The 61,124-nt window shown below is 37.9% G+C and overlaps 1 pseudogene; it reads right to left on the reverse strand.

The window, feature by feature from the left end:
- Window positions 1-15,459: 15,459 nt before the first annotated feature.
- LOC134376005 (ADP-ribosylation factor-like protein 2-binding protein) lies at window positions 15,460-37,854 on the reverse strand (annotated as a pseudogene).
- Window positions 37,855-61,124: the final 23,270 nt, after the last annotated feature.

Here is a 61,124-nt window from a genome sequence, read left to right on the forward strand (position 1 = left end):
CAACTGTGGTGGCTGGCAAGTCTGAACTATGCAGGGTAGGCCAACAGGCTGAAAATTCAAGCAGAAGTTGATACTGCAGTCTTGAGGCAGAATTTCTTCTTTTCCAGGAGACCTCAGTTTTTTCTCTTAGAGCCTTCAACTGATTAGATGAGGCCCACTCACATTACTGTGGATAATTGTAAACTGTAGGTGTTAACACTATCTACAAGATATTTTCAAAGCAATGCCTACATTAATTAGTGTTTGATTAAATAACTGGGTACAATAGCCAAGCCAAGTTGACACATAAAACTAATCATCAGACCATCTGTAGCATCAAATAGCTTATAGGGGAAGCAGCAAAGTCACAGAGAGATGTTTTTAATAGTTTTAATAGCAGTACTGCCTGTGAGGTAACAGAAATGACCACTCTTGGTGAGATAGCAAAATCCGGGAAAGACGCCCTGAGGCAGCCACTTCAGGTCAGGCATTGTAGGGGGTTTGTGTAGTTTCAACAGGAAGAATTCATGTGCACATTAATTCCTTATTCTTCATGAGTTTTCCATTTCGTCCTCTAAATATAAAAGGGAAGAATGAAAGAGAAGCAGTTAGAAGTGTTGCCACTTCGGAGACGTTGCCAAGTACAACACAAATGGCCATCACGAAGTTAAAAGGAAGTGTTAGCCTGTCTCTATTGTGCTTCTCTTACACTGACGATATCTATTTCTTTTTCTACCTATCTGTTAATCTCTCTTTCTTTCTTTCAATATGTATATGATTTGCTTTTTCTCCCTTGACCTTTCTTTTATATTTCATTTATTCCTTTCCTCAGCTGTCCTAAAAGAAATTTTAAAAGTCACTTTTGTTTCAGTTTGTATAAATGAGACCAATGACTATTCATTTTTAACTTCCTGGAAAACAGGCAGTTTTATTTCTATTAACTGTATTCTATAACTATCACTGTATGCACTCATACATATAAATTCAGTTCCAAATCCTGCAGAGATTCTGGTGGGCCCCCTGCCTTTGACAGCCACATACTAATGGAATTGAAAACGCACTGTCCTCTGCAGCAGCAATGAGAATGGTACACACCCTTGTGTCATGAAATATGCAACCAGAGTGGCATTGTGTTTTAAAAAACTTTCTAGATGAGAGAGGAAACGGCTGCAGCCTGCTGAGCTCAAGCAGCTGCTGCTTGATGTCTTCCACTGTGAGAGCAACTTTCTGACAGGATCTCAGGCTCAACTCTGAGGTCGGAACAGGATTAGGACAGGAACCCACCTTGCACTGACAGCTGCTCTGTTAGTCAGTGCGCTGACTTCAGCTCAAAGGCTTCTAAAGTATGTTTAATTAGGGCTGATCCCGTGGCTAGTGCGGCGCTGGGAGTGCCAAGGCCTTGGGTTCGGATCCTATATAGGGATGGCCGGTGAACTCACTGGCTGAGCGCGGTGCGGATGACAGCAAGCCGAGGGTTACAATCCCCTTACCGGTCACAAAAAAAAAAAAAAAAAAAAGAAAGAAAAGAAAAAAAGAATGTTTAATTAATTTGCTCACCACCAAAAGTTATCCCTAAAAAAGCTATAATCATGTACTTGAACTGGTTTTGTTTTTTGCCAAAGAATATGATTTTTCCCAATGTCAAATGAAATTTTTGTCTTTGACCTGTTCTTGGATGCTTTACCTACCACAAATGTATTACATTGTAAATGTTACTATCCATTCTTCTCTTTATTATTATCCAGGAATAGGTGGTTTGCTTTGCAGAAATGTGCAACTCTCAAGAAAGGCCCAGTCGGCATGTATTTTTTTTTTCTTGTTTTCTTTTTTTGTGACCGGTATGGGGATCACAACCCTAGGCTTGGTGTTGCTCACATCGTGCTCAGCCAGTGAGCGCACCGGCCATCCCTATATAGGATCCGAACCCGCGGCGGGAGCGCTGCTCTCTCCCGAGTGAGCCACGGGGTCGGCCCCCAGTCTGCATATTTAACAGCTGGTTCCCTGTAGCAGAGTAGCTACCCATGGGAAATAAGGAACTCTGGTGAGGGTGCAGGACTCTTCCCTATGATGAGCAGGTAGGAAGGGCTTGATGCAAGGAGGTAGGAAAGGCTTGACTAGTGAGAACAGGGAGACCTCTGCTGGTGTGCTTTCTATGATGGTTCTTTTGCCCCGTGGAGATGAGGTTCCAACCCATTTGGGAGACATAGATCTTGACACTGAATGCTCTTACAGGAAGAACTTTTCTACCTCTATGCAGGAACTATTTAATGTCATTGTCTTGCCAAATAGAGTGAAGTGACATTTTTAGTCCCAGTATAAATATGTTCATTCTTACTCTCCATTTATTTGGTATGCAGCTCAGTGATGATGAACTTGATTTTGGATGGCTAGGGTCGGAGGAGAGAGAAACCACTAGAAACTTAGTTTTGTTTCTGATATCCCATGTTAAATCCATCATGATAATACATCTCAATATATGTGAATAAAATTGTTTCCATCTATCCATGATCAATGAAAACAATGAAAATATTCTGGCAAATTTTGGAATGAATCTCGCCCTGATGTGTCCTAAGGTACATTGTATATAATGAATTAACTTCTTGTCCTTGGGAGAATTGATATGTCATTCAAATCATTTTCTGTGGGGCTTAATTCTCTGATTGAACCCCAATTGAGAAAGCCCATTACAGGGTGCATTGAAGACTGAAGGTTGTGTTACTGTTTATGCCAAAGTACGTAAAAATAAAGATCACCACCACCACCACAAAAAAAAAAAAAAAAATTAGCTAAGCAAATGTAATACTGATAATACAAGAGAAAATTCTTGACCTGAGGGGAGTATTTTATTTTACTAGTTCAATAATTTAGAAAATTCCCTGCAAACAAAATCCAGAGGTTTGGGAGTAAGGAAGGGTTTTTGGTTTGTTTGGGGGCTTCTTGTCTTTATTTTTGTATTTTCATATGTTTTTCTGAATATGACCTGAAACATAGTTTAATGATTTTTCTAACTAACAGATAAAGCTACACAGAAATTATTCATGATGTACTTGTGCTAGGTAAGGAAATAGTCTTTGTTTATAATAATGAAAACCTTTTTAGTTATTCTCTTGGAGTGGAGGAAAAGGATACAAAAGATTAAATGCAGAAACACTATTCCAATTTGGTGATCACATCCAATGTTTTATTTTTAGCTGGTGATCCCTTTAAGCATGCTTCCGCTGATCCTGTCGTAGAAACTCGGTGTTTATTGACAAATCATTTTCCGTCAACAAACTGACATCTAAAAAAAGTTGTTTTTCTGTCATGTGAATAAGGCAATTATTGTGAACCCATGTAGGTATATTATACCAAGAAATATAATGTGTTTATTAATTATACAATATAATATATCATTATAGGGGATATCTGGTAAGGTAGAATGCAAACTCTTGTGGTGTGATTGAACCCTGAAAGCAAAAATAGGGCCTTAAATTTTTGCTTAATGAGAATAATCCTGTCACCACCATTATATTTTATTAAATACTAGGTTCCACTCAGAAGCTGATTAGCTTTAAAAGCAGAAGAACTGTGAAGGAGACTGAGCTGTATGTACCACTTTACACTGAATCATTAATGTAAATTTTTTTCCTCCATTAATAATTGTCAAACACGAGTAAACACATCTCATCCCACTTGATTTCCCACTCTCTACCACCTCATAATGATAGCAGAAGTAAATGTCAGGAATCAACACCAAAGGTGTCACAAAAAAGAGAGCTACAGGCCGATATACTTTGTGAACATGGATGCAAAAGTCCTTAGCAAAATGATAGCAATCCCCAATATATATTTTTTAATGGGTAATACATCATGACCAAAGTGGAGTATATTCTGGAAATGTAAGTTTGGTTTAACATATGAAAAACATTAATATAATTCATTGTATTATTAGAATAAAGGAGAAAATGCATATGATCAGAAAAGCAGAAAAACCATTTGACAAAATTCAAAACCCATTCATGATAAACATTTCAACAAACTAGGAATAGAATCAATTGCTTCAGACTGATTAAGGTCCTTTATACAAAACTTACAACTAACATCAAACTCAATGGTGAAAAGCTTGATACTCTCTAAGATCAGAAAAAAGATCTGGATGTCCGTTTTCACTTTTTATTCAATATCATATTGAAGGTCCTAGCTACAGATGTAAGACAAGAAAAAGGAAAGTTATACAGGGCCGGACCGTGGCTCACTCAGGAGCGCAGCGGTGCTGGGAGCGACGAGGCCGCGCAGGTTCGTTTCCTAGGTAGGGATGGCCGGTGCGCTCACTGGCTGAGCGCGGTGCGGGCGACACCACCCCTTACCAGTCACGAAAAAGAAAAAAGAAAAAAAAAAAAAGGTATACAGATTGGAAAGGAAGAAGTGAAACAGTCTTTGTTTGCAGAGGACATGATCAGGTATGCAGAAAACCCAAAGGAATATGCAAGATTTATTAGAGTTAGAAGTGAATTTAGCAGAGTTTTAGGATGCAAGATCTTATAAAAAACGAATGTATATCTATATTCTAATAATAAACAATTGGAAAATGAAATTTTAAAAACTTTATAAATAGCAGAAAATACTTAATAGTATATTTTAAATCCTTAGGAATATATTTAATGAAAGATGCATGAGACATCTACACTGAAAACTACAAAAACTTACAATAGGAAATTAAGAAAAGCTAAAATATGGAGAGATACTGTGTTCATGGATTGGAAGGAGTCAATACTGTTAAGATGTTAGTTCTCCTATTGATCCATAGATTCAAATGCAATCTTAATCAAAATCCTAGTAGATTTTTTTTTTGAAGAAATTGGCAAGTTGATTCTAAAAGTTAAATGAAAAGGCAAAAGACCTGAAATAGCCCGAAGAGTATTTTTTCTTACCTGATTTCAAAACTTATTGTAAAGTTATAGTAATCAACAGTTTGTATTGACATAGGGAAATACATATAAATCAGATCTTACACTTAGGAGTATTTTATGTTTATTCCAAGCTATATCTTACTGTTATTGTTAGTAGTGTCTTTTCTTCTACTGTGCCTGTCTAATTTTTTTTTGCACATATGAAGACTGCTGGATTTTTGTATGTTAATTTTCTATTCAGTGACCTGACTAAATTTATGGCTTGTAATACTTATTACTTTGATTATTCGGGATTTTCCAAGGAAACAATTATCCTCTATAAACAGTGAAAAACATATCCACCTTTCAATTTTTGTTCTTCTTATTTCTTATGTTTTCTAAATCTATTGGCTACATGGTACTTCTTGTTATTGAAGTACAAAAGTATCAAGATACTGATCTTCTGTTTTGTCTGCTTACTTAAGCCAAGTTTTTAATACTCGAGGAACATTCTGAAATTTTAAATTGAAAGGGTGCCTTTACAAAAAGAGCTTGTTATTTTAGTTTATAAAGTCATTATTTTGTAGATCTATAAGTAGTGATTTGATGTGTTTTTTCTTACTGTAAAAGGTAACTGTAGGAAATTCAGAAATTACACAAGAGTAAAAAAAAGAAAATTTCTCCTACCACTCAGAGATGACCATTGGAAATATAATGAATGGTGTGTTGCATTCTAGAGATTTGTTTCTCAAGTAGGAAATCTTGAATAGAGATGTGTTTTAATATATAGTGGGTGATGTTATTAATAGCTAGCTCTAATTTTGGCAAATTGGTTCTCTTTCTGTAAGATTTGGGACCTCAGAGTGAACATTAAAGTGATTTCAGTTAAATAAATCAGACCCTTAGCTAGGAGGATTGTTTGCACTTTCTTTAGTACAAACAATTAGTACATACAAGGATAGAGCATATGTTTCAAGATCTATTTCTTCTTTACCTCAAGCATACACATATTAAAATAGTGATTCAAGGATGGTGCAGTGTAGTATATCAAAATCTCACTACCATTATGGAATTTTCTGAGTGTTATTGGGGTTTTTTACCTACTACCTAGTATTCCTATATTGCTTGAGTGTTCAGCTGCGGTGAGATATATGGCAAACTAATTAATTCATACTTGAAAGCATTCTTCAGTTGGAGATCTATATATCAGAGATTTGTAGGTTTGTATTTTAAAACAATTTGCCCTTTAGAGCTTACTGTTTAAAAGAGTCACTTTCACTAAATTAAAAAAATACATATAACAGTATGTTTTTCATTACCTCAACTTTTATTAGAGTGAAATTTATTTTTGATATTTTAATTTCAGAAAATTTATTTAGGGAGCAGTGTATTATAATGAAATATGTGTGTTTTGGAGCCAGACAAACCAGGGTTCAAACCTGGCTTTGCCACTTCCCAAATTGTTTTGGTAAAATGATTTAACTTCTTTGAGATTGTTTAGTTCCTCTGTCAAATGGGCTTGGTAGATCTTGCTCTTCCAAGGCACTACTAACATTTCTTGAGTTTCTACAGTATGCCAGGCAATTTTCTACATGTTTTAAGTAGATTTAACTGAGAAGTAAGGGAATATAATAATATGGTTAGATCCCAGTAGGTAAGCATTTATGTAGATTATTCAAGTAGAAGATACAGTTGATGATTTTCAGATGGATGCTTTTCAAGGGGTGAAATGAGCCTGGAAGAGAGGTGACATTACTGCCATAGCAAAGGTATGACATTTTGATGATTTAACTTTGGGCAGTGGCATTGTGGATATAAAGGAAGGAAGGGGTTCGTGAAATATTTAGAAAATAGCAATCAATGGAGTTGTTTTAAATGGATAACTAGGGTCAAGTAGAATTTTTTGATTTCCATCTTAACTTTGGAGAAGCAAAATTTGGTCTTGAGAGTGTGTTAGACCTTTTTGGATTGGTCCGTGACAGAAATTAGATTTAGTAGTTTTAAGATTTCTTATCAGTGTCTTTCACTTTCATTGTAAAATGGGGCTTTACAGTATGTACCTTATAGGGTTGTTGTGAGGACTAAATGAGTTAATATTTAGAATATGTAGTAAATGCCCAGTAAATGTTAGCTATTTTTCTTCAGATTTGCACAGGATTACAAGTAGGGATTTGCTAACCCTTTTACTCTCACACCTTTTTAGACCATACATATCTTCCTACATAGTTTTGAAAATTTCAAAGTTATTCATTATTTTAACAATTAATGAGGTTTTATATCTATCCAGATAATCATGAAAGTAAAGGAGAAAAGCTTTGGGGATATAAATGTGCACTGAGTTGAAGCCTTGAGTGAAAGAAATTTTTATGATCTAGAGATAACTGGGGTAGCCACAGCCCACAGTTTATTACTTTTAGGAGCATTCCACAAAGAAAGTATAAACTGCAGTAAGAATAAAGCATTCCATAAAATGTTAGAGGATGGTCAACATTGTTCAATCTTTCTTAATAAAATCTCTTTTCAATTGTAAAAGCTACGGAAAATAGTCTAACAGCTACCTGAGTATCCACCACCTAGAATTAACAAATGCTGACTTTTTAAAAATTTTCAGACAATTTTTTTTAAATCAAAGAAATGGAAATCAATAGGTTTAAAAAAGAATTGAAGCCCCCTTTGGTAGAGTTGGGTAAAGCTAACGAAAATCAATCTCAGGATTCAAATGGCTTCACACTATTTCTCGCTCATATAACACTGCCATGCAACTGTTCTTGTTTGGTGGCTGACACTCCATGTGGCGATACAAAGACCCAGACTCCTTTCATTTTATGGCTCCACCATCTTCACGTGGTTTCCAGGGCCAAAGTGTTCACATATATGAAGATACTGGAAATGGGAAGGGAGACTGTAGAAGACATTCCCAGTGCTCAAGTTCCTTGGAGTCTTCATGTGACATGCCTCATTGCTGCTCATATTCCATTGGTGGGAGAAGTCACTTGACCCCACCTACATGTAAGCATTCTGGGAAGTATAATCCTTGGCCACCTCCCAACAGCTGTGAAGAGGACACACAGATCTTTGGGGAACCACCAGTTTTCTCTGGTGTATCTACTTTGCTTAACTCCCCAGTACCGTTTACTTTTTTCTCAGAGGCAACTACCATTTTGAATGTAGAGTATATACTTCAGTTCAAGTTTTTATGTTTTTACGATATGTGTATATAGCTATAAAGAATATATATTGCTTTGTATGTGTGTATTTTATTTAGAACATTTATTTTTAAATGTTCTACTTTATATCATTTTGTAACATTTTTACTCAACATTGTGTTTTTGAAATCTGTCCAAGTATCTACATGGAGATCTAGTTAACTCATTTTAACTGTTATATAGGATTCTACTTTAAGTACACCAATTTTTGTTTTTACTTTTCCCTATTGATGAACCTTTTGGTAGTTTCTAGTTTTTAATTATTATGAACATTATGAACACTAGCATTCTATACATGGCTCCAGGGACAAATGCATTTGTTTTCCTATATAATCTGGGAGCTTCCTTGTTGGGTTGAAGAGTACGTGTACATTTTCTATTTTATTAGATACTACCAACTTGCTCTCTGAATTATTCCATTTTATGCTCAAGGTTTATAACAATTCCCATTTTCGCACATATTTTCTCACAAACCAAACTTGGGGATTTTTTTTAGACTATATTTTATTTTGATGGTCTAATAAATAAGATACTTTAATTTGCTTTTTCTTAATCACTGTAAAGTGATATTGAATATCTTTTCATATGTCTATTGGCCACTTCGTGTCCCTCTCACATGAATTGATTGTTCATATTTTTTGTCCATTTTTCTATTTGATTGTTTATCTTTTTCTTATTAATTTATAATTATATATTCTGGATATTAATTCTTTGATATATGTGTCCCATATTACCTCTTTTCAGACTATCTCATGTTTTACATTTTTCATGGTGACATTGTCATGCAAGGATTTAAAATATGATGCAGTCAAGTGTGCCCATCTTTTCCTTTATGAATTGCTATGGTAATCTAAAACATGGCCCCCAAGTTCTTTGACATTTTCCCCATTAAGGGGTTTGTATCTCTTCTTGAATCTGGACTGTTTGAGTTCTTGAACAGTAGAATATAGCAGAGGTGGTATTGTGCCAGTTTGGGGGGCCCCGGCTTTAAGAAACTAGCAGCTTCCACTTCCTGTCTCTTGACATGCTTTTGGAATATAATCACCATCCTTGTGAGGAATCCCAACCTGCCTTGTACTGCAAACAGGTCCATGAGGACAGCAACTAACAGCCAGTATGAACTTGCCATGTGTGTGGGTGAGCCATCTTGGAAATCAATCTTCCAGCCCCCATCAAGCCACTCCAGCCGACATGGTGTGGAGAAGAGACCAGCTGTCCCTTCTTAGCCTTGCCCAAATTTCAGATTTTTGAGCAAAATAAATGATTGTTGTTGTTTAAAGCACTAAATTTTAGGATGATTTGTTATGCAGCTGGAATAGTTGTACTCTGAGGTCAAAAAGATATTTCCCCTACTTTTGCACAGTATATTCAAAGCTTGATTTTTCTTACCAAGTTTCTGTAATATATCTGCCACATTTTGTTTTTATTGTGCTAAAATACATACAACATAAAATTTACCATTTTCACCATTTTAAAGTATATAATTCAGTGGCATTTAGTACATTCACAGTGTTTTGCAACCATCACTGCTGTTCAGTTTCAGAACATTTTCATCATCTGAAAAGGAAACCTGGTACCCATTATACAGCTTATTTTTACCCACAGGTTGATATGGGGATCTAATCTCTTTTTTCCAGATGTAAAGCCAGTTTTCCCAGTATGATTTATTGAATAGCCTATCTTTTTTCCCACAAATTTAAAATGTTATCACTATCATGTACCAAGTTCACTATATATTCTTCGGTTTTTTGCAGGGCTGTTTTTTCTTCTCAGTTCTCTTGCTCAGGGATTTTAGAAGGCAAATTTTTATCTACAAATATATTGCCTTGTGGTTAGTCTTCTTGCCAGCATCCCTTTAGTGTGTAGTTATATATGTATATTTTTCCCTGATAAACTATAACAGATCTCTGAATGGGCTTGCATGTGACTAGGTTGTTAGGACTTTACAAAATTACATAACTGCTTTATTGAAACTTACTATGTTTTATATGATTTGTTGTAAATTCATATGTTCCTATGCAGGTCATTCTAACTTGATACTACTTTCAAATGCCTCTTGATAGTAACAGTCATATGTTGAGTTTGAAATTTTCTGTTTGGCAAGACTGTAGCTTTAAGTAGGATTATTCTTATGTGTTCAATACATATCTTACTGCTATTCCACACTGAGATAAGCCAGTGTGGTCATGCCCTACTCTTAGGCTCTTTTTGGTGGATAAATAGTAGCCTGCAAAGAAATTTGAAGTAGGTAAGGACTAGCCACTTCTGACAACCTCATTGTTAGGTTCTAATGAAAGCAAATCTCTGACCAAATTCTGTTGCACATATAGACACACACATATAGAAATTTATTAATTAAATATTAACAGTCAGGCATAGACAGTTCTTGGAACCTGAGGAAACCCCGTTGCTTACTCCACAGAGAGGCTCTGACCAACACCTTGCAGAAAAAGGGGTCACTTAAGGGAGAATTCTCCTTCCTTTATATCCAGCAACAGGCAAACCGAATCCTCCACATTTCACAAATGGTAGTGGAATATTCAATTTAAAGGAAAGCATAATCCATAAGGGAAAAGCATCTATGCTCTAGTTGATTCTTAGGCTCTATTTATGAAAGGATGGGCCAAGTCTTTAAAATACTGTTTTAGCCAGCCCTTATTTCTTAAATGCTTTTTATTTCACAAATGGACCCCATACTTCATATTTATCATGCTTTTTGCACCAGTGAAAATTTTTCTGACGTTCAGTATGCTGATGGCAAAGGGTCAATTGTTCATTGAAATACAGCTAGTAGAGGTACTTATAGTGGCCACCTATGGAATATGAATTTTTATTATGACTAGAGTCGACTATCCCCTGAATTGCATATTTGTCACTTTAGGCCATATCACACTATTCCACTGTATATTATATTTTTTAGTATTTCAGAGCAAACTGAAGACATCATGATCAAGTATAGTCAATATTCTTTGATTAAAGTAAAAACAGTTCCTAGAGGAAAAATATAAATATCAGTTCTGCTTGTAAATTCTATTTAGACTCTTAATCCATATTGAATATATGCAGAGAGGGACGTTTTATTGAAACAGAAACACTCTTTCTTGCAAATGTTAGTTCTCATCAAATTATCATCTTTCAAATTCAGGTGTATTCTGATGTGATTCTCAGATTATTTTGAAGCATCGTGAGCATTCTAACGTTAGAAAATCAATTGCCATTTGTGACTCTCAAATTTTTGGACATAAATCTTCAGGATTCTGTATTATGTAATTTATTAAAATTAAAGTACAAATTAGGATTGTCTATATAATGGTGAGGTTTTGCTTCTGTGCAGGGAAAGCTGAGGAATTTCAAATTAAAAGTATCAAAAACAGTGTAATAGCCCGTGATGAAAGCAACTTGGTCATATGTGTTATTAATAGAAATTAATCATATTTATTGTTTCCTTCATCTCTTGTAGCTATTGTCACTTAGCAGACTCTGTAGCAGTATGACAGGCAAGCAGCTGCCTTCACAGCCATTTCCACCACTAAAGATTTTTCTAGGCTTTTAGCACTCTTCTTTCATCTGCAAGGACAGGCAAGGCAGCTGTCTTTATGTATTGGTGTAGGGTTCGCATGGTTTGCTAAGGCAGCTGCTACACTGACTTCATAGCTGGAGGAATAGTGCTTGGTATTAACAACAAAATTTAACGAAAGTATGAAAAGGACGGGGGGGGTCTTTTAATCTTAGAGATGGCCACTTGGAGTGAAATAAGATTATTGATTTCTCCTGAAAATGTAGTTAATTAATGGGAGGATATTGAAATAGTTTTGATTGTATTTGCTGCTAGCCTTTTTTTTTTAAAGATGAGTAGTAAGGGGATCTTAACCTTTGACTTGGTGTTGTCAGCACCATGCCTACCCAGTGAGCTAACCGGCCATCCCTATATGGGATCCGAACCCCTGGCCTTGATGTTATCAACACCACACTCTCCCAAGTGAGCCACGGGCCAGCCCCACTGCTAGCCTTTTTTGTTTTTCCCCTTTAAAGAATCTTTTAGAATCTCTCCTTCCTGCATGATTTAGGACAGGGACATACAACTGTGAGTTGTTTGTTTCTTACTTTTATTCAAAAGTGGGCCCTGTATTCAAAATTTCTTTTATCTGTAGACAGCTTATGATTTTTTTTTCTTATACAGTACTAGCTGTAGTTGTAATAGCCTATTATATAATTTAAACATATTTAACCTTTTTTAGTATTTTAAAATCAATCTCAAGACCAGTTTAATTAACTTTAAATGATAAAAGTGCACAAGTACTGGTCTAGCATTGCCCAGAGATCAGTTTTGATCAAGTAAATGAAAACACTGATATTCTTGAGAACTGTTGGGTAAATTCACATTGACTCCATAACAACTCTGACTCCAGACTTCTAGAACAAGTATTCTCAGCTTTATTTATAGAAATTTCATGAAAGAAACTTGTGTTATGGAAGCAGATGGATTCAAACATTGCCTGCAGTTGGGTCATTTAGCCAGGTGTTTGGGGATAATTCTGAGATTTTGAGACTTGTCTTCAAAATCCCAGAGGTGTCATGCCATCACTTTGAGCAGAGTCAGTTCTTGAAACTGAACCCTCTTGAGGTAGCCATAAAGCATTCATGAATTGTTCATGAAACTGTGCCTTGATTTTCACAATTTGTGCTTCTTCCACAGGTATCATTCCCTTAAATGCAGCCTGGATTGGCAGTGGAGAGTTACTGCGATCTCTGTTGCCATCTATTAATCCCCTTTTTCTTGGACTAAAATAGTGTTCCTGAACCTACTTGAGCAAATCAGAAATGTTCTCATTTTTACCCTGATGTTTTCAGTTCATTGTGCTTAGATGCGTTATTCCTCAGTAAGAAAGTCTGCATGCCACTAGGGGTTTTAAATTGAGTCTCAGATCCCTAGGTGCTTTATCTGACTTAGTTTTTTTAACAACTTTAACAAATTTTCTTGCCATCTGACCACAATAAAATAAGTTAAATATACTTAGTGTGCTTTACCTTCTTTCACAGCAACTGGTCACAGTAGTTAGCATGAGCATAAACATGAAAAACATTTTTCATCTTAATCCCTTTCTCCCTAATTTACAATATTCAAGTCACAGATTTTTATAATGGATAATGCAATGGAAGATATACATATCTACCATCTCCTTAGATCTGAATAAATTGTTGAAACATTTTCTCTCTCTCTTTTTTTTTTTTTTTTTGTCTTTTTCGTGACCGGTACTCAGCCAGTGAGTGCACCGGCCATTCCTATGTAGGATCCGAACCCGCGGTGGGAATGTCGCCGCACTCCCAGCGCCGCACTCTCCCGAGTGCGCCACGGCTCGGCCCAGAAATATTTTCTCTTTCATTGCAGCTGACTTATCTTTGCCAGTGAGCTTAACTTTTCAGCATTTAAAACCCAACTTCTCAAATTCATTTCCAGCTCATTAGTTCACGCTAGTTAATTTAACTAAACATAATAATAATAATGACTGAGTCTAAAATTTTGGGAGAAGTGTATTTCATTATAAGCACAATGTTGATTTAGTAGAACTAAGGGAAGGAGATTTGACTAGGTGACTTCTCAGAGACCCCAAGAATTCAGTTTTTATACTATATTTACTGTTTTGTTCTGCAGATGTCTTTCTTATCAATAATTACTTAAGTGGGAGAAGTGAGCTAAAGATGTCTCTGGCTTTAAGATTATACAGACACAAAATGTTACATATAGAGAATAATAGAGGATACAGAGAATAATAATAGATCTTGACGCTGTTTGCCCCATTTTTCTTCAATTAGTGATCTGGAAGAATAGAGGGAAATTGAGCAATGAATGGATGAAGATGTTATACCACCACATTTGAATCAAGGAAGGGCTGGAGGATTTGAGGATTTGCATATATTTTTCAAAATGATTAAATTTTTAAAGTAACTACCAAAGATTCTATGTCTCACGTTTTCTTTCTTTCTTGATGGTTCTTGCAAAACACCTCAAATTTTACTCATGGTACAAAAGTATTTAGTAAGCAACACATCCCTGAGAAAAACACGTAGCTTATAGCTCATCTTTAAAACCAGAATACCCAAGTGAAAAGTCAGTACAGATTCTTATTTTTACTTAAAAAAAAAAAAAAATCAAAGGCGCACAGTGGGAATTGAACTACTATGTTTTCTTCTTTCTAGACATGTGACATACATGTTTTCTGGTAATCTACCAAATGTACTAAACCAAAGCAGATGACAGTAAAGTTGTTTGCTACCTCCTACTATGCTGAGCTAGGCCAGAGGCACACCATCTTGGCAGAAGAGATTTTGACAGGAAGAGGAAATTGCAGAGTCCCTACCTACCCCATCAGAAAACCTAACAAACTGGTTTATACAGAAAGAATTTTAAGCAAACATGCACAAACGCACCTAACATGCTATAAGAACAGGATACCTTTAGTCTGTATCTAGCACACAGCATACATTTACTGGTGCCCGGAAAAATGGGAACACCAACACAGAAAGCATTTTTGCCTCCACAGCACTAACAAAAAAGCACACAGCATATAATACTTTGATCTTTAAGTGGGTAATCACGGAAGTTCCAAGATCATATCTACTAGCTTAGCCTGAGTATTCATCTATAAAAAATATTTTTTTCAAGAATAATGCTTAAAAGAGACTTACAGAAACAGTGGGACAAAATCAGGACCAGCAAAAGACAGTGATACAAGGACTGCAAATGAAAGACTAGGAGTTGATTTGCAATGTAGCTTTTTTAGGTAAAGGACATCTATCTCAGTTGATTCCTACAGCTCAGACAATCTGTGATCATAGGAGATTCAGAAATCTCAAGATGGGCAGCTAGCCTTAGTAACACTCTACATAAATATTCCCAAACAGTCGAAAATCCCACTGAGGCTGAACGACTGAAACTCTGACCCATGTAAAAAAGAAACAAACTGTGAATAGATTAAAAAGATTCATGCAAAGCCTGCTGGGGCAAAGAGGGTTGTGATGGTGGGTTATGCCACACTGTTGACACACCAACACGGATGCTGGGGTAAGGGGACCAGGTGGAATGCATGACATGGACTTGCTCCAGAGGAGGCTGACTCAGAAGCACCTGAGAGAGGTGTCTACTTGGGGAGGGGAGGAGTACTAGGATTACTGAGCACTTGGGAACGACTTCTAGGGTTTCTAAATATAAGAAGGTGTTTCAGGAGAAACAGTCCAAGAGGGTCAGGCCATTTTGTTTTGACCCATCAATACTTAACATGAATGAGGAGTTGGAGATCAGAGTCAGTCTTTTCAATATGTATTCTGTCATCTTTAGCTGAGGGCTCTCCCAGCCTACTGGGCCAGTGACATCCACAATGAGCCCATTCCTTGCCTGTGGGTAGGATCTAGTGCCACAGACTGTTCTGGGAAGGTGGCATAGAAAATGATTTGCACAGTGAGGTCACCACTAAACCGCTGCTTAAGTCCAATCCCCGGACTTTTTCTTTTTCTGCTCTGTAGTCCAGAAACATTTCTTTAAAAGCCAGAAAATCTGTAAATATGAGCAAGATGTCATATATATCACTAGCTGCTTCATCTTTATGGTGCTGTAATGTTGTTGTGAAAGCTGCCATGTTAAATCCGGGAATCCTCTCCCCGAGCTGTTCTTCGATATACTTTTCTACGAAAGAAATATATTCATTAAAAATGGGTGTGTAGGTGAGTTTATTCTTTTCTGTGTCTTCAAACTCTCAGTAGTACATGTCCATGAAATTTCACTGTAATACTGGAACTTGTCATCCATGATGATGTCCTCCAATATCCAAGCACAGCATCAAATTCTACATCAGAGGCAGAGGATGTGGCTGGCAAATTAGTGTTGGCTCTTCACTGGGAGCTCAGCTGTGGATACTGGCAAGAGGACTAGGGGGTCTCAGTTCCTTTCCATGTAGGTCTTCCCAGGGATACTTGGGTTTTCTCACACCATGGCGGCTGGATCCAAGAGCAAAGATCTCACCTTTTCTTAAAGACAAATTATTTTTAGGGTTGGGACTAGAGTCCCACTAATCTGACTTAAAATTTCAATTTTATTTTTAAGCATAGGCTAATATCTGATTCTTCTGTTGGTGGGAAAAGGGGATTAAATGTATTAAAAAGTGATGGCTTCCTTTCAGATATTTCAATACCTAGGTCCAAGAAATAATGAAATAAAAATGAGTGTTGTGCTTCATTGCTTTTTCATGTGTGAGAAAACTCTTTAAACAATTATTTCTACCCCAAGGGTACTATAGATTGCTTGTACTGTCAATACCTTTCTCTATTTCTTTTGTCCAATAGAATACATCTCCTTGTCCCTTCCTTTGAGAGCTGTGGTAGAATTTCACTGCCATTTAAAATGTAGATGATTTATTGTTTGGAAAAGTTGGCTTTGAAAAAAAGTAGTTTAAATCTAAGTGAATTATCACCTACGTTGTGTGTGTACCTAGACCAGCAACCGGATATTGTGGGAAAGTTACAAGCCACATTTGCAGATGATGAAAAAAGAAAGACTCTGCTGTAGAATTTCTTTTGCTGTGCTGTAAAGGCAGAACTTCTTAATCACTTGTCTATTGTTCTTTCCATATTTGGAGCCTGTACACCTTTCTGTTAGGCTGATGTCAAAAGCAAAATTGATAAGAGAAACTTTTAAAAACCATTTCTTCTCATTAGCTATCACCATACTCTTATTTTCTAGAGGGGTATAGGAGTTCATTTTACTAGCAAATGCATTATGAAAAATGTTCAATTAATTTTAAACCAAAGGACCAGATTATATATACAGCAATACCTCATTTATTTAGAATAAGACTCCTGTAGTGACAGTTCTCCAAAACAGAGCAGAGAACCTGAGAATAATGTGGAGTTCTAAAAACAATGATCTTAAAACCTCTAGTATCGTTTTACCAGAGATTTTTGCTCAATATGCAAATCATTAATCTCACCCCAAATGTAAAGAATCAGAATATCTAGGGATGAGGCCCAGAAATCAGCCTTCAGCACATCCCCCAACTACTTCAAATGCTTACTAAATGAGGAAGCATTGCTTCTGGCCCTCATGAAGAGCTTCATCAACACTTATTGATACAGATTTCTTACTAAGATTAATTGATTTCCCAGCTAAGAGAGTAGAAGTGGTGTACTTCTACAAAACATACAGGAAATTGAGGCAAGTACCAGGATAGCAGGAGGAGCAATGATAACATTGTGGAAAGAGATGAGAAATCTAACAGGTGCTTTTACTTTCCTTAAAGGAAATTTCCATATCGTACTATTTAATGCATTTTGTGACTGGTAAGGGGATCGTAACCCTTGGTTTGGTGTCGCCCGCACCGTGCTCAGGCCATCCCTATATAGGATCCGAACCCGTGGCCTTGGCGCTCCCGGTGCCGCTGCGCTCCCAGCGTCGCACTCACCCGAGTGAGCCGCGGCGTCGGCCCATAACAGATTTTCTTAATGATAATTGAGACTAGGCCAATTTGTTTGGGTTTGCATTTTTTTTTCTATTAAAACATGGCTTCTGCAATAAATTGTAAAATGCTGTTATGTTCATAATAAGATAAAAAAGGAAAGGAAGTACGTGTATTTCCATCAACTCTAACTAGGTATACTTTCTGCTTTAAAGCCGCCATGCAGGGCCAGCCCGTGGCTCACCTGGGAGACTGTGGTGCTAATAACACCAAGGCCACAGGTTCAGATCCCTATATAGGGATGGCTGGTTAGCTCACTTGGGAGAGTGTGGTGCTGACAACACCAAGCCAAGGGTTGAGATCCCCTTACCAGTTATCTTAAAAACAAAACAAAACAAAAATAAAACATGCAAGCAAAGGATTAAAAAAATAATAAAGGGGTGATTGATGACTTAGAAAATGTTTGTGTAATTGCATCATTATGAGCCTCAAGGAATCAACATACCCCTCAGCAAGCAATGACTTTGTCAAAGGAATGTTGTCCTGCTTTTAGATGTGTTAGAATGTTATGCGACCACTAGAGATATTTTCTTCAATGTGAGCAAAATCATTTTGAAGGGAAGGATGAAAATCATTAGTAAAAGCTGGGTGAGGTAACTGAACCCAGTCTTACAGAATTTGGAGAGAACCTCTGCCCCGATCTTTAAATAAGTATCTCTGAAACCATGATTGCTAAGTGGACATCGATAGAAACTAGAAGTCATAGCAATAGTCACCACCGATACCCTGCCACATTCCTTCCCCTTCCACAGCCAGCTCAGCACATTCAAAGAATCCTCTACTTATAGGAGATTTCATGTTAAAGGTGTGCTTTTGCTTATGTATGTGAAGGTTGTTTCTTTTCTGTTTATTTGCTTGATCAAATCAGAGTCCCTGAACAGAAAACCCATTTTTTTTTCCTTATTTTTTTGTGACTGGTAAGGGGATCGTAACCCTTGGCTTGGTGTCGACCGCACCGCGCTCAGCCAGTGAGCACACCGGCCATCCCTATATAGGATCCGAACCCGCGGCGATACTCTCACGAGTGAGCCACGGGGTCGGCCCAGAAAACCCATTTATATCACTGAACTTATCATCCAACTTCTCTAGAAATCAGTTAGCTCATAACTTGACAGTCTGGTGTTCCTTTTCAGAGATTGGCAATAAATTTGTTCATTTATCTACAGATTCTCATACACCAAACTCTTGGTTTGAGTTGAGTCTAACTTCTCTAAACAAATGCACTTTGCTAGTGTCTTTGAAGGGAGGGAAACAACTGGCAACAGTAAGGTATTATTTTTAATCTGGTGGCATTCACTACTAAAATTTCAACCATAAATTATCCCTTAGTTTTAGCATTTAATTAATATACTTTTCTTGACTCAGTAACATAGTAAAAAGAGCATAGACTAGAATCAGAGAGAATAGGGGTTGAATCCAAACTGTACTAATTACTAGCAGTGTAACTTTGGGAAATCTTTTTCACTTGGAAATGGTGATAGTAATGTCTACCTCTAAAGTTGTTTGTGTGAGAATAAATGGAATAACATGTAAAGTGCAAAACACAATGTGTGGCAAATAATAGGAGTTACCAGTGGGAGCATGCGCCCCACCTGTGTCTTGCTAACATGGCCTCAGATTTCACTTGATAGGTCACACTGCAGGGGAGAGATTGCACTCCCCTACAAGGTGTTTATGCAGCAATTATATCAGAAGGACTTCACACACTGAGTTTGCTCCTCTGCCTTTAACTTTATTTATGAACGTCATGAACACACACACATAAGAACCAGATGAATTAATTAGCTTCCAGAAAAATTCTTCTTTAAAAATATAACAAGAAGTCTGCTTGTGTACAGTGAGGAGAAATCCAGATCACAAATCAGGGCACTTTTTATCGCTTTTCCAGTGATCCATCTTAAATACCATGTAGTAAACCTGCGTCACTTACAGAATGCAGCTCTGTCTCTCATCTGTTTATTTACTTATTTTTTCGGACAGGTAAGGGGATCGCAACCCTCGGCACGGTGTTGTCAGCACCACGCTCAGCCAGTGAGCGCACCGGCCATCCCCATACAGGATCCGAACCCGCGGCCTTGGCGCTCCTAGCGCCGTACTCTCCCGAGTGAGCCACGGAGCCGGCCCTGTCTCTCATTGATTTAACAGCTGCTTTGCAAACATATTAAATGTCAAGTATCAGAGAATACCTTTTCATCCTTTAAAAATAAAACCAGAAAGTGATTTCCTTACTAATCCAGTTTGGAAGCGTAAGGTAATATTACACCATGAAAGGTAAAAAGAAACAGTCCATCTTGTCTTTGATTTAAAGAATAAAAATCTCCTTATTTTCCATTCATTCCATTTCTCCCAATGACTACACACAAAAAAATGCACACAATTACACATATTATGGTTATTGTTCATATTGTTTCAATCTATTAAAAATTAGAGGTACTTTTCACGTGGCCTGGTTTTTCAGGCTGTGAAAGTCAGTATCAATCTGCTATAACTGTATCTTCATTAAAGTTTTTGAGGTATAATTTTATGATTGCCCACTACTACTTAAAGTGATAAATCTAAGAGATTTTTCTCTCCCTTGTTCCCTAAATTATTGTTCTGACTCTGTCTTCCAATCCTTCTCTTATTATAGCTTTCATATGAAATTTTACATGATTTTCAAGGGCACAATTTTTGAAAACCCAGGAAAATGTTAATGTATCTTTGAGAAGAAATGAGTTACCCTGTATTTCTTTAATGATAATAAATTAAATTTTACTGTCTATTCTAAGAGGCAGTAATGCAGGGAGGGTTTTTTCCTCATTATGAAGCTAAGAACATGTTTTTTATAAAATAGAGAAATAATATTATCACAGCACATGAGATAATCCTATTAAGTTTTTTCAAGCAACCACAGAATTTTTAAAAGGTGGGTTGCCATCATATATCATATTTTGTAATCTGCTATGAAATATATAGTGAACTTTTTTTATTACATTTACTCTTAAACCTTATTTATTTTTGGTTGTATAGGATTCCTTGTAGAGGTGTAAAATAATTTATTTAACCAACCCCTTACAGTTGGATATCTAGGCTGTTTCTGAATTGTTTTTATTTTGAGTAAAGCACAGTAAACATCCTTACGCCAATCTCTTCTCACTTGTGTTGGATAAAATTCTTGAAATGAAATTGCTGGACCAATTGCTGTAAAAATTCATATTGCCAATTGTTCTCTTTTAGAAAGGTAGTACTCATTTAAAATTCCAACTAGCCCATTTCTTTGCAAACAAGGATTACTTTAAAAAAATATATTAACCATACTGATAGCGTTTGTATCTAGATTTAATTTGTATTTATTTGATAAATAGGGAACTTAGGATTTTTTTCCTTTTGTCTATCTAGGGGGCAGATTGAGGTTTCAAGGTTATAATATATAGTTTTTTTCTGATGAATCCATAGTGAAATTTTTGTCCTTTTATTTTTTTGTGCCTCAATATATTTTACTTCTTTAAGCCAAATTATTAATTTGAGGTGAAAGTAAACAGAACAGAAAAGAACATAAAATACCAAAATATGATATTCTTATGGAACTGCTTGCTTACATTATAAATATTTTACAGGGTACATATAGTTTACAAGTTTTTTATTCTTGAGAGTATATTAACATTTTTTAGTGTTTAATTTGCACTTATCACTTTACAAATATAAATGAAGTTCTAGAATATTCCCAGAATTGGACAGCTTCTTTTTATTAACATACTTTTAGGGATCTTCATCTTTAAAGTCAACCCTCTTCAGTTAATCACAAATCTAAGCTCATATGAAATCAGAAAATAAACTTTACAGTGTTTTCAGGATTGGAACCTAAAGTAATAGTGGATGGCAGATGTAGTTGTTTGACTATCAGTTAAACAAACAAACAAATAAAAGGGAAGAGGAAGGGAATGAAAGACCATTTTCTTACCAAGCAATCACACACTTTATTGTCTAGGAAATAAAAAAGAAGAAGAAAGAAAGGAAAGGAAAGAAAGAAAAAAAGAAAAGAGCTAGTTTTGTGTACTGTCGAGCACACAGACGTTCCTCTTGGCAGCCAGGCAGTACTAGTCAGGATTGGGGCTTTTGCAGACATAGAATGTGAGGCTTCTTTGTTGGAGACAAAGTGCTGCCTGTGGTGGGAACTGCTGCAGTGATGGGAAAGTACCATAATGTATTGTTGGATTACTGTGATTTTCAATAGAGACAGTACATTAAAGTAGCTTTGTGGGCAGTGGATTGTTTCAGCCAAGCCTGGCTAATAACACACTCATCTTGGCAAACTGTGTTTAAAAGGTAAAGCGAGCTGGCATAGTCTTGTGGTTATGGAGCCTGTCCTATACTTGGGCATCAGAGTTACTTTTGCCTGCACTAGTTTTTTAACAATCAATTTATGTAAAGTAATTCAACAAAAGTGCTTGTGACTGTCAAGTTAGAACTGTAACCGCTTTTCAAATGGAACTATTTGTTTTTTAGACACTTGTTCATTGAAGATAAGGTTTTGTTAGAAAATAGAAAACTCATAATTTACATGTTTAATGTTTTATCAGTCTCTATATATCTGGAGTGTTTTTTGCTTAAATGTAAATTTTGTATTGTGAAATGTTTAAACCACATGTGAAAATGTAATCACTACAAAGCACAGGTGAGTTTTTTTAATTAGTTTGCCAGCATTCTCTGTCCTGGTCTTTCATATAGTTTACCTGAAGTGGAACAGTTAGCAGTGCTGTGCTGAATGTTAACATCAATGTTAACTGTGTAAACTTTAGGGAATGACAATTGAATGTTTTTTAGTTGTCCTTCCCTTCTACCGTCTATGTTAACTATACTATCAAATAAATTTTTACGGCCTTTTAATTGGTTACATAATATTCAAACTGGAAGGGAAAAGAGAATATAAAAAGTAGTAAAGACTAGAAACTTTAAATTTACCTCTAATTAGATGGAGTTGTTGAATTGGAGATTGAACTAATATGACCTGTAAAAACATAGATATTTAGTCACCCCTCTTTTTTGACAGAAAAAAAGTGAGATCCAGAGAATTTGACCTGTAATAGCCTGAACAGTGAGGAGTTGGAACCAGATTATAAAGGTTCTAATTCTCTCATCAAAACGTTTACTCTCGTTTATATCCTTCAATCTCATCAAATTAAAGCAGCATTCATTTATTGAACTCCTACTTTTGTTGAAGGATTCATCAGATATTTACCATGGAGAAACCTACTTTCTAGCTAGTAAACAAGGAACGCACTCATTAAACAATTATAGGAGCTATACCTCAGAGCACTACTTTCATGGCCACATGAACTGTGCAAAAAATTATTCTAGAAACTCAGTAAAAAGATAAATACAAGTATCTTCAGGCTAGGGTAGTCAAAGGTCTTCCTTTGACCTTATAGTATTATCTCATGATGGTGTGATAATATTGTCTTAGAGGTTGGATTTTGAGGTGGGTCTGGATTTTCTTGTCTGCCTCATTTTCGCAGAATTTTATTCCAGAGATATTTGACTCTTGACAATATTTTAATCTATTAGAATTTAGTTACCCTAGAGATAGCAATCTTCTCAGAAACAATTTATTTTCTCAGATCAGAAGCAAAAATATCAACCCATTGAACATAAGCACCCTGCTCACTGTGTAGTCACACTTCTGTTTTGACAGGAATGACCCAGAGAGCAAGGAATACTTCCAACATTCTAAGTAACACATTGTCAACACCAAGGCTGCTCTTCAGGATTTAAAATAAATGAATGTTGCTTTGAGATTGGAAACCAAGTTCAGGAGTGCATATGACAGATGGTGGAATGCAGACTTGTCCAAAGACCTCAGACGTCCAGTTTGCAGACCAAGTTGAAGATGCAAAAAAATAGACAATATTGCATGAAGCCATGGAGATTTCTTTTTATAATTTCATTAATTATTTGTTACCACTGAAAGTAACCATTTTTCTAATGGAGAATAATTGAAATAATCAGTTGGAAGACAGCAACATAGCTTATATTTTATTTCAAAGGAAAGAAGGAAAGACATTATAAGTCTATATGAAGTGGTAAATTCTTACTGCTCCTGAAGGGTTTAAGTTTACTGTTCTTGCAAGGAGTCACAGGTCATTGAGAGCTTTAGAAAAGAAAGCAAACCCCCCATGAATCATCTTATACCTTTGTGTGGTATTAAGCCAATAGCTTTACTTTCATATACCATAATTTTTCTATCTGTAACATGGAAGAAGCTACCTACATAGAGAATTTAATTTTAACCCCTAAATATCTAATAAGACAGTTCAGTTGCTGTGTGTCTAGTAAATCAAAAAGATTTGAGGAAGAATACAAAAAGTAACCAAAAGGAAAGAAACATTAGAGGGGTTAAAAATGGTAAATGTGGAGAGTCTCTGATAGTTTATTATTGCTGGATCTAAGTAAGAGCAATTATTTATTATAACTCATTATTTCATTGTACTATCTTTCCTGTAAAACCAGCCTTTCTACCACAATGTGTATTTATATATTGTGGGAACAAGTATGCTTACCATATTTATTGTCAATTTGAAATTTTTAGAACTGCACCATCACATGCCTATTTAAATTTTACTTAATTAAAGTTAAATATGATTTAGAAAGTTAATTCCTCAGGCACTTTAGCCATATTTTAAGTGCTCAGTAACCATATTATACAGAATGTTTCTATGATCACAGAAAGTTATGTTGGACAGTGGTGTTTTAGTATTGATATTTTAATTACGTTTTTATCAATGCATTTCATTGAAAGTTGAGACCATAAATCACATGTTTTTAGATGGCAGGTGTAGAGGAGACTGCTCTCCTACCAATGGAAATATAAAGCCAAAGGCCAAACTGTAAAGAAGGTACATTTATCACAGGTCACAAAACACAAAAAGGATATGGTTGCATTGCCTATGGTGGTGTGATTTTCTGAAATAGTGAACAAATTCTTGCTAACATTCTGAACAAAGACAGTCTTCATTAATTTACATAGTAATCACATTCCTGGAAATTTAATGTATACTTAACTATATTTTAAAAAAACTTTTTAGCAGACATAAGTTCTAGGCTTAGATTACTATAAGCAGGTTTTCACCCACATCAAAGTCTAGCACAGATGCAGGACAACTCTGTCATACAGCAGAAGAGTTCTGTGCATTACAGGATCCCACCCGCCCCCACTAAATGTCAGCCCTATCACTAGGACAACCAAAAGCAACTCTAAACATTTCCAACAAATTTCAGAAACCTGTGCTTTGCAGTGTAAATATTCAAAACTGTGGACCCACTCAGCCTCTTAAGATATCATCTTAAGCCTATTCTTTGCTGGATGCATTTTTTGATTTACCCCTTTATTCTATATTTTTAAAATTGAAAATATAGTGTTGCTGTAGACCTAACTATTCTTTTTAACACCTGTTCTTATTCATCCCTAATAAGGTGAGATTTATATAAGTGCCCAGGGATAATGGAGGAAAAGTTTCTCTTTTACATATATTATGGATTTTTGTCTTACTTCCATTAGAAAATAAGGCTCTGGTGGAGGTTGGCTCTGCTACTTACTAGCATTGAGCATTGGCCCAATGAGCTTATTCATAAAGTCCTGGGTTTTCTTAAGAAGCACATTCAAAATTGTAAAAAAACAACAAAAATAATTATCACAAGGCCATGATGTCCTACAGATGAAAAGAGAATCCATTTCTTTTACTTCAAGAAAGACAGAGTTAAAATCTAGAGCAGCACTTATTAATCTTAGAGGTCCATGGATAATTTTCAGGTAATCTGTGAACCCCCTGAAACTGTAGCAAATTATGTTTATGGACATTTGGCCATTTTTTAAAAGAGAGAGGCCACTGAGATAATAAAAGGAATGAGGAAAAATGGATTAAGTAAAAGAATTTTAAAAACCCATTATAGAAAGAAGAGAGGAGATTAATTTGAGCTTATAAAATCATGAAGGGGAGGTAGTGATTAGGTTAAAACTAAGTTTGCTATTGAAAGTGTAGATTGAAAAGGAAGCTAAAAAAAATGTTTCTCGGAGGAACAAATAGTGATCCTATAGGAATTATTATCTTCCCATGGTTTTCTTCAGTTTCTTTTATGGCCTACATTATTTTAATCTTTGCATGGTAAATGTATTGAGCAATTCTGAAAAGTAAGATTCATCTCTATGCCATCATCATGAGTGACTAATGAATGAATCAATTTTAAAATGAAATCAGGCACATGAAATATAGGTTTATAACTTAAGATTACAGAAAAAAGCAGAGAAGAAAACTGTACACAGGGATTAATGCTAAAACTAAAGTGCATACGTAAAGAAATACTAATTATAATTTCTATAAAAATAATGGGATTTGTATTTTGAAGTTACGAATAAACACTTCTTTATTCAAGGTTATAATTCATGCATCTTTGTTACATTTTCAAATTTGAAAAAATGTATTGTTTTCATATAGTGTGAGGTTGTTTGTGTGGGAATTGTGTAGGAACAGATCCTAGAAATCATCATGGTAATTACTGAACACTGTGCTGGGCATTGCGTATAGTGCTAGAGAATTTTAGGTATGGCCCCTGCCCTTAAATATAGTAACTTTTGTGTGGACTGGTAAAAGTAGAACATGTGGAAACTGAAAGCCATGTGACAACTTGATTTAATCGTCGCATGGTGAAGTTCTAATCTTAGAACCATGGAGATGGAGTGAGTCTGTGTGCAGTATGGTAGCCAGGGAACTCCCTTTCAAGAGGATTACATTAAGTTACTCTTTGAAGAGGAAAACATACAAAGAAGTCAAGAAATAGTATTTTCCAGTGGAGATGTAATCTGGGGAAATTTTCATAATTTTTAATTTTTAAATATGACTTCTAAAAATTAAAAGGAATTTAGTTTTGAGGGGTAAATAGATTTGGATAGAGTGAGCCACTGTTGCATTCTTCTGCATCAAAAGATCATATAAAAATAAAATCTCTCAGAGTATTTTTTCATGTCATAACTTCTCTGCTGTTTATTCACAATATGTGATTTCCCTTCTGAAATATTTCTCACTGACAGACAATTGTAAGTGCCTAATATCTGTTTAAAAGTGTAGCATTGGTTTCAGACTAAGCTGTTGTTGAATCAGTGTCCCATATATCCTTCAATACATTGCCCCCCAAATTATGAAGTCATTGTGAGTGAAGTCTTCATTAATCTCCAATCTAGTGTGTGGAAGTTTCATCGTTAACACTCTTCATTAGAAATTATAATACTTAGAGGTTTGTTGGTCTATAAGAATGTGTCAACACTAAATTTCATATTCCCCTATTATTTGATTAAATATTCATTCATTCACTCATTTATTCATTTATTTATTCATTCATCCATCCATCCGTTCATTTACTCAATCATTTACCAAATATTTTCCACCATCTACTATATGCCAATATGGTAAGATGTCAAACACATAAAATAGAGAAGGTATTTATTCTTAATAATTTTACCAATAAGTATTTTAAGAGGCATAAAAACAAGTGGAGTACAGGTTATGTGCAGATGTTAAAAGGTGTTGGTGTGTGAATTGCTAGAGGGATAGAGAGGAGATGAAAGGCAACTAGACTTTAAGCCAGAGGAAGCACAAAAATGGTAAAAAGCAATGTCATGTCTTGAAATTTTAATTTAATTTTTTTTTCCTATGGAGAGAGGGGAGCAAAGGGGCATTAGCAGGAGAAGGAAATATATACACAAATGTAACAGTATTGAAAGACAATATTATGTTTAGGTCATAGAAAATAATACCAATCAGAACAAGAATGCATGGTTAACCATAACTGGGAATGAAAATTGAAAAAAATAGAGAAATAAAATTGCATATAATCCTAAACACACCCACATACAGGTCTATAGAGAGTGCAGAAGGGAACTTAAAGCAACCAAGAAAATATTTCCTCTATGGAAGTACACATAACAAAATGGTATTCCTTCTAAACAGACGAATGCATGATATTCCCTTCCCACCAGACATACACAAACGCACGTGCACGCACGCACACACACACACACACACACACACGTGTTTGGAGTGACTGATGAATTTCAGCCAAACCTCGTGCCTACCTAGGGTTCTTTGGGCAGAGTACAGTCTACTCGGCTGTGCCTTCTGGAACTCATATTGGCCTCAACTCAAGGACATAGATACCATTTGGTGAAGAAATCCTCCGTTTATTTGATAGACACATTGTGATATTACTCTTATACTTAAATGAGTCACGTACTGAAAATAAATAATTAAAAACCAGTGCAGTTCATGAGTTCTTGATATTGTATGACAGCAGGCAGGCTTATTTACAGATAACTTAAACTTTTTACCTAATGGTTGTAACCAAGACTACACAAAAAAAGAATGAACCACATCCTTTGAAATTCATCATATGCATAGTCTTAAAACTTCTCCTGGGAAAGCACAGTTTCTGCACTAATTGGATTTTCAGAGGAACAGATCCATGTGAGTAATATGGTGGCTCTTCCCCACCCAGTCACGTTCTTTCTGTTTCCTGTGGGCCCATAGGTGGAGAGGCCTATATTAAAGATATTTTATTCTTTTTTGTGGAGTACCATGTGCTGTTGAATTATCCTGTGCTAATCTGGCTATTGTTTTAAGGGGAGTGGACTAAAAAGTTCCTATAGAAACCCCATCTCTTGGGTCCGAAGGCCAGTTTCAAAAGAAAAACAGTGTGATGATTGTTGACAGCAAGAATGATTACATTTTGTAATGATGAATATGCTAATTACTCTGACTTGATCATCACATATTGTACACAAGTATTGATAGTCAAATGTGTGCCCCACAAATACGTATAATCAATTATGTTTCAATTTTTAAAAGATGACAGAATAGGAGGTCTTTGGTTTTGCTGATGCCCCAAACAACAATAACTTAACAGCCATCCACAGATGAAAATGACATTGTGAGAGCTTTGGGATCCAGGTAGGAGGTTGTGAAACCTTGCTGAAGTCCAAGAACTAGGAGTCTCTTTAGAGAAGAAAGATCCACACCCAGGTAATTCTGGCTCTACTCTGAAAAATTTTTGTCCCCCTGTGGACTTTGCTAAAGCCCCTCTTGTCTTTGGCCCTGCTACCAGAGCCATCTGCCACGGGACCTGGAAAGAGTCGTGCCTACCCATGACTTGGGTGATAATATTCCTGAACTCAGTCTCAGGTGTGGTCCTTGAAAAATTCCAGTAAAATGGACAAGCCCCTTTCGGTATGGTCTGAAAATAGTCCTTCTGAGCCAGCTATGTCAAAGGAGACACACCCATCTGTGCCCCAGCAGAAGAGCTGCTGACCTTGGTCACACTCTAGGTTTTAAAATAGCCCTGCAACTTGGCCTGAGAGCAATCCTGGCTGCCCAGGGACCTGCTGGAACATTGCCTGTTTGTGTCCCTAGAGGCAGGCTTGCCAACATTGGTCCCAATGCAGATCTTGAAGCATCCCTGCAATCTGGCTCCATCCTCTTCCGGTGTGATTGCAGGGCAGTCCTGTTCAGCCAGAGACAGGCACACTTGTGCCCCAAGAGGCAGTCCTGAAGTTCTGAGTCTTGACAGTGGATGCTGAAGCAGCTCTGTGTCTTGATTTCAACCCCTCACAGTTGTAATCCAAACCAATCCTGACTTCAAGAGACCACTCAGTGACAGCAGGAGCCTTCCCACGGACCTGGAGGAAGCCATATCTGTCCATTTATCTAGACGTGAGCACTCCATCTGTGGCCTCTCACTCAGACTGTTGTCATTATGCCAGCCCTACTGACCATGTTCTTAGAGGCAGTCCAGTCTACACAGGGACTACACAGGATCCACACCCATTAAAGGTCCTGGTAACAGTGTCATCAGTCATGAATCCACTGCACATACAATAGCAGCCACATAACCTAACCCACCCAATTTAACTGTGATCCAGAGGCAATCTCATTAGCTGGAGACCAAACAGAAGAAGGTCTTTACCTGGGAAATAAGTCTGTAAAGACTGGAAGATGTGTTTGTTCTTTCAAATGCACAGACACTAATGCAACACAACAAAGATAATAGATAATAAGGCAAACATGACATGACCAAAGGAAACTAATAAAGCTACATTAACTGACACTCTAAAAATGAAGATGTATCAATTACCTGATAGAAAATTCAATATAAAAATATTAAAGAAGCTCAATGAGTTGATAGAGCACCAATACACAATTAAACAAAATAAGAGAAACAATGCGTAAACAAAACAGAACTTTAATAAAGAAATAGAAACTGTGAAAAAGGGGAAACATTGGCAAGATGGGAATTTCTTCTGTTATTCCTCTGTCTAAATGATTTCCACTGTAAAGTGCCACTTGTAAGACAAGACTATGAGTTGATAGAGGAGGCAGGTTTCTGGACATGGAAAGAAAACAGAAGACTTAATAGAATTATTTCTTATGCAACAGCACATTTGCTAAGAGGAACACATGAACCATTGGTTGATGCTTTAGATTTATTTGAAGAAAAGATGTAGGAAAGATAAAAGAATAATACATGATCAGATTTTTGTTTGAAAATTTGCTTTATGAAAGTCAGAAATGACTCATTTTAATGAGAAATTAACTTGTCTCTTTTTTCTTGCTGTAAGCGAATACCACAGAATGGGGAATTTATAAAGCAAAGAGATTTATTCGGCTCGCTATTCGACGGTCTGAGATGTCTAAAAGCACGGTGCTGGCATCTGACGAGGGCCTTATTGCTGTGTCATAACACGGCAGAAGGTATCACGTGGTGAGAGACAGACAAGAAGCTGAACTCCCCTTTCTGACAACCCACTCTGACAATAATTATCCCGCTTCTATGAAAATGACATTCATCCCACTCTAAGGGCAGATCCCTCATGACCTAATCACCTCTTAAAGTGCTTATCTCCTAATACCGTTACGTTGGCGATTAAATTTCAACATTAGCTTTGGTGAGGACATTCAAACCATCGCACTTGTGTCTTCTCACACATTTATCTTTAGAACTTCAACATGTTCCTCTATTTCTACAATGTCCACTTTCCTCAACACATACCTTAACCCCCTACCAAACACTCGACATCCAGGTTTAGTGCAAGGCGCTTGCACCAAACGAGTGTTCTCTAGTTGTATTTCCTGTGTGTTCTGAACGAACCACTTCTCTTCTTTCGCTTCTGCGCCTCCTCTTCCCTGTCTGTCTGTCTGTCTGTCTGGCTTCTCTTTCTCACCCCTCCCACCCGCTCTCCCCTTCCCCGTTTTCTCTCCCCTCTGCCCCGTCTTCCTCTTTCCTTTCGTAAATCTCTGTCCTTCCCTTCCCTTCTCTTTTTTTCACTTCTCTCTGTTTGTATGAATGTGTGTTGCATGAAATAGGTCATCAAGAGCACAGCCCTAGCTCTTTTTATCAGTAGAAAACGTTAAACATAGGTTTAACAGTCTGGCTCTTTTAACCACTTAATATTTACTTGCAATACTCACGTTTTCTGTCTTATTACCCAGAGTTCGTAAAAGAAATTTGTGAATTACCGATAGAGAATGCTACATTTGAATGTTATTTTGTGATCGTTAAAATTTTCTCTTTGAACTACTTACAGGACTTCGAAAATGGTTATATGGGCTTTTATGAAGTTTTGGATATTTATCTTAAATTCTTTCACTTTAAATATGTTGTAATAGCTAATAATGTCGAACCATATTAATTGCTTTGTTTAAAAAGTATAATTTTTAAAAAATAGACTCTTTAAGATTATATTTAAAATGTTCTGGCAATTTCTCAAATAGAACAAATCAGATATTCAGTTAGAATTGAATTATATTCATAAATAAATCTGTAATAATGTTTTCAATCAGAAAATATGGGCTGTTATTTTATTTATAACATTGTGTATACTTGATATGAATTCTCTCTACATATTTGAACTTAATATTATGAACATATGTTTTACTATTTATTTTATTCTTTTGGAAGTAATCGTTTTGTACCGAATGAAAAATCTTTAAGTATAGATTAACTTTAATGGACTTGAATGAAATGCAAAGGAAGAAAAAATTTAGAAAATCAATAGAGAAACTGAAATCTATAGAGATAATAATTTTCAGTATGTGAGGGAAATTAAGCTAATTCAGTTTGATTTTTTCTCACCCTCACTGGCAGTTGAAGTACTAGAGTCCCAGGTGGGGAAGTCCTCGTGTTATAAATGGCGACCATCGGGCTGAGCCCGTGGCGCACTCGGGAGAGTGCGGAGCTGGGAGCGCGGCGACGCTCCCGCCGCGGGTTCGAATCCTACATAGGAATGGCCGGTGCACTCACTGGCTGAGTGCCGGTCACGAAAAAGACAAAAAAAAAAAAAAAAAAAAAATGGCTACCATCTGTGCCCACTGTCCAATATGACACTTGAAGAGGTAGCTGTTCCACTGACTTAGAACTAGAGTCCTGACCCCTCTGTGTGTGCTCTAAATATCTCAGGTAGACCAGTGCATAAAAGGTAAACATGAGAAATAAGCTGCTATTACACTTACAAGTATAACCTAAATTTATTATTGGTACAATTATCAAACATTTACTTGACAAATATCTTACTGATAAAACATATACGTCTAATAATATATTTAACATATTTTCACCCAAGAATTAGAAAATATAAAAAAGAAAAATTAAATTAGGGAAGTTTATTTTGATGTATTCTTATCTGGTTTTTGTAGAAAATATTGCAAATAAAAAAACATTTAATCATGTAGTTCTATTTTGATATAAATAGGAAATGGCTACAATCATATCTTCTTAATTTCTCTTTAATTGCATGATTTAATGAGTGATTTATGTTACTTGTTTCTCTTCTGTAACTTTCTTTACAGTAAACGAAACGTGAAATCTGAAAAGGGGGAATTGAACATTGGTAACTGAGTTTATACTTATGAGGACATCAGTCACCAGAGGCTTTCGGAACCTCCTTTTCTTGATTTTACTGTTGTGGTACTTGGGAACCATACTTGGAAACACCCTCATCATTACCCTGACTTCTGTGGATTATAGCTTCCAGTAACCCATGAATTCTTCCTCAGTATCCCTCTTTCAGTGAAATATTAACCGCAACCTGTGCTAGTCCCAAGATGCTCTCAGGATTCTCGTCAGAGACAGAGATCATCACATATGGGGGATGCTTCATCCAGACCTATTTCTACTTTCTTTCTGGATACACTCTTTGTTCTTTTTGCTGTCATGTCCTATGACCGCTGTGTGGCCATTTGCAGTCCCCTTCACTACGCTATGATTATGACTAGCTCATTCTGTATTTGTCTTGTCCTCCCCTCCTGATTGGGCGGCGTTTTCCTCATCTTTCCACCTACAATTTTGAAGGCAGAACTGTCCTGCCTGGGTCCCTGATTGTGACTAATCACTTTTATTTGTGACAGTATCCCCTCCTCCACTTGGCCTGTGCTAACATCCATGAAGTTGAGCTCTTGAACTTCCTCAACTCTCTTGCCCTGCTCAGCAGCCTCCACTTATTCACAGTGATCTACTATGTTCACGTCATCTTCACTACCCTGAAGATACCCTCAGGCCAAGGTCAATACATAGCCTCTGTCACCTGTGGCTCTCACTTCACTATGGTCTGCATGGGCTGTGGGATCTCCATCTTTGTCTATGTTTACCCCTCACAGAAGAGCAGCCTGCACCTCAACAAAATCCTCTCTACCCACTCCACTGTCATCATACCACTCCTGAATCCTTTCATCTTCTCTTTATGTAATAATACCATGAAAGATGCACTGAAGGACACCTTTGCCAAAGGTCAGAACTTCCTAAAAAGAATTAGGTCCAAGAGCAAAGATCTTTGAAAATACTGAGGCTCTTCAGCCTCACTGACAATGATTTCAGTTTAAACACATGATACCTTTAAATCAATAGATAGTCTATGTTAAGTTAATATCTCCAGTGGTCATAACATGATACGTTGGTTTTATGTGCAACTTAGTTTTTGAACATTGCGTTACATTAATTAAAATTTTAATTTGGAGTTGGTGATAAGAGGTGATCAATAGGAGTGATAAAATTAATAGTATTTAGAAAAGAGCTATGATTGTATATATCACTGTGATAACATACAGATGAGTCAGTTCAGATCTACTGACAACAGGAAAGTAAGTTTTCAGAGAAGCCCTACTTACCACGCACATTATTACACAGGAAATAAACCATGAAATAGAATCTGAGATGTTTTACTATGGCCTTAAAGTCTATCTTGCTTTGTAATATCATATAGTTTTTTTTTCTTTATTATTCTCTTCAGGTTTAGTTTTGACATTTACTATTTTAGATTAGAAACTTTTAAATTAAATTTCAATATATTGTATATTGATTTATTTTATATCTACCAGAGATTATTCTATCTATGAATATTTTATAATTTAGTATTAGAGTTATTAAGGAAAGTCAATGCCAACATTTATGATCCAGGTGGCAGAGACAGAACTGATGACAATCAGAGGGAAAATAAGAAGAAAATTAGGATGTGTATCTGTCCAAAACAAAGAGAAAAACATTTTTGCACAAACCAACAAATAATTATTTTGAAATTGGCGCTATGAAGAATTTTTTTCTTTAGAAAAATGAGTGGTGGTAAAATATCCAGGAAGCATATTGTGGGTCAGAACACCTGATTACAGATTACAGAAGAACGGGTAAGTGAACATGAAGACATAGCAGTTTAAATTATCTAAGCTGAATGACAGAAGAAAAATCATTAAAAGAAAAAAAACAGCAAATTATTAAGCTTTGTCATAATATCAAATGGTCTACATATATATATAATTATAGATTTTAAAAAGTAAGTAAAACTGTGTCAGAAAACAAATGCAAAGAAATAGTGGTTAAATAATTTCCAAATTAGATTTTTTAAAAAAAACAGATTTCAAGAGTGAAAAAGAAAACCAAACCCAAACAAAATTATTCAAAGGCAACAACATTTACAACATATTGGTAAAACTGTTGTAAACCAAAATTAAAGAGAAAATATATAACAATCACAGGAAAAAGGATAATATTGGATAGTAGGGTACAAGGCTAAAAAATAATCACCAACCTTTCAGAAACAATGGTAGGTAGAAGACAATGGAAAGGTGTGTTTTAAAATCACAAAGGATTTTTTTAAAATTTATTTTTAAATTTATTTTTTAGTTGCATATTCATGGTTACAAATCGCACTTATTCTTTATGCCCGTTATCCAATCCCTCCTGCCTCTCTTCCTCCCCCATTCGTTCCCCACCTGCCCCACCTAATAACCATGGATTTGTTCTCTCCATCTGATAAATTAACTGTTCCTCTGTTGGTTTGTTGCCTAGATGCTCTGTCCAGCACTGAGACAGGTGTGATCAAGTCTTCCCCTATTATGATAAAGCAGATGCTTCTTCTATTACTCTGGAGTGTGCTTTGTAAAGAGAGAGGACTTCTTCTTTTTTTTTTTTTTTTGTTGTTGGTTTCCACTAGTGCCTTTCCTTGTGTCAAAGCAGTTGAGAGTCTGGCGTGCCATCTGCATGGTGGCTGTGACTGCTGCTATAGAGATTAGCTACTTTTGTGGCTGCCACAGCAATTGCAGTGACTATGGTGGACTATCCACGTGGAAATGGTGTTTTTGCTCTTTACCTGGTTCAACTTCACCCAACTCCATACCTCAGGACCCTGGTAGGGCCCTGGGGTTAGTGGTGGCAGGTTGCCCAGAGGCTGAGTTTAGCTTCTGCTAGCTCCATGCCTCAGGACACTGATAGGGCCCTGAGGCAATGATGGCATCTTGCCTAGTTGCAGCTGGGTTCAGCTTCTCCCAGTGCTCCATTCTCATTCTAAGATGTTGTTGTGGAGCAGTGGGGGGGGGGGGGGCGGAGAAGGAGGAGAAAAGAAGGGGAAGGGAAATAGGGTGGGAAGAGGAGGAAGCAGGGGGCGCATAATTGAAGCCCATGGCACCTCCCTCATTTTGGCAGGATAGAACAAGGGCTTCCAGCGGTGGCTTGTTCATTGCTGGGCTGGATGCAGACGTCAGGAGGGTGTGGCTAAAGCCCTCTGCCCTCTACCACCCCAGCTTGGGAGCCTGCGGTACTTCCTGCAGTGGCTCAGTGTTTGTCACTGGGCTGGTTGTGGATGTCAGAGGTGCATGGCTGAGGCCCTCAGCCCCACCACCCCAGCTCGGCTGCCTGGGGTAAAGCCTGCAGTGACTTGGTGGTCATCACTGGGCTGGTTGCAGATGTCAGGGGGTGTGGCTGTGGCCCTTGGCTCTTCCTCCTCTGTGGCTTGGGAGCCCAGGGGGCTTCTGATCCTTCTTGGTTTTATAGGTGTTCTTGGGTGGTGTTAGACTTTTACTAGTTAATATTAAACTTTGTCTCTGATCTGTGGGTATTCTGTTTTTTCTTTCAGTTCTGTGTTGGATTATTCACTGTTCCCACTAGTTAAACTTTGCATTGAAACTAATTTGTTGTCCTTTGTTTACTTCTAAAATGGAGGAATTTCCTGTGGGGACCAGCACTTGAGCCCTGTAGTTGAGATAAGCTAAATTGCTTCATTGTTGCTGATTCTCTGGGGAAGGCTTTTTGTGAAACTCAGATGTTAATTGCTGACCTCATATGTAATTCTGGGTTTTGTGAGGTCTGGTGCACCTGGGCTGTGAGGAAACTCTGGTCTGGGCCTGAGTCTTTTCAACAAACTGCACCCCCTGCAGTTCTATATTCTTACCAGTCTCCACTGAGCGATCCTGCGCTGATTGGAAGACAGATCAGCTGTCCGTGTTGTGTCACAATGTTCCCCTGGTGGGTCCATCTCCTCCACCACCCGCACTCCATACACTTCCGATCAGATGGACCATGCTCCAATCTCTTGTGATGACTCACCGGCCTCGGATTAGCTCCTTTTTTTTTGTTTTCTGTGGCTTCTCACTCCAGTGTGGGTCCATGTGAACCCTGTGAGCGTTCTTCTGGCCTGGAAGCCACCAAGGCCCTCTTCTCCCCTGTCACCTCCAACAAGCAATTTCATATGAAAGGCACAGCTCTGGCTTTTGCCAGCTCTTGCTATGTGCACTCACCAGCTCCAGCCATGGAGCAGCCAGGGCTCAAAATGGTGGAAAAATCTGTTCTTTCTCTCGTCGTGGCTTCTTCTGCCTTCAGGAACTCTGTAGGTCTCTCCTCCTCTTCCCTGAGCTCTAGCGGCTCCAGCTTGGCTGTCATTACTTCTTAATAGTTGTAAATTGGTTGATTTGTGGGAGAGAGTGATGTTGGGACTATCTATTCTGCCATCTTAACTGGAAAGATCCTAAAGTCACAACATAGTAAAACAAACAAATGAAACAAAGCAAAATCCTTCAATCCAACATCCACATCCAAAATATATATATATAAAAAATTCTTTTTATTGTAACATGTTTATGTTTATTGTTTCCATACATGCATATGTTGTATACCAATTCAATCAGAATAGTTAGCATATCTGTCACCTAAACATTTATTATTTCTTTGTGGCTGCAACAATAACGGTTCTGTTTTCTGGTTATCTTCAAATATACAGTAGAATAATATTAGCAATTGTCATCCCAGAGCACCAGAATTTATTTTTATTATCGAACTGTAACTTGGTAGCTCCGTACTAGTCTATCAACCTTTCTCATCCCTCCCTCCCTTTCCCTGCCTCTGGTAGCCACTAGTCTTCTCTCTGTGTATTTATTTTTCTTTTTAATTTATTTTTCTTAATTGACCCATGATAATTGTATACATTTATGGAGTACAATATGATATTTGGGTACATTCATACTGTGCATAATGATCATATCAGAGTGCTTAGTTTTATCCATTACCTCAAACACTTGTCAATTCTTTGTGCTGTGAATATTCAACATAATCTTGACTAGCTACTCGAAGATACACGATCCTTTGTTGTTGACTGTAGTTCCCTGCATTGCTATAGGACACTAGATCATATTTTTCCTATCATTCTACTCTTTTGTATCCACTGACCACACTCTTACCTTCCTCCCCTATCATGTAATTGAAGAATTGTGTTTTCTACACAGTAGTAGCCTCATCATGGGAGTCCTTGTTCTCATCCTAATCTCCTACATGTGTATTATCTCCACTGTCACCAAGATCCAGCACGGGCAGGGCCACTGGATAGCCTTCTCCACCTGCTCTTCTCACTTGATCACTGTTCTCTTGATTTGTGCAACTGGAAGTTCCATGGACCTGGCAGCTCCCTCCAATTATTCCCCTGTCCAAGAGCAGCAGCTCCGCACTCATCCTGAACCCTACCATCTATCGTCTGAGGAATAAAGAAATAAAAGAAGCTCTTAAGAGAGTATACCATCAAATACAGAGAATGAACTAAAAAAAAAAAGCCTACTTTAAAGTATATTCTCTACAGTCTGAAATCAATCTAATTGAATAGTAAAAATTGTATACTTTGTAGATTAGGATGATACATATTTGTTAAAGAGTTCTGAAATTTTTTTAGATATTTTAATATCAGTACACTAGTAAAACATCTAGACTTATACTTTCCCATCAGGTACATGTACCGAACTAATACCACAACATTTTTTTTTCAATGTAGATATATCTATTGTGGTTTTGAAACTACCATCCAATTAATTTTTTCAAAATCTGATAGATTTAGAAAACTGGAATAAAAAATAATGTATTAGAAAAATTTTCAATAACATTTTCAAATGAGCACACATAAAAATTCTGGTTATTTAGTTCTTTTTCTTCTCAAAATTGTGAAATCGAGGAGCTAATGGGCCCAAGATGGGCATTTTACTGAATTCACCTGGAGTTTATTGGGACACTAACCTGTTACATAATCAAGATTTTTGTCAAACAATGCCACATGTAATAGATGACCCCACATTATATTACAAAGAGTAATATAGACAAGAAATCAAAAGGAAGAATATTTTCCATAAATATATATTTTAAAATATTAAAACAATATTCTTAGCTTCATGTGACAAATATCATTTCACTTTCAGAAAATTTGTCCTAAAAATATTTTTGTTAAAAAAAGAAAGACAAATGTGCTAATATAAATTTATATCATTCCTTTTTATTCACACATTTTTCTTAAGCATTAAAAAAAATGTTCTTATTATTTATTTGTCATTTCCAAATAACCTAATGTAAATAACAAAATGAGATATTAACTACACATTACAGATTCACAAAAGCAAGCAGTAATTTCACAATAGTGCTGCAATGACATATTTAAAAAAAATAATTTGTAGATACAATTACCAAATGATGTGGTAAATATTTCTTCCATATTATACAATGTATATATTGGTTAAAGTGGATATACTTCTGTAGCTATGATTCTTAGCTAAGTTATAAAAAAAAAATAGTTCACTATTCATCAAATTTGCTTTAAATATTTAACTCATTTACTGTAAATATAATTTTAAAATTGCATTGTAAAAATAAACATCTCAATATTTATAATAAATGTAATTCAAATAAAAGCCTCTTTTATATAAGAAAGTATTTTGAATAGAATCATAAAAAATACTGCATATAAACTTGTTAAACTTATCTAAAGTAATATCTTGAATAAAATCAAATCCTTAGCTGTTGATATTAGGAAAAAGGCTAAAAACAATAAAGAAGTTTTCATTACATCAAAGCTAAGTTAATAAAAATAGGGGTAAAATTAAATTAATGAAACAGGAAAAAATATGTTAGAAAGAATAAAAGCCAACACTACAATTGGTGCAGATATTAAAATGATCATATGAATTTTGCTTCTGTTTAGGAGGTAAAAAGTCCCAAGGGAATAGTATTCCTATTCTGACAAAGAGAACAAGCTTAATAATTTGCAAAGTCATATATTTTGTATGATTTGTTAAAGAGCTAATGTTTTAAGGCAACAAGGTGAATTGAATTCCAAAACAAAGCTGAATGGTTACATCTTTGTTAAAACATAGGAGGCAGAAGCAGTCACCATCAATGTCTCTGAGACCAAGTGAAAGCAAATGACATTTATCACCGAGTAAACAGTTTAAAATCGTCCTATTCTTGGTACTAGGCAAAATTTTGCTGCTGTTGAGAGGCATAGAAGCAAAAGTTGTCTGCCAGCAGGAGGTGGGGTGGATAGGAAAAAATTAATACAAGGTTCTTCATAAAGAAATAGCAGAGAACTGTTATCAGTGGTACAGGCACAAGAAAGACATGCCCCTTTAAGTTCTTTTACTGATAGAAGGTAGAGTTTGGTGCTTTGGGGTAGCAGAAAGGGAGGAAATGCAAAGAAAGTCTCATTCCTAAAGCACAAACTGCTTAGGATGAGTCTGGAGTAGGAGAACTGAGAAAACCTTATTCCTAACCCATGGTTTGTACCATGTAACAAGTATCAGCCATCTACTTAAATAGGAGCACAAAAGACCTCAACTGTAGTACAAAAAAATAAAATAAAATAAATAAATGAGTAAAAAAAAAAATATATATATATATATATATATATATATATATATAAAAAGTGGGGAGGAGAGGTTTTGTTAAGTATTGAAGTTTATTTGAATGAATTATTCACAAAGTAAGAATTTGACCACACAGTCCATGTTGACAAACGAGAGGAAAAAAGGAAAACACACACACACACACACACACACACACACAAACACACACACACACACACAATCTATCTATCTATATATAGAGAGAGATATATGTTATACACACACACACACACACAGATTTTTTTTTTTTTTATTGAAACAGAGTTGATAGTACGTATCCATGGGGTAGAGAATTGAACACCAGCACTGGTGTGCAATATGTGATGCTCAAGTCAGGATAATTAGTATATTCAGCATTATGCAATTATACAACATAACTGATTGGCTCTTAGCAATTCCTCCCTTACACCCCTGCCCCTCTTGTTTCCCATCTCTCTTAACCTCAGTTCTGTCCTCTCCTTTTGAAAGCTTAATGTATTCTTGTAATTGTTGTATCATTCTTTCTTTTTTTTATTTATTTGTGTATTTTTTTAGCTGCCACTGTTGAGTGAGGACAAGCAATATTTCTCTTTCTGTATCTGGCTTATTACGCTTAACATAATTTTCTCTAAGTTCATCCATGTTGCTGTGAATGGCAGTATTCCATTATTATTATTATTATTATTATTATTATTATTATTATTATTATTATTATTATTTTGGCAGAGTAGTATTCTCTTGTGTAAATATACCACATGTTCCTTGTCCAGCCATCTGTTGATGGACATTTAGGTTGGTTCTGACTCTTGGAATTTGGAAATAGAGCAGAGATGAACATGTGAGTGCAGGTCTCCTCTCACCATGATGACTTCCACTCTCTCGTGTATGTGCCCAGCAGTGGAATTGCTGGATCACACATCAGTTCTGTGTGTAGTTGTCTGAGGATCCTCCATACCATTTCCCACAATGGCTGCATGATGTTGCAGTCCCAACAACAGTTGTAGGAGAGTCCCGCTTTCTCTGCATCCTCGCCAGCATTTGTTATTCTCTGTCTTTTTGATAATAGCCAGTCTAGTTGGGGTGAGATAATATCTCACGATAGTTTGATTTTTACTTCCCTGATCCAGAGCGATGCTCAGCATTTTTTATGTGTCTGCCATTCGTTTATCTTTGAGAAATGCCTATTCAGCACCTTTGCCCATTTTTAAAATTAGGGTATTTGGTTTATTTACAGTTAAGTTGTTTGAGTTTCTTGTATATCCTTGATATTAATCCTTTGTTGGATGCATACATAGTTAGAAAATATTTTCCCCCTTCCTGTAGGTTGTCTTTTCACTCTCTTAATTTCTTTTGCTATGCAGAAGTTTACTAATTTGATATAATCCAATTTGCTTATTCCTCATTTTGTTGCCTGTGCTTTTGGGGTCATATTCATAAAGTCATTGTCCAGTCCTACTTCCTGAAGTGTTCCCCTTATGTTTTCTTTTGTGGGTTATACGTTCAGGACATATATTTAAGTCTTTAATCCATTTTGAGTTAATTTTGGTATATGGTGAGAGGTACAGGTCTAGTTTCATTCTTCTACATGTTGATATCCAGTTTTCCCAGCATTGTTTACTGGAGAGGCTGTCTTTTCCCCAATGTATGTTCTTGTTGCCTTTGTCAAAGATCAGTTGGGGGTAAGTATGTGTGTTGATTTCTGGGTTCTCTGTTCTGTTCCATTGGTCTGTTTGTTCTTGTGCCAGTAGCATGGTGTTTTGGTTACTATACCTTCATAGTATAATTTGAGGTAAGTAGTGCTATGCCTCTGGCTTTATTTTATTTTATTTTATCAGGATTGCTATGGCTATTTGGAGTCTTTTGTTGTTCCATATGAATGTTAGGATTATTGGTTTTTTTTTTTTTTTATGAGGAATTCCTACTGATTTATTTAGAAATTCCCGCTACCTTGGGGAGACAACTCAAATTTTAGTTGCTTTTTTTGGTTGTTATTGTATTTTATTTTTCTTACTTTTATTTTATTTTTTTAATAAGCACTGTAGTTGATTTTCGTGTCCCTTTACTGAATCTTTCCTCCCCCCTGCCTCTCCCGCTCCATCAATATCATATCTGTTCGCTTGTCTTAACAAGTTCAAGGAATTGTGATTGTTGTGTCTTCTTCTGGGGGGAGGATTATTGTTTTTAATGTTGGTGAAGAACGTCATTGGTATTTTGATGGGAATTGTGTTGAATATGTAGATTGCTTTGGGTAGTGTGAATATTTTCACAATGTTAATTCTTACAATCCAAGATCTGGGGATGTTTTTCTGTCTATTTGTACCCTCTTTGATTTCTTTTGGCAGTGAATTGTTCTCATTCTAGACATTTTGCACCTCCTTGGTTAAGTTTTTGCTTAGTTTTGCTTGGTTTTTTGTTTGTTTTTTGTGACTTGGAGTGGGCTAGGTTTCTTTTTCTGCTACTTAATTGTTAGCATATAAAAATGCTACTGACTTTTTTGCATGTTGATTTTGTAACCTGTAACCTTTACTGAAATTGTTTACCAACTCTAAGAGTTTTCTTATAGAGGGTTCAGGCTTTTGTATAGATGGGATCATGTCATCTGCAAATAGGAACACTTTGACTATGTCTTTTCCAGTTACAGGCCCTTTATTTCTTTGTCTTGCCTAAGTGCTCTGGCTGGCACTTCCAATAATACATTAAATAACAGTGGTGAGATTGGGCATATTTTTCTTGTTCCTGTTCAGGGTATATATTGATGATTGGCTTGTTCTATATGGCTTTTATTGTGTTGAGATACTTTCCTTTTTTACCTAATTTGCTTACAGTCTTTATCACGAAGGGATGTTGAAATTTGTCACATGCTTTTTCTGTGTCTATCAATATAATCATATAGTTTTCGTCCTTGATTTTGTCAATGTGGTGCATCACTTTAATGACTTGCATACTTTAAACAATCCTTGCATCCCTGAGATAAATCCCACCTGATAATGATGTATAATTTTTTTGATGTGTTGCTGTATTCCGTTTCATGATATTTTGTAGAGAACATTTGCATCTATGTTCAGCAGAGATATTGGTCTGTAGGTTTTTGTTGTTGTTGTTGTTTTGTTTTGTTTTTTGCTATTGTTTTATCTTTTTCTGGTTTCAGTATCAGGGTGATGTTGGCCTCTTATAGTAAGGTTGGGAGAGTGGCCTATGTATCAATATTTTGGAACAGTTTGAAGAGAATTGGCATTAATTACTCTTGAAAAGTTTGGTAGAAATCAGCAGTAAAGCCATTTGGTCTTGGGATTTTCTTTTTTGGGAGATTGCTGATTACTTTGAATCTTGTTGCTTGTTATTGATCTGTTCAGGTTTTCAGTGTCTTCTTGGTTCAGTTGTGGTAGTTTCCATGTGTCCAGAAATTTATCCATTTTCTCCTGGTTTTCAAATTTGTTAGTGTATAGTTGTTTATAATAGTCTCTAATGATTCATTGTATTTCTGTGGTGTCACTTATAATGTCTCTGTTTTTCTTTTATTGTTTTCTGTATTAAGAATATTCATGAGATACAAAGCTGATTGTCACCCCTCCTGCCCATGATGTGAAGGCCGGATTCATACTGGGGGCAAACCCATTGCCAGAAATTACTTTTGTACCCTTGTCCCCATCCAATCGTCTCCCAAACTTTCTCCACCTTTGACTTTCACCCCCCCCCACTTCAATTTGTAGCCCTAGGAATGTTCCTTCCCTGTGTTGGACCACGGCACCACTGTGGTCTGTTTTTCCTTCCTTCCTTTCTCTCTTAGCTCCCACATATGAGTGAGCATATGTGGTATTTATCCCTCTGTGCTTTACTTGTTTCACTCAACATAAGTTTCTCCCGATTCATCCATGTTGTTGCAAATGGGAGTATTTCATTCTTTTTATGGCAGAGTAGTATTCCATAGTATATATATATAGCACAAACAACAAAAGAAAAAATAAACAAATGGGACTATATCAAACTAAAATGTTTCTGTACAGCAGTGGAAACAATCAACATAGTGCAAACTACAGAGTGGGAGAAAATTGTTGCTAACTATGCATCTGCCAAGGGATTAATATCCAGAATATACACAGAACTCAAGCAATTATACAGTAAAAAAAAAATGACCCAATTAAAAAATGGGCAAAGGAGATGAATAGACATTTTTCAAAGGAAGACATACAAATGGCCAACAGATACATGAAAAAATGCTCATCATCAGTAGTCATCAGGGAAATGAAAATTGAAACCATATTGAGATACCACCTCACTCTAGTTAGACTGGCTATAATCAAAAAGACTGAGAATAACAAATGCTGGCAAGGATGTGGAGAGAAGGGAATGCTCCTACACTGTTGGTGGGACTGTATTGGATAACAGTATTCTACTTTTCCTTATTTGAGGGAATCAGTAATATTTCATAATATGAATACAGATATTCATTTATTTTTAAAGAGTTGATGTATTATTCCTAAGAAATAGAAAACTTTTTGACTAATTTAGATTAATTTAAGATTTAAAGCTATTATCTTCTTCCATGTAAAAATTTTAATGCAATATTTTCTTCATAAAATATTTTAATTTAATTTCTCATGATTTCATTAAAATCTTTTACACTAGTTTTATAAACACAGTAATTTATAATCATTTTCAAATTATGAGTTTATATATATATAAAATTGTGTTTAAACAAAATTGTAATAATACATGTCTATTAACATGAAGTATTTTTGAAAACTCTGGTATGGCTATAAATGTTAAAAACTTAATGAATTGGCCAAAATTGTAATGTCTAGATATTTAGTCACCTACAGACCTATACAGCCCTTTTAGTTTATTAAGTGCAAAAACAAAAACAAAAAGTAGGAAATACATCAAACATTACAAAATATGTAATTCTTCCAGCAGCCTTACATCTAATTCTGTGGGTACTTCTAATTAGAAATAGAATATGTCAATTGGCCCAATTTGAGTACTGTTTAGAAACTTGTTTATTGGTTTCTGGATTAAAGTGAACTACAAATTCTGACCCTAATCATTTCCTAATATTTGTCTACGTAAAAATGCCCAAATGTGCAATTTCTAGAGTCTTTAATGTTGTGCCCAAACACTAATCATCAAATAGTTTACTATAAGGAAGAATGAGATGTGAGTGAATGATGTCAGGAAGACAGTGAATTAAGAATCTCCAGGGGTTTTTTTCTCCCTTGAAAATATTAAAAAAACAAGTAGACACTGGCCAAAATAATTTTAACAAACTCTGAAAAACAATCAAAGGTCAATAGCAACCAAGAAAACACCCAATCAAGGAAAAGTCACATTCAAATCAATAGAGATATTTGTGGTATTTTTACTGTTTTTGCCCCTCCACCTCATTCCTGGAGTTGTGCAGTGTCATCTGGCAGAACTGTAGGCCCAGCTCTCACTTTTTTTATCTGGTATCAGAAAAATCAGAATGGACCTTAATGGCAATGTTATAACTGGTTTGGAGGAAGCCTGAAAAATTAGTCATTGTTTTACCTCACTCAGATCTCATATGGGGAAAAGTAGTGTGATTGGGATACCAGGCTTGGAAAAACTGCATAAAGCAGTGGATGAGGCTCATAAAACTGCAGATAAATTGCAGAACTACAGGCTACTGGGGCAAATGATTACAGGTACAAGACTACAAGAAAACATCCGAGGCTCTGAAAAGAAGCATGTTGAGACTTTATGGGAAATAAAGAGATTGAAGTGAAGTTAGGTGCATTAAAATGAGGATTATAAAAAGCACATCCAGAAGCCATATACATATGACCATCACATGCCTGAGAATAATCCAACCATTTTTTTAAATAGAAAAATAACTTCTAAAATCCAGAAATTTTTCTAAAAATGCCTGTTTCTCAATCAAAAATAATAAGTTATACAAAAAATACAAAGAAAGAGTCCAATTCAGAGACAGAAGGTAAAGAGACAAAAATTACCTTTAAAAAGCCACAGGTATTGGAAGTAAGACAAACACTTTTTAAAAATGTATTTTAAACATGTTTTAAAGACTAAGAAAAATATGGGCAAAGAAGTAGAAAAAATCAGGGAAACAATATATGAATAAAATTTAAATAACAAAAAGTTAGAAATTATACCAAAAAAAAAAAAAAAAAAAAAACCCCAGAAAATTCTGCCACTGAAAAATACAATAACTGATTTGAAATTTTCACTAGTGGTTTCAACAGAGTACATGAACAGGTAGAGGAAAGTATCAATAAACTCATACACAGGATATTTCAAATCACCAGTACTGACCAGCAGCAAAAGAATAATAAAGAAGAAAAGTGAACGGAGCATAAGGGACTTATAGGATACCAACAAGCCACCCAGGATATGTATGAAGGGGTTTTGTAAAAAATAAAAAAGAGAGGGAAGGGCAGAGAGATTATTTTAAAATGTAATGGCTGAAGATTTACCAAATTTGAAAAAAGACATATGCCTACAAATTTAAGAAACTCAACACACTACAGTAGGACAAACCCAAAGAAGACTTCGCTGAGACAAATTATGATTAAATTGTTTAAAGACATAAACAAAGATAGTATCTTGAAAGCAGCAAGAGAATAATTCATCATGTAAAAGCGTTCCCCAAAAAGTCTGTCAGTGAATTTCTCAACAGAAAACTTGCAGGCCAGAAGGCAGTGAAATGGTAGATTTAAAGTGCTAAAGCAAACCAACGAATAAAAACTATTAGCCAATAATTCTATATCCAACAAAACTGTACTTTAAAAATTACTGAGAAATAACAATATTCCCAAATATACAAAAAAAATGAGGAAGTTTATAACCACTATATCTTTTCTAAAGAAATGGTAAATGTAGTCTTTGAGGTTGAAAGAATAATAGTAAGTAATTTGAAGTCACACAATATAAAGTTATTCAATAAAAACATATAAGGGAACACATAAAAATTGATACCAATGAAATTTTTAGTTTGTAACTTCATTTTTTCTTTGATAGAATTTAAAAGAAATAGGCATACAAATAATAATAAATTTATGCAAATAGGTGTACAATATATAAAGTTGTATTTTGTAGTGTCAATAACATAAAATGGGAGGAATGGAGCAGTAAAAAAAAGAGTAGTTTTTGTATGCAATTAAAGTTAAGCTAACTTCATTATAAAATACATTGTTATGCTTTTGCAATGTTATATAACCACTATGATAGGCACAAGAAAATGCCTGCAGAATATAGAGATGAAAATGACAAGGGAAAACATGTCATTACAAAAAACTAAACACAAGGAAAGACAGAGTAAATGAATAAGAGAAAAATATTAGCATAAATGAAACAAATAATAAAATGACAAAATTAAGTCATTCTTTATAAGTAATTACTTTAAATGGAAGTGAATAATACTCCCCAATCAATGATGTAGATTGGCATAATAGAAAATAAAAAGCAACCCACATACACAACATGATTCCACACTATTATGCCTAAAACAGACTCACTTTAGATCTAAGGACATGCAGAGGTTGAAAGTGAAAGGAAAAAGATATTTCATGGAAATAATAAACAACGAGCAAGCAAGAGTGGTTACACTAATATTAGAAAAAATAGGTTTTACATCATGAACTGTCACAAGAAACAAAAAAGAACATGATTGTATTGGTAAAAGGGTCAATTCGCCAAGAGGTTATAACAATTACAAACATATATGCACAAATATCCAAGCTCCAGTAACTGAAGCAAACAGTGGCAGAACTGAAGTGAGAAATAGAGAACTCTTCAATAATATTAGGATACTTAAATATCTCAAATTCACTAATAGAGCAAAAGATGGAGGACCAATTTAAAAACAGAGGACTTAAACAACACTATAGATCTATTGTATCTAATAGGCCTATAGAGGACACTCCAGCCAACAACAGCAGAATACACATTATTCTCAAGTGTGCACTGATTAACTATACCATGTTAGTGCACAAAAAATTTCTTTAAAAAATTTTATAAATCATAGCAATTATCTTTTCTGACCACAATGAAATGAAACTAGAAATAAAATGCAGAGAGGAAAATGGGAAGTCACAAATATGTGAAAATTAAACATTTTTACAACAAATGGATAAAAAAAAAAATCCTCACCAGAGAAGTTAAAAAAAAATCCAGAGATAAAAATACAAACAATGCCATGACCTGTGAGATACAATGAATGCTGGGTTGAGAGAAATTTATAGCTGTAAATGTTTATAGCATAAAACAATAAAGATATCAGATCAACAACCTAATTTTACACTGAATGAATCAGAATACAATGAAGAAATTAATCCCAAAATTAGCAGAAGAAAATAAGATTAAAGCAGAAATAAATAAAATAAAGAACAAAAACAAGAGAAAAAATCAGTGCAATCAACTGTTGGCTTTTGAGAAGACCAACAAACTTGATGAACTATTAGCTACACTGACTAAAAAAAAGAAAGATGTCTTAAGTAACTAAAACCAGAAATAACAGTTGGAACATTACTAACAATATTGCAAGCATAAAAAATTAGGAGAGTAGTACTAATTATTATATGCCAACAAATTGGATAACCTAGATAAAATGGAAAAATTTCTAGAAACATACTGTCTATCAAGACTGAATCATGCGCCGACCCCATGGCTCACTCGGGAGAGTGCGGCACTGGGAGTGCAGCGGTGCTCCCGCCGTGGGTTTGGGTCCTATGTAGGGATGGCCCGGTTTGCTCACTGGCTGAGTGCGGTGCGGATGACACCAAGCCAAGGGTTGTGATCCCCTTACCGGTCACAAAAAAAAAAAAAAAGACTGAATCATGAAAAATTAGAAAATCATTTAGAACTGTAATTATTAAGGAAATTGTGTCAGTAATTAAAAACCTTCCAATACAATAAAGATGGAAACAGATGTCTTCACTAGTGAATTCTACCCAAAATGTGAGGAAGAATTAACTGCTGGCTGGTCCCCAGATAGCCTTTGGTGACCCAGTCTCTCCCCCTTTTCTTTCTGCCTATAGTTCTCAGATTAGCTGTAAAAAGCACTGAGAATTCCCTGTTGTAAGGTTGGCAGGAACTGTCTGGAACATCTCAAGCTTTGTTCCTCTCTCTTCTAAAAGCAGGATGTTCCTCCAAATTGCCCAGTGAGTCCCATTGTCCCTGAAATATAAAACCCAGGTAGGGTTTCCTTTGACACTCCCTCATCTGTGGTAAAAGCGTGGCACATGCAGTCAAGACTTGATTTACCCTGGGCAGCATTCTTGAGCCTTGGAGGACAGGCTCATAATGCATCCTAAGCTTCTTCTGTCCACTGCTGCCTATTGGTAAGTCATAAACACACTGTGCATAACTTGGCAGCCAGTGCATGGTGGACTTAAATGGTAGCCCAGGATGCACTGGGCAAAAGTATTCCTGTCCTGTTCCTGGTGGTTGGCATAGTGATGATCTTTGGTATTTTCCACAGAGTGGATGTTCTCTCCAGGGAGAGCATGAATCCATTCATGAGGGATCCGCCCCCATGACTCAATCAGTTTCCAACACTGCCACATTGGAGATCAAATTTCCACATGAATTTTGGAGGGGACAACACATACAAACTCCATCACCCAGTCTCAGATATTTCTGTTATTATGTTATAGCAACACAAAAAGCACTAATACAGCCATATAAGACAAACCCACAACGAACATTATACTCAGTGGTGAAAGTGTGAAAGATTATGATCTAAATCATGAACAAGACAATAATTCCCACTTCCCACACTTCTATTCAACATAGTAATAAAATCAATTAGGCAAGTAAAAGAAATAAAAGATCTAAACTGAAAGTAACAAAATAAAATTATCTGTTTGCAGATGACATATTATATTCAGAAAAATCTAATTATTTAAAAAAATCTTTATGACCAATAAATTTGTCAGAGATGCAGGATACAAGATCAATCTCAAAATTCAATTGTGTTTCTATACACTACAAGTTAACAATATGAAAATCTGATTATAAAAATTATTACAATGACAATAGCATTCAAAAGAGTTAAATACTTAGGAAGAAACTTAACCAAGTGTGGGGAAAATAGGATAATTTAGTCAGGCTCCCTTGACATTTCTTGTAAACAAGTTGTGTGTGGGTAGAGTTAGTGTGCATGTGCACCCATGTATCTTTCTACTTTGTTGCTAATGTGTGTTCTTGAGGTTGTGAAGCAGGCTGGGGGCAGAGAGCTTGTGTCTAACAATAGAGCATGTTTGCTCTGCTGGCAGCTGCTCAGATTCAGTTTGTCTTTGGACATTGCTGGTGGCATTTGAGTTTCTGAACTTCTCCTTTGTACTGCTTAGCTCTCAGAAGTATGTGTGCTGAATAAAGACTAATCCTTCTTCAACCAAGGCTCCAAGGACCTTTTTGCCAGTTACCTGGCTCATAGACCTGCATGTGAAGGGTTTGTGAATTAGCTTGAGGGGTCTGTGAGCTCCAGACCCAGCCCTAGCTCTACATATGGTCCAATGGTGTTCAAGACATGTGCTAAGATCATTCACTGGGGACTATGGAGTTACTACAAATGGATATTATTTGGAAAAGTCAAAGATAATACTTATACTTTATGTAAGTGTTAACTACTGTGAATTAAGACAATTTTTGTTCACATTTTCCTTAAGATCTATACAGACAAAGAACCTGTGTCTTAAATTTGTTATTTTGTTACTATCGGCATGCTCATTACCACAAATTGTGATTATTCCCCATGTCCCCCACCCCACTGTGCAACCCTAGGTATGCTCTCTCCCTCTGTGAGTCCAGCACACCACCGTGGTCTTTGTTTCCTTCCTTCTTTCTCTCTTAACTTCCACTTATGAGTGAGGACATGTGGTACTTTTTCCCCCTTCCCTGGCTTATATCACTCAACATAATTTTCTCGAAGTTCATCCATGTTTCCACTAATGGCAGAATTTTATACTCTTTTATGGCAGAGTAGTATTCTATAGTGTATACATACCACATTTTCCTCATCCAATCATTCATCAGTGAACATTTAGGTTGGTTCCATATTTTGGCTATTGGAAATACAGCTGTGATGAACATGGGAGGGAAGATATCCCTCTGACATGATGATTTCCATTCTTTGGGTGTATGCCTAGAAGTAGGATTGCTGGATCATGTGGTAAATCTATCTGTAGTCATCTGAGAAAACTCCATACTGTTCTCCAGAGTGGTTGTACTAATTCATACGCCTATCAACAGTGTAGAAGAGATCCCCTCTCTCTACTTCCTCGCCAGCATTTGTCATTCTCAGTCTTTATAGCCAGTCTAACTGGGGTGAGGTGATATCTCAGTGTGGTTTTAATTTGCATTTCCCTGGTGATTAGTGATGTTGAGCATTTTCTTCAAGTGTCTGTTGTTCATTTGCATATCTTCCTTAGAAAAAAATGTCAGCTTCTTTGCTCATTTTTGGTTTTGTTTTTTTGGGGGGGTTGTTTTTCTTAACATGTTATTGGTTGAATTCCTTGTATATTCTGGATACTAATCTCTTGTTAGATGTACAGTTTTCTAATATTTTCTCGCACTCTGTAGGTTGTCATTATGGACACTTTAAATTTGATAGTTTCAACATTTAGGAAACCATTCTACTAGAACTCTATTGCCTGAATAGAAAAAAAAAGTAGCCACTCCCTGCAGCTCATTCCTAGGCTTACTACAATAATAACTCCATATCAGAAGTCTCTTCCTGTAGTGAGAATGTGAGATCTTCGCTTGACTGAACAGCAGAGTGAATACTGTCTTCATCCTCTTCCCAGGCTTGTTAAAAATAATAATTTTGGTTTCACAATCTCTTCTTAGAAAGAGGTTGGAGGCCTTTAAAAGCAAGAATGCACTTTCTTCCATTGCTTGCTCCAGAAATAAATACGTCACTTTAATATCTCCCTGGAAAAAGGTTCAAAGACCTCTGCATGCCTAATTCAATTAGTGGTCATTCCCTTCACCTTCTTCTCCAGGTTGTTCTGGCAATAAATCCAGGCCCACAACCTCTCCCTGGAAAGTGGGTGGAGGCTTCTGCAAGCAGGAATGGGAGAGAAGTCACTTCTTGGGCCTTCTTTCTTGGCTTGCTCCAGCAATAAATCCAGGCCTGCAGAATCTCCTTGAAACTAGTTTCTGCATGCATCGAGCGGGTTAGACAGGAACAAAGAGTTGAGGCAACTACAATCTCTTGTGAGGCTGACTGAGGAGGAACTGCTCAAACAGGAGATGATGGACTTTGGATGTGTTGTCACCTCCAAAACTCATGCGTAAATCTGATCCCCAGTGTGGCAGTGCTAGAAGCACTGTTTGGATCATAGGGACAGATCCTTCATGAATGGATTGATGCTTTCCCTGGGGGTGGAGGGATTAATGAGTGAGATCTCACTCTATTAGTTCTGGCGAGAGGTGGTGAAAGACTCCCGCAGTGGGTAGTCAGTCAGTTCAGGGAGACCCTCCCAAGGAACAGCGAGACCACGGCTTCGGATGCAAAAACAAGAGGTTTATTGAACACACAGGTACCCGGGCGACTCAGTCTTTCGAAAGACTGGCGCGCCGAGTAGAGCTCCTGGGTCCTTTTTATAGCAAAAAGCGCGGGTACAGAAGCGAGAAGCAAGGTAATTGGTTAGTTTAAATCAAGCCAGGGGTGAACTTCGGTCAAGTGGGAGTCCTTGAAACAGCTGAGGGGCACTCTTGAAACTTTAACTGACTTGTCTATTTCTGGGAACTATCCGCCCTTTGCCTCGGGCCGGGGCCCAGGTGCATAACCACAGATATCCTGTTTGACTCTGTTCCCCTTGTTTCTTAACTTGACTTTTTGGCTGTATTTTCCCTATACCCTTGTAAAAAGCACTTCCTTCATTCCCCCATTTCTCTTGTGGATCGCTCTAATCTTAGAGCGGAATTAAAAGTTATCTTCGCCATTTAAGGTTTGGTATTTTTGCCTAAGGACCAGAATCTTAACTGCACTTACCCTATCATTGATGAATTGGACTAGTCTATTGATGACGTAGGGCCCAAGGGTGAACAACAGAAGGAGGAGTAATAGGGGCCCGGCGATGGTTGACAGTAGGGTGGTCAACCAAGGGGAGTTATTTGATCTGGTTATAAGCATTTTCATAGTTTGAGTCAGGAGGCCTGACTCTTTTAGAGGCCGGTGCATCAATTTCTGGAATATCCCAAGCCTCGAGACCCGCCGCCAGGGCACATATATCAGGGGTAAGGGAGGGCCACCAAGTCCAAAGGGGGTGGACTTCTGTCTTGAACCAGACAACCTTTCCAGTTTGGGACAGTACCTGCCAGGTGAGGGTGTTGGGCTGGTTAGGGTTATTACTTGGTAGGCTTGCTCCGCCGCCGCCGAATGCGCAACTTAAGAGGATTATCAGTCCTCTCCAGCTCCCAGGATTCATCTGGTACGGAGGGTGGCGCAGGCTTGAGGTGAGAAGCATGTACCCAGGCTGCAATGCCATCAACTTTTACTGCGGTCGGGGTGGTCAGCAATACCAGATACGGGCCTTTCCACCGAGGCTCAAGGTTGCTGGGTCGATGGCGTCTGACCAGCACTTGGTCTCCGACCTGGAACGGATGAGGGATGGCCACGGCACCTGGCTCGTATACCTCCTTGATCTGGTCCCAGATCTGGGTTTTTACAACTTCTAAAGCCTTTAAGTGAGTAAATAAGACAGGAAGAAAGTTATCATCGGGACCCAGTGTTCCTCCCAACTCAAGTATGGGGGGGGGTCCCCCGTGGAGGATTTCATAAGGGGTCAGACCAAGCTGGCCAGGGGTATTCCTGGCTCTGAACAGCGCTAAGGGAAGGAGGGCCACCCAGTCTTTTCCACCGGTCTCTAAGGCCAATTTAGTTAAGGTCTCTTTGATGGTTCTATTCATTCTCTCTACTTGACCTGAGCTCTGGGGCCTATACGCACAATGTAATTTCCAATTTATTCCCAGTTGTGTGGCCAGTCCCTGGCTTACCTGAGCAACAAAGGCTGGGCCATTATCTGACCCGATCACCTTAGGGATCCCGAAACGGGGCAGGATTTCTTCTAGTATCTTTTTACATACAGTCAGGGCCGTTTCAGTTTTGGTAGGGAAAGCTTCTACCCATCCAGAGAAAGTATCTACAAATACTAGCAGATACCTGTTCCCATACCGGCCAGGCTTTACCTCTGTAAAGTCTACTTCCCAGTATACGCCGGGTCGATCTCCCCGTTGTCTTTTTCCGGTCTCTCGGTAGGTGGTAGTCGCATTAGTCATGGCACAAGCCGGACACCGATTGGCGACTTCTTGAACGGTGGACCGGAGATTCGGGATGGAGAGGCTGGTGCGGCTCGTTAGTTGAAGGAGCTTTTCTGGTCCTAAGTGTGTTAGCTGATGTAACCGCTAAATGAATTCTTTTCCCTGGTCAGGAGTGAGCTCTCTTGGCTTGGTCCTAGCTTGAGCAGGCTCGATTGGCTCTTGAAGCTTTATAGTTTCTGCTAGCACCCTGACCGACAGGGCGGCTTGTTTTGCAGCCTCGTCGGCCCTCCGGTTCCCGGCCGCCACAGGGTTATTTCCTCTCTGGTGGCCCGGGCAGTGGATAATGGCGACCTGCTGTCCGTGTAGATGTTGATGTTTTTTCCTTCGGCTAGGCGTAATGCCTGCGTCAAGGCGATTAGCTCGGCCTTCTGGGCTGATGTCCCTTCTGGCAGGCTGCTTGCCCATACCGTCCGTTTGCCATCTACGATGGCGGCCCCTGCTCTCCGCTTACCTTCCACAATGAAGCTGCTACCGTCTGTATACCAGGCAGGCACTCCGGGCAATGGCTGGTCCTTCAGGTCCCGTCGAGTCCCAGCTTCTTCAGCAAGGATTTCTGAGCATTGGTGTACTGGGGTGGATTCTGACTCGACTGGTAGTAGGGTAGCTGGGTTCAGGACAGCAGGGGGCGCGAAAGATATCCTTTCGTTTAGCAGCAAACTCTGGTAATGAGTCATTCTGGCATTGGTCATCCACCGATTGGGGGGCTGCCGCACAATACTTTCGAGGCTGTGGGAAGCAATCACAGTCACATTTTGCCCCAAGGTTAACTTATCAGCGTCTTTGAGGAGGAGTGCCACTGCAGCAACCGCTTTTAGGCAGGTTGGCCACCCACTGGCCACTGGATCCAGTTTTTTTGATAGATAAGCTACTGGCCGTCGCCATGGTCCTAGGGTCTGAGTAAGCACTCCTCGGGCTACACCGGCTCTTTCATCTACGTATAGAGTAAATGGTTTGGTGAGGTCTGGGAGAGCCAAGGCGGGGGCAGACAGCAAGGCTTTTTTTATGTGGTCAAAAGCCTTTTGATGCTCCTCAGTCCAGGTAAAAGGAATGTTTTCCCTTGTCAGGGGGTACAAGGGTGCAGCCAGGGAAGCAAACCCAGGAATCCAGAGCCTGCAGAATCCGGCAGTACCCAGAAATTCGCGGACCTGCCTGGGGGTTGTGGGAGTAGGGATCTTCATAACTGTAGCTTTCCGGGCCGGGGTCAGCCATCTTTTTCCCTCCTTGAGCAGGTACCCCAAATAGGTGACCTCTTTCTGGCATAACTGGGCCTTTTTAGCTGATACCCGGTACCCCAACTTACTCAGTTCCTGCAAGAGCTTTTGTGTCCCTCTTTTGCAGCCTTCATATGTGGGAGCTGCCACTAGGAGGTCGTCCACATATTGGAGTAATATGACCTGGGGGTTGAGAGCCCTAAAAGGAGTTAAATCCCGGTGGAGGGCCTCGTCGAAGAGAGTGGGTGAGTTCTTGAACCCCTGTGGCAGCCGTGTCCAGGTCAGCTGACCAGCGTTACCTTTTTCTGGGTCTCTCCACTCGAACGCGAACAGTGGCTGGCTGTTGGGGTGTAGTTTGAGGCAAAAAAGGCATCCTTGAGATCCAAGACTGAGTACCAAGTGTGACTAGGCGGAAGGGAACTCAGGAGGCTGTATGGGTTTGGGACTGAGGGATGAATGTCTTGCACCCTTTTGTTAATTTCTCTCAAGTCTTGGACTGGCCGATAGTCATTGGTCCCTGGCTTTTTTACTGGTAGCAGAGGGGTGTTCCAGGGCGACTGGCAGGGCACTAAGACCCCTAGGTCTAAGAACCTTTGGATGTGGGGTCTGATGCCTTCCCGGGCTTCTTTAGTCATTGGATACTGTCGGACGGCCACCGGTGAGGCACCCGATTTCAGCTCTACTACTACTGGTGGGACGTTATTGGCCAGTCCCATACCTGTCTTTTCTGCCCATACGGTGGGAAAAAGTTGGAGCCAGGATGGGTCGATGGAGGGAGAGGCCGGCTTTTCATACAGCCGGTATTCTTCTTCTAGGTTTAGGACCAAGCACATGGTAGAGTGATCTCCCCATGTTACTTGTGGGCCCTCTGTAGAAAACTGGATTTGGGCCTTTAGTTTGGTCAGAATGTCCCGGCCCAACAGAGGAGCAGGGCACTCAGGTATGACCAAAAAGGAATGGGTCACTTGTTTATGTCCAACCTTTAAAAGTCTTTGTGTGGTCCAGGGGTAGACTTTGCTGCCGGTTGCTCCTACTACGACTGTCCGCCTGGACCCTACCTTCCCCATGGGTTGGGTCAACACCGAATGTTCAGCCCCGGTATCGACCAGAAACTCGATGGGGGTCCCCTCCACTGTCAATGTTACCCTAGGTTCGGGGAGGGGGTCCGAACCTTGACTCCCCTAGTCGTCTAGGGATAGAACCTTGGCTTCTCTGATGTTCTTTTTCCGGGGACATTCTCTTGCCCAGTGACCCTTCTCTTTACAGTACGCGCATTGGTCTTTGTCTAGAGGGGGTCTTCCATCCCTAGGTGTTTTCTTTGCCCGGTTGCTCAGGTTCCCTGTCTGCCTATCTCTAGACCCTCTTTCACCTACCACTGCGGCCAAAATCCTAGTCAAGTTTTTTTCTTGGCGCCTATCGCGCCGTCTCTCTCTCTCTTCTGTCTCTCTTTTTTCTCTTTCTTGTTTTTCCTCTTCTGTCTCTCTCTTGTGGTACACCTTTTCTGCCTCTCTCACTAAATCTTGTAAGGAATAATCTTGGAGCCCCTCTAGCCTCTGCAACTTTTTCTTGATATCTGGGGCTGCCTGTCCGATGAAGGCCATTGCAACTGCCGCCTGCTGTCCCTCAGAAGAGGGGTCAAACGGAGTGTATCTCCTATATGCCTCCATCAGGCGTTCCAAGAAAACCGAGGGGGGTTCTACCGGTCCCTGCAAGACCTCTCTTACCTTAGCCAAATTGGTGGGGCGCCGGGCTGCCCCTTTGAGACCTGCCACTAGAGTCCGGCGGTAGACCAGAAGACGCTCCCTACCTTCGGCCGTGTTGTAATCCCATTGAGGTCGATTGAGGGGGAAGGCCTCATTAATGAGGTTCTCGAGTTGTGTAGGGGCCCCGTTGTCCCCGAGAACGTTCTTGCGGGCCTCCAGAAGAATCCTTTCTCGCTCTTCAGTGGTGAAGAGGATCTGGAGTAGCTGTTGGCAATCGTCCCAAGTGGGCTGGTGAGAGAACATAAGGGACTCAAGAAGTCCCGTGAGTCCTGCTGGTTTTTCAGAAAAAGACGGGTGGTTAGACTTCCAATTGTAAAGATCTGCTGAGGAAAAAGGCCAATACTGTAGAGGGACCAAGCCATTAGGCTCAGCTGGGGGCCCTATGGCTCGGAGGGGCAAAGCTACGGTGGAGTCAGGACCGGAGCCGTCTCTCGGACTGCGAGGTTGGCGGCTCCTAGTCCCCGCAGCCGGTCCCTCAGGGCTAGGATCACCGGGCGCTCGGCCTGGTGCCGATCTGTTTCCCTGAGGGGCCAGAGGGGGCAGCGGAGCCGCCGGGTAAGGTGGGGTTTCAGAGAGAGAAAATAGGTCATCTGGTGTCGGGAGGACGGGGGGTTGGGGAGGGGCGGAAGGCTTCCTTGTAGGTGGCCTTTGAGTATTTTCTGATCCCGAAACAACAGCGACTTTGCTGGAGGGTGGCACCCAGGGAGGGGGATTCTGGGCGAGGTCTTGCCATACCACGACACAGGCAACCTGGTCCGGGTGTCCTCCGGTCTCCTGAAAAACAATCTTTTTAACTGCAAAAATGACAGTAAGATCAAAGGTTCCCTCTGGCGGCCAACCTACGCCGAATGTGGGCCACTCAGACGAACAGAAAGTCTGCCATTTTCCTTTTTTGATCTCCATGGACAGATTGTGAGCCCTGGCTTTGACATCTTTCCAATGATCTAGAGTAAGGGAGAGGGGCGTAAGGGCACTTTGCCCCATCTCGAAAATTTCCAATAGGGGAACGACGACGCAAAGACCTATCACAACTAAGACAAAAAGAAACCAGAAACGGCGACGAGACCGAGTGCCGTAGAAATAGAAGAAAGAGTCCGATGGCAGAGCGCGCCTCCCGAGACGCGGTGAGACCAAAACACAATAATCCTCTGCCAAGGGGTCCACCAGGCGTCCCTGGTCCTCCCCTGATCCTGGGACGTCTCCCAGGATTGCCGGGTGGCGAGCCCCCGAACACGTCTGTTCGCTACCCGCACTTCGCTCCCAGAGCGACTAACCCGGAACAAACTGAAACCAAAATGCGCGCGCTCAGAAAAGACAGTCGAAATCACTGAGTCAGACACAGAGACGAGACACAGAAACGAGACACAGAACGACTGCTGGCCAGCTTACCTCCCGTTGGTGGGTCGGTGGTCCCTGGGTGGGGGTCTCCGATCCCGGACGAGCCCCCAAATGAAAGACTCCCGCAGTGGGTAGTCAGTCAGTTCAGGGAGACCCTCCCAAGGAACAGCGAGACCACGGCTTCGGATGCAAAAACAAGAGGTTTATTGAACACACAGGTACCCGGGCGACTCAGTCTTTCGAAAGACTGGCGCGCCGAGTAGAGCTCCTGGGTCCTTTTTATAGCAAAAAGCGCGGGTACAGAAGCGAGAAGCAAGGTAATTGGTTAGTTTAAATCAAGCCAGGGGTGAACTTCGGTCAAGTGGGAGTCCTTGAAACAGCTGAGGGGCACTCTTGAAACTTTAACTGACTTGTCTATTTCTGGGAACTATCCGCCCTTTGCCTCGGGCCGGGGCCCAGGTGCATAACCACAGATATCCTGTTTGACTCTGTTCCCCTTGTTTCTTAACTTGACTTTTTGGCTGTATTTTCCCTATACCCTTGTAAAAAGCACTTCCTTCAGTGGTTGTTTAATAGACCCTGGCACCTTCTCTCTCTCTTGCTTCTTCTCACCATGTGATCTGCTTGTACCCTCCGGCTGCCTGCCATTTTCCACCATGAGTAGAAGCACCCTGAGGCCTGTGCCAGATGCAGCTGTGCCAGAATCGTAAGCCAAATAAAACTCTTTTCCCTATAAATTACCCAGTTTCAGGTATTTCTGTTATAGTAACACAAAATGAACTAATGCGCCAGACCATTTTAACAAGCCTAGAAAAATACTTGCCTTATTTAACATGCGGAAACCAACTCAGAAACAGCAAAATGTGTGCCAAATAAAAGAACAAAATAAATAAGTATGTAACTAGTACATAATCAAGTTAGCATATGGACAAACTCAAAATTCTAATATGGTACTCATGGTGTAAAAATACGATTATATCTCTAGTATAAAGGTTAAAAGACAAAATTATTACAAACAAGTATAACTACAATAATTTGTTAAATAATGAAAATTATTAAAAGATGTAAAATGTGAAACCAAAAACATAAACTGTAGGGGGGGTGAGAGTAAAAGTGTAGAGTTTGTTTAAGTCATCAAAGTTAAGTTGTTATTAGCTTCAAATAGTGTTCAGTATAAGATGTTTTATATAAGCCTCATGGTAACCACAATGCAAAAACCGTTAGTACATACATGAAGTTAAAAAGAAATGATTTAAAGCATTCCATCACAGAAAATCATCAAATCAAAAAGGAGAATGGTGATAGAGAAAGAGAGGAACAAAGGATATACAAATCAACAAGAAAAAAATTAACAAAATGAAGCTAGGAAGTCCTCACATATCAATAATTACTTTGAGTGTAAATGAATTAAATTCTCAAATTAAAACATACAAAAAAACCTAGATCTAACTATATGCTGAATGCAATAGACTTAGTTCAGCTTTAAGGACACACACAGATTAAAAGTAAAGGGATAGAAAAATTATTCCATGCAAATAAAAATCAAATGAGAGCAGAGGTTGACATACCTATATCAGACAAAATAGACTTTAAGTCAAAAACTGTAAAAAGAGACAAGGTCATTATATAATGATAAAGGGGTCAGTTAACTAATAAGATATAACAATTATAAATATATATGCAATTGACATCAGAGCACCTGAATTTATAAAGCAAATATTAATCGATCTGAAGAGAGAGAGAGAGACTGCAATACAAAACTAGTAAAAGACATCAATACACCACTTCCAACAATGCACAGATCATCTACAGATTGAACATTAGGAAAATGTCTAAACTACTCTTTTCCAATCCATGGACAAACTACATTTGTCCAATGACAAGTGTTAAACTACTCTTTTAAACAAATGAATATAACAGACATATACAGAATATTCCATTCAGTAGTAACAAAATACACATTCTTCTCAAACACACATGGAACACTTCCTAGGGTAGATCATATGTTTGGCCACAAAACACATCGTAACAAATTTATGGAGGTTAAAACCAGATTAAGTATCTTTTCTGACCACAGTGTTATAAAATTGTAAATCACTAAAGGAAAGACTCTAGAAAAATTCACAAATGTGTGTAAATTAAGCAACATGTCCCTGAACAACCAATGGGTCAAAGAAGAAATTAATAGGGAAAATTTAAAGAATCTTGAGACAAATAAAAATGGAAACATAAGCAACCAAAATTCATGAGATGCAACAAAAGCTGTTTGAAAGTGAAGTTTATAACAATAAATACCAACAGCAATAAGATTTCAAGTAAAAAAAAAAAATCTAAATTTACACTACTAGGAAAAACAAAAAAATGAGAAACGAAGCCCAAACTTAAGAGGGAAGAAAATAATAATGATCATGGCAGAAATATATAAAATAGAAACTAGAAAAGAACAGCAAAACTAAAAGTTGGTTTCATGATAAGATAAACAA

Source organism: Cynocephalus volans, chromosome 4 (assembly GCF_027409185.1).
Source record: "Cynocephalus volans isolate mCynVol1 chromosome 4, mCynVol1.pri, whole genome shotgun sequence".
Lineage (NCBI taxonomy): Eukaryota > Metazoa > Chordata > Mammalia > Dermoptera > Cynocephalidae > Cynocephalus > Cynocephalus volans.